A 72,089-nucleotide genomic window follows, 5' to 3' on the forward strand; every position below is an offset into this window, starting at 1 on the left:
ACTATTCAAATGATCGTATATGTGTGGATCTGTTGTTAGATCACACTGCTTTGATTATCTTAACTTTATAGTAAATTGAAATCTGATTGTATAAGTTTTGCAACTTGCTCATTTTCTTTGAGGCTGTCTTGTTTATTCTAGGTTCTTTGCATTTCCAAATAGATTTCCAAATAGGAGTGATGATAATGGGCATCCTTGTCTTGTTACCAGCCTAGGGGCAAACACTCTATATTTCACCAGTGAGTCTGATTTTAATTGCAGGCTTTTGTAAATACATTTTTTTTTGTTTCTTGGTGTGAACTATTTAAAAGAATGATGGAGATTAGTGAGGAACACCTCTCTTATCCAGATGTTTCTTTCACATGAAGGAAACTCAGTTAGTATAACTTTGTGTCTCTCTGTGCCCTTGTTCGTTCTGCCACAGGGATGGTGCAGTGACTTATCTGGGAAGAATGCAGTGGGCATGTTCCTCTCAACTGTTCTCTTTATCTTGCTCTTGGGGGACCCCTGTTCCTGTCCAGGATTCAGTGATGCTATGACAGGCAAGCCTGTCTAGATCTGGGATTCGGTTAGCAAATCTGGCCCAAAATTTGGCTCTTAAACTAAGCTACACCCTCCAGTGTGGACTTTAACAATCACAAAGTTGATATTTTAATTTCCCATCTGTCTTAATCCTTGGTTTACTTTTCAATTTGTTCCAGAGCCTGGATGCAGAAAGGAAGGGCTTGCTATTTATTGTCTTCCCCTACCTCTGAAACTTCAAGGGTAGTATCAAGGGATGTTTTTATTTTTCTGTTGTATTATTTTTAAATGAAACAAATTTGTCACAAAGAATTTTTAAAAATCTTTTAAGGCAAGATATTTTCAAGATACGATCTTCATGAGCCATTTGAGCATCCTTCCTTATTCTGCTTATCCTGTCTTCTTTCCATTACCTTTTTCTTCTTCTCCATCTGCCTGCTGCGCCTTATCGAGGCTTCATCCCCCAACAGAAACTGCCCAATACCTTTCCTTGAAGACCTGAGCTTCTCCCACGGAGCTGCTACATCTGCACAGCTAATTTTTCTATGGATCCCCTTCTTCCCTCTTGCGCCAAGGGTGAGCCTTCCAAACAAAGTCAAACCCCGCAGTTATTCCAGGAGCTCTACCCTTTAGCTAGACATTCTCCTGACAGGCCCGGAAGTAAATTAACCTCTCAGGGCCTCATTTCCATATCTTTAAATTGGAGAGAGTAACAGGACCAACCTCAGAGGATACTTGTGAAGATTAAGAGTCATTTGGATGTAAAAGAACTTAGACTGATACCTGGCTCATAGAATGCTCTTATTATATTTTGCTATTATCATCAGCTGATATTATTGCATTTATTGGGCTTTTTAATATGTCATTTCATACTTTTATCAGGATGTTTGGGGTACATATAACTTGTTTTTCAAATTAGTTTTTTAAAGCTCTATAAAAGCCCATCTGGGTCTTGTAGTTTTCTTGCTTTCCTTTGTTCTAGTCAAATTTACTATCTGCAGTAGAATAGCAAAATGATCACATTGGGATTTCGGTATTTTTTTTTCTTCTATATTTCTGAAATACCATTAGCCTGATCCTTTCTGAAGTGGTGATATTCGGGCGTAATGGATGTGTCTCTATTATGCGAAGATCTTACTTCCTCGAGAATTCAGATAAAGAGACGAAGGAAGCTTCTCTCAAGAAATAGAATGAAAACTAATTTAGTTGTCAAAAATCTACATTGGAGCCCTGGTTTTTCCATTTATTGATGAGGTAGGTAATTTTCATCTCTGATTCTCAGTTTCTCTATATCAACAAAATGGGGACAATAATGTCTCCTTTTTAATGCAGGATTTAGCTTTCTTCTATATTTCAATATTTGGATTAAAAATACCAAAATAATCATATTCATTCAGCAAAAATACTACTTAAAAATAGGTAGACCACCAGAATATTGTAAATCTGTACTGCAATCACTAGTGTGTGTATGTGTGTGTGAATATGAGATATACGCACAAATGTGTGTATATGTGCGTGTGCATATATGTACATGTCTATATATGGCAGTGTTGAGTTAACAATTGCAGAAAAGGGTATAGACCAATGTTTACTAAAGAAGGGTCTCTGGAGATGCTAATAGATGCTCCTGGATGGGGGAGGGGGTTACAAATAGATGGAAAACTTGCAAAACTGGTGAATATCCACAGAATGATAATCAGTCACATTGCATGGGGCATAATTTGCATTTTTATGGACAAGAAGTATTTGCATTGCTATCATTTTCCGACAACTTTCAGGGTTGTAAAAAATCCCAGAGACAACAAAAGTTGGAAATAATCCAAATTCATGAACTAGTCAGTACCCTCACTAAATTTCTGTCTTTCACAATTATTCCCTATGCGACATATTTTCTCAAAGGGAATGCTATTCTCGCTAACCCTTTATGGAAAAGCAGTCTTGAGTTAATTATTTTAAAAATATACACATATATAGCTCATTTAATGAGTGTTTGGATAGAATGTTTTCAGTTGGAAAAGCGATTGAACTAAAAGGAAAAAATTCAATATAGGAAGTTTTTTGTTAAGGTGATTTCAGCTTCTTTTCAAATCAATAAGTATTTCATAAGTACCAATCATGAGATTTAGACAGGAAGAGTAATGACACCTTGTCTTTGTGGAGGACCTACGATGTTCTCTCACCTGCAGTGTTGGGTTTAGCCCTTTGTGTTTCGGGATCTTTTCTTGGTGAAGAAGATTGGCCCTGAGCTAACATCCATGCCAATCCTCCTCTGTTTTTTGCATGTGAGGTGCCTCCACAGCGTGGCTGATGAGTGGAGTAGATCCAGGCCTGGGATCCAAACCTGCAAACCCAGGCTGTTGAAGCAGAGCATGGAACTTTAACCACTTGGCCACGGGGCTGGCTCCCTGGACCTTTGTTTGAGTAGGACCCTATGTCTGATAATATATTTCTGGGAGTCTAGATAATTCAGTCTGGAAAATAGCCATATATAGGGTTCCACAATTCACAGGGAATTCACTTACATCCCCTTCACTAGTGTAAGCAGAAGACACATTTTCACATCCCTCCAGTCACCCTCTGGTCTCTGCTTCCAAACTCTCCTGGGTGGCTGATTAGAAAAACACACACATCCAAGAGCAAAGGATAATATTCTTGAAGCAGTACATTCTGCAGCCATATTTTAGAAAGAGACATTTCCACTAAAAACCTTTTCATTATTATAAAGAAGTTCAAATGCTCACATCTCAATCCTCTTTTATTTAGGACACGATCTTTGCTTTGTTTTTGCCAAACTAAAAATGCCTTTAATGTGTTTTTCCAAAAACAAAATTTTCTTTGTCCTCAAAGGTTCATTCACACTTCTGAAGTTAGAAAACTCCAGGCAGCTTTTTCTCTCAGTCAAGTCATCAAGATTAAATAATGATAATTATAAGAATACAAGAAATCTATTTTATGGTGTCAGCCACCATAGCACAATTGGAGATTGGACTGAATTGTGTTATTACAAGAGTGTGTGTGGCTTTCATCCCTGAGCTAAGCGGTTCAGGTTGTGATTTTAAAAATTATTCTGGTTTTCATGGTTCTGCTGTCTCCTCTTGTTGGAAGCTATCCTTTCTCACTTCTTTTGGTGGACGTGCCTCTGAAGTCTTTTCTTTGTCTAGTTTGTTACTTCCCTATATTGTTGGAGTGGTTACTAACAAGTTCAAAGTCAAAGCCCAGTGTTGGTCCGTGGAACCCCTTCCTCAGCACTCACAGACATACTCTCTGCACGATTTCAACACTGTTGGCACTCTCCTCTTACAACTGATGATACTGAGAAGTTCACACCGAGGGAGAGGCCACGAAGTTCTCCTTGTGGATGAATTTAGAATGTGTGTGTGTGTGTGTGTGTGTGGTATGTGCGTATGTATATCGGAACATAGATGGAGTCACCAATAACACATGAGTGGCAGCAAACATTTTCCATAAAAGGCCAAATAGTAAATATTTCGGGCTTTGTGGGCCATAGGATCTCTCTTGTATTCTGGCGCAAGTACTCAATTTGTAGTCACTGGAACTCAAAAGCAGCCACAGACTGTATGTAAATGAATGGATGCAGCTGTGTTCCAATAAAACTTTATTTACAAATACACATAGAAGCCCCAGAGGCTGCTGTTTTCTGAACCCAGAATGTAGTATAGTCTGGACAAGAAATCAGAACCCCAGGGGCTCCCAGCTCTGTCCCTTATCAGCTGAGAATACAGCTTGGTTCCCCTCATCTGTCACTTGAAAGAATGGTTTTGCAAACTCTAAAGTACTATGCAGACATCTAAGATGGTATTCATCCAATATTTCATTTAGCCAACAACCATATATCAAAGGCCCACTGTGTGTCAAAAACTGTCCTAGAACAATGAGGTGGCAACGGATAAGGGTGAGTCATATAAACTTTGGGGAGGATGTCAATATCGGACTGTTGGATGATTGTCAGGTTGGGGTCATAGGGTAAGATGACAATAGGTGGGGGTGGGGTTTTCCCCTGAAGGGAATTGATTTTCACACAGTCACTCATTTTGGGAAGTGGTTAATTCTGGGCAGGAAATGAGTTGGCACTTTGGGACGGGGGTGGTTATACTTCTGTCTCTCTTCTGGGGCTAGAGAGAGTTGGGCCAAGATTCTAAGACACCAACAGCCCTAGGTAATTCTGGTTGTAGAAGTAAGATGTGTCCTGGTCCTGTGGAGTCAGGCCTAGAGTGATCGGTATCATCAAGCTCATGAATTTCCACTTGGAAGTGACAGTGACCAAGAGGCAAGCAGCCAGCATTTCTGCAGCAGCCAGCATGAAGGCTCAGGGTTGTAGAGTCACTGGCCTCAAGGGAAGAGTGTCCCTATCAGAGGCCAGACTAGGGTGTGAATGGTGTGGGATCATGCCAAAATAATTTGGAGGCGTGTATCAATTTCTTTTGCAGACCGTGGCAGAAGTGGACTAAGTCATCAAGAAGTCCGCAGTCGAACAAGGGAGGCAAACACATCCTCATACAATTGTAGTACAGGGTGATAAGGGTTTAGACAGAGGTAAGGATTCAAGGTCCTGATTGGATGTATAACTTACCCATGGAATAGTTCTCAAGAAATAATGTCTGAGTTGAGATTTTATGAATAACATCAAATTCACCAAGCTGAGAAAGGCGGGCAAGGGCCTTGTGGACAAAGGAACCAGCATGTGCCAAGTCAGCTGGCTTCACAGCAGTGCCGAGTAGCGTGTTAGGGATGTGGCTCAGGAGTCAGACTTCCAGCCTTTACATCTGCCTTCCAAGCTGCTTAAACTTGGACTTGCTTATGCATTTCTTCGAGCCTCTCTTTCCTCATCTGTAACATGGGAATGGTGATCTCGATCTCATAAGGTATTGTGGGAATGAAATAGACTACAGTCTTCAATATGATGCCTGGAACTTGGTAAGCAAGCATTCAGTAATTAAAGCAGTTATATATATTTATATAATATAAAGCTATGTAAATAAACACACCCTGGTTAATGAAGGAGGAGCATGAAAACATCAGACACAATTGAGGGCTGCGTAGTTGAGTGCACGAATGTAACTCCGGCAGTAGGAATTCAGCTCCTTAAGCATTTTCTTGCTGTTTCCTCATCTTGATGTGTCAATCCCATCATGGGTTGTGGCCTTTGTGCCCTTGACTACTTCCGTGTCTGATGCTGGCTGCATCAGGCCAGCCAGTGAAATGAAACCAGTCGTGAGAGTGGAATGAGAAGTCAGAAGGTCGTGGCAGTTATGTCATCTGTGTCTCCAGCAATGGGAATGGAAGAATGAGATATTTCAGCTGGTTTTCCCTTAGAACCTTCTGGTGGTGAAAGGGGACCAGACCTCAATTCAGCGTGCTCTTAACTAATTGGTACCCTCAGCTGGTAATTCCATCTTGCTGTGAGTGAAATCTACACCATTCTTGAGTGCTGACTTGGTGCTTGACAACAGCCTAGAGGCTTGAGTTCAGAGGCGGATTCTTGTCTTCGAGGCACTCCATTTTAAGTGGGAAGAAAGACATGCAAACACCAACACTCCAGTGTGACCAGTGCTGCAGTGAAGGAGACACAGGGAAGGGACCCTCAATACTCTGTCTCCCAAATATTCAATTGGCTTTTCTAGGCCAGTTTCCCTAAAGTTTGAAATCATCCCTGGCTGGTTTTTCGGGATACAGATGGGAGTTGGCTTCAGTGTGTTTGAGGAAACTTCATTCTTCTTAAACTTGCCATTGATTTTTTTCCTGCTCCTCTCCCACAGTCAACCTCTTTCGCGGATACTGAATATAATAAAATACCTTCCTTTTAAACACTTTTCAAGCTGACTGTATGCTTGTTCTCCCCATAGCTTTGGGAAGGATCATGTTTCTCATTTTACAACAGAGGAAAGTGAAGTTTAGAAAGTGTTTATGACTCATCAGGATCCTCATGTGAATATACCTGAGCTAGGATTCAAACTCGGGTTTCCAAACTGTTCTTTCCCGTCTGCCACCCCCAGACTTGTTTTCTCTCTTTCTTTGGCCACAGGGAAAGTACACCCCCCACTGGACTGTGTCCAGAGCTTTCAACATAGTGGTCAGAATCTTGCCCTGGTTCTTGCCCAAGATTCCCGAGGGAGATAGCTAGACCTAAAGCAAGTTTTAAAAACTCAGTGACGATAATTACAAATGAATCCCGTCACGATGACTTAATGATGCTTCTGGTAGTGTCTAGACTCTCACATTTGCATAAACAGCAGAAGGGGAGGGAGAATCCATTTCCCAAAGTCAACTTGGGGGGAAGCAGGGAAGCATAATGGATTCAGAACAATCTTCTCCCCTTACCAGGGAAAGTCATCAAAACCAGCGTTCTTCACGCTGTTGGGTGTCCCCAAATCTCTCCCACATCTTATTAAAATGTAGATTCTGTTTCAGTAGGTCTGGGTGGATGTGAGATCTGCATTTTTAACTAACTCTCTGGTGGTGCAGGGCTGCTGGTCCAGGACACAATTTTGAGTAGCAAGGATTTCAACCACTGACTCTCAAATTTAGCTAAAAGTTTGAGAACATAAAATAATCCTGATGTCTGGGTTCTAACCCCAGAGATTCTAATTTAATTGGTCTGGGATGTGAGCTGGGCATCAGGCATTAAAAACTTTCTTAGTTGATGCTAAGGTCCACTAAAATTTGATTTAAACTCTCTAGGGTGAGTATACTCACTTACAAAATGATTAGAATAGCATGGAGCTATCTGATAGGGGTAGGAAGAGAAATGGATTAAATGGCAAATATGCTACATCCAGCTCAGAGAAGGGGTTTAATAAACTAAGTGAAGTTTGTCTTTTTCCCTTCCAGATTCTCAGATGGCACAGGTGGATTCTGTTTTCTGAAAATTCCGCCTTTCTTTTGGCAGCCTTTTGACTTTCCTGAATGCTCAAAAGCATTCCTAAGAAAAAGGGGGCTTTTGATCCACATTTCTGTATTTTATAAGGAGATTTTATTCCTTTTTAAATTTTTTGGATGGCTTATTTGGTATCCTTTCCTTAGAATGGGGCTTGTGTTTAAAGAGATTTTTCTTTGATTACTCCTTTAAGAGATAGTTATTGATTGCTGTCTAGTCTGTCCCAGGAGCTGGGCTGAGCTGTGAGGACCCAGTGCTGAGTAAGATTGATAGGGTTTCTGCCTTCAAGGAGTTTGGATGTTGGAGAGGAACTATATAGGAACCAGGGTGAACAGTATAGTGTCACGCACTTAAGGATGGGGCAAGTGTGGAAGAAGAGAGAATGGAATTACGTAAGGCCAGAAGAGTCAGGAAGACATCTCTGACGAATGAGGACAATGATAAGAGTTAACTAGGCAAAAGAGAGTGAAACAAGTATTCTAGGCAGATGGAGGAACATCTGCAAACATCTGGTGGCCAGGCTGAGCACGGAAGGCTTGAGGAATTGGGGGAAGTTCAATGGGACTTGAACATACAGTGCAAGGAAGTGGGAGCTGGGCGTGAAGCTAGGGAGAAAGGCAGGATCTAGATGGAGAGGGAGCTGCCTCAAAGAGCATAGATTTTAGGAAGGCTGATTCCTAATGACTGGGGAGCATGGAATGTTGGATTGTGGATGCTCACAGACCAGGACTTGAATCCCAGCTCTACTACCCACTGGCTGTGTGATATTGGCCATGCTACTCAATGTCTCAGAGTCTCAGTGTCATTGTCTGTAGTGTGCGGATCATAATGCCTACCTCATGGGGCTGTTTTGAGGATTAAGTGAGGGAGTACATGAAAAGTGCATAGCATGGAGGAGCTTGATAAACGATCATGATTGCTATCAATCCTGAGGACAATGAAGAGTCATTATTGCTGTCTGGAGATGGGATTTGTAAGGAGTGAGGCGGGAGACAAGGATGTGAGTTAGGAGGTGATGAGAGTAAGCGAGTAAGATGATGGTGGATGGGACCAGAGAACTGGATGAGTTGGACAGAAGTTGGTTGGATGGGAAATAGGAAAGCAGGGTCATGAGACTGTCCTTAAGATGGAAAACATAGGAATAGTGACAAGTTTGGGGTGAGTATCTTGAGGTCAGTTTTGTACATGTTGAGATTGAATCCATCAGGGATCAGTTACAGAACACACCACTCCAGTTTGTTTAGCAGGAAGGCATTTATCACAGGGTATTAAAATGGCTTGTAGAATTGTCAAGAGAGCTGAGGAAACAGAATCCAGGTTGAACTTTCAGAAGTAGCCTCTTACCCCACTCCTATGAACAGGGTTGCTGTGGTAGCTGCCGTCTCTTCAATAATCTTCCACTCAGGAACCTGCCCCCTCTAGAGCCGCGACACCGCTGTTTTGAACAGGAAACCACCACAATCAGGAAGCTGCTGCTGCTGCCAGTTCTAGAAACAATGTGAATCTGCAACAGACCATGTCAGCAGAATGGATGCTCCTCTTCTCCCCCCAGACTCGCCACACGTGCTGATCTAGTATGTGAACACTGGGACCTTTGCAAATGCAGTGGTAGAAAATCCAAATGCCTCTACAGTTGGGCTTGCCAGCTGAATGGACAAATGTTCCAAGATCTTGTCCATTTTGGACTAAACTATTCTAGAACCCAAGCTGTAAGAGAATAAGGAAAGTTTATTTTTAGCTTTCCAACTTCTGGAGCAGAGAAAGTCACCCTAGAACAATATTTTGCAAACTGGGTTGTGACTCATGAAAGCATCGTAAAATCAGTTCAGGTGGTCACAAGATTTTTTTTCTTAGTCACAAATAGGAAGGGTAGGTATTACTTAATGAAACTTTTGTCTTAGGGTTTTGTGTGTGTGTGTGTGCATCCTAGTTTGCAAAGTAAAGCATTTCTTCCTCTGGGTCATGGTAAAAAAACCTCGAGAGTCACTGCACTAGACTTTGAGCATCCATCTTCCATTGCAAGAACTCAGAAAGAACTAATGGGTAGAGCCCAGTGGCTACTGAATCCATGGGGTAGGATTTTTGGAGAAAATCAAAGCTGGAGATATAGATTATGAAGTAAGTGGCAAGAAGATGACATTTGGAGCCGTGGGAGTTGATTAAGTGACCCAGGGAGAGAGTGTGGAATGCAAAGAGAAAGAAGTCTGGAACAGACCCCAAGGAACACAGACCTTTGATCTTGAGGGAGAAATTTCCTTCTGGGGTTGTGCTCGTCCTTCTTGCACTCTGGTATTTCTCGTTTCCAGAGAGCTTTGGAAAGGCACACTTTGAACACATACTGACTAGAACTGATTTGCAGCATCCTGTCAGAGCCATAGCATCCGTCATGCTGGATCATAAACTGACACCTGGCTTGAGGGCCTGGCCCCACACTGACACCCAGGGCTTAATGTGGACGGATGAGCAGAGCAGAGAAGTTCTTAGGAAAGATGGAAGGAGCTCTCCAGATTCCAAAGCTCCAGCTCATGAGCTGTGACCACAAAGAGATCTACCGCCACCAGCCAGTAGCTCTTGGGTACTATTTATAATTTCTAAAGAGTATTTTTGCTGTATAGAAAATAGCAACAAGGGGTGGGAGCTGTACAGGAAGATGTGCTTATCGCAACAAAATCAGGAGGCAAACTAAATCTGCCAGAGAGTGGGCAAACTGGTATATTCAAACAATGAGATAGTATATGGCAGTTAAATGAGTGAATCAGAGACCTACGTGTATCAGTCCAGATAAATCTCAAAAACTTTATGTTACATGAAAAAAGTCAAGCCACAGAATATTATATAAAGCATGATATTTATTAAAATTTAAAAAACCACACAAAATTGTACTACATATTCTTATGGAAAAACAAATATAAAATTACATAAGCAAAGGGGGTGCCTTGACGTCCGGAGAATGGCTCTGGGGAGGGCGTAGGGAAATGGATGAGGAGTGAGACTTTAGCTCAATCTGTATTGTTTACTCTTTTAAAAGAGGCAGAAGAAAATATAGCAAAATATTAATAGTTATTAAATAAGCTGATGAGGCATGGGAAAAATATTATTTTCTGTTCTTTTCATAATTAAAAATAAATACGAGTGTATATCAATTTTGCAATGCCAGAGCAAGATTCAGACTTATTTCCCTGATCCTAGGTTAAGCAGATGACCTGTAAAACAATTGCTAAGGAAAAGTATATATATACACACACATACACAGATATGTACATGTACATATATGTGTGTATAATACACATACGTACATAATACACATACATGCATTTTCTATACATATACACACATATATGCATAACTTCAAGTTAAAACAACAAGCTTCTAATTTTTTTATTTGAAAAAATATTGACCATATCATATATCTCTTCAGTTTCTGAGAGAGAGAATTTCATATCATGAGACCCTAACCCTTTTCTGTGATTTGACCATGTCCTGAATCTACAGACCATCTGTGTGTCATGATAAAATGATGATCCCAGAGTGACTGGAGTGGGGACAAAGCAGAGGAAATCCCTGAATGCTGGGGACTATTCCAGTGCAAGACTTGAAAGATGTCAGGTGGGGAATTACAGACAGCCTACAGAGGAGGACTGAAAATCCTGGTGGGAAATAATGGAGACAGGAGTCGGGAGGCTGGGCTCAATCTTTGCTCTGTCACAAATCACATGTGAGGACTTGACCAGTCCTTGCCCCATGTTGGGCTTCCATTCAAACATTGGCTTAGCTGATCTCTCAGGATCTTTCTAGAGATGACATTGACTGACTGCTTTATCCTCTTAATTTAAAAGCTTTGTCCCCTGGTTCCAGAATAATCAGTAGTATTCCAGGGATTCTGGGGGGCTCCCTTCTTTGGTAAATTCTGCCCAGTTTCCTTCAGCACTTTCTCCCTTTAGAGACTGTTCATATCAACCCTTCTTGGGTACTGGACCATTCTCCGAGCCAGGCTTTGTGTGACTGGAAGATTCTGAGAAGGAATTGGATAGGGGCTTTATAGGAGGCATCGGTGGGCAAGAGAGAGACTGGGTGAAGAAAAACTTAGCAAATGTGCAGAAAAAAGTCCTGTGAATTTTCCCAAGGGCAGAAATACATTTAGTCTACACTGACTTGCTATTTTTCATCAACTCACCCATCACCTTCCTCAAGCACAGGTTCTACAAGCATACTCTGTGTGTGTGTGTGTGTGTGTGTGCGCGTGTGTGTGTGTGTTGGGGTTGGAGGGCTCACTTTACTGAGTTCCAGTTGCGTTTTCACCAAAGAGGCATTTGTTTCAGGTAGCCTGGGTTCCCAGTTAGAAAAATTATTTGTTTCACTTGCATAGATGATGCCATTGGTTCATAACATTCCCAGGCGCTGGTTAACCCTCAGGGAGTAACAGAATTTAGTTTTAAACTTCCTAGAATGTCCACTCCCTATGTATCTTTCAACTGAGTTCTTAATGATTGTCCTCTTTTCATATTTTTGTCTTGCTACAAGATTCCTTTAAATGCTCTACCCCCTTGTGTCTTCAGCTGTTGGCCTTCAGAGCATCACTTGACAGAGACTGACATGAGGAACCACTCCCAATGTAAAAATCAGGTACCTCTGCTCAGAGGATGGCTGGTGAAAAATGAAAATGGAATCTTTCTCGAGTTAGAATATGAGACGGTAGAAAATTTTCTTAGCTTGCCTGTGTTTAGATTGTAGATACCTTTTCAGTAATGCATGAGTTGCTTTAAGTAAGATTCACTTGTCCTACAGGGTTAGGGCATAAATTGAATGCCACATGCCCTGTTTTTCTCTAGCTTTGGGTCCTTAAAACCTGTCTATGTTTTTACCACATACCACTTGGCTTGCTGAATTCAACACCTCTTCCAATGCCCACTCCTCCCCGAGAATCTACTCATGGAAAGTGTTAAAGAGAAATGTGGACTTTCCTGAATATTTCATAGAGCAGACCTAGGAGGAGGTTGGCATAGCACACCCGTCAGCAAATGGCTTAAAATTGTCCCTTCGCCAATTTATTCTCCCAAGTCCCTCTCATCCATTCCACGACGCCTGGGTTTTTTTTTTTTTTTTCTTCTTTTCAATCTTTTTTTAGTCTTTCTCTGAATTCCTACTCCTTTCTTTTCTCTCCTCCTTCTTGAGAAAAATGCAAAATTTTTCTCCAGTCTTTTGCACAGCAGTTAAAAGTCCCTTTTCCTTCTGAAGCATAACCTCAAGAGCTCACACTTCAAGTCAAATGGTCCTTCTTTCAAACAAATAGGATGTCCCTTCGAAAGATGATGGTCAAATGCAAAGATTGATGTAATTAGAGAAATCCCCTGGCTACCCAAGTCAGGAGAGGAAGTTGCTATTGTTCAGAAGTCCTTTTTGCCATCTTCAGGGTCCTTGTTGTCTATCGACAACTTTGTGGGCCTTAAAAACTCTCCACAGAAATGGTTTTCTGAGAGGTGTTTGAAGCAGGGAACAGAGAAATATCGTGTTGGAGATGGCAGCAGCTATTCCCTGACCAAGTGACCACATCACCTTGACCATTGCACGCTGGTTGAGCAACAAGTGCACGCACACACTTCCTGACAAGAAACAAAGGCTATCTGCTGTTGACTTACTGTCAGTCTTAACTGGAATGGAGTCAAGCCTGCTCAGATGGCCTCTTAGATTCGGGAGGGTCAGCTGGCAGTTCTTTTGTTTCGCATTTTAGATCCTACAGTTCACACCATTTGGCAAGGTACCCTGAACCTTGTCGTTCAATTCTGACTCTGCTAAAGTGACATGCAGCCAGATGAGGTTGGTTTTATACTGGTGTGGGGGCCTTTCCTTGAGTTGGGGGCTTCTGGAACACTGCCTTGATTCTTAGTTCGCAGGTCTGTGATGAGGGAGCCTGGTCTCAGATGGAAGAGACTTTGGAGAGATTCAAATCCAGCCCCTTCATTTCTCGGACGTGGATCCTGAGGTCCAAGGAGGGGAAAGGGGTAGCTCCAGGTCATGCAGTGAGTTAGTGGTAGGGCTGGGGCATAAATCGAGCCCTTCTGCTTCTCGTGGGGGACTCTGTCCACCACACCACATTACTTCCCTGCCTTCTGTCTGAAAGATACTTCACTCAAAACAGTTTTGACTCTGGAGCTGTATCTTCCCAAGAGACAGAAGGAGAAGCGTAGTCTTGAACCCTTTGTGGTTTCAGTCTTGGTCTAAAGTTTTCTGTTTGCCCAAGTGTTTGGATGGAGGAAGTACTGTATGGTGGAGAGCTGCTTTCTTCCTGAAGGCCAGGAGAATGGTTCAGTCTGAGCTACTGTATAAGAAGATGGACAACACATTCTCAAGAGGAAAGGTGTTTGTATCCACATACTGGAATTTGTCCACCTTCACTGATATGGTGGTGTTGACCTGGAGGTGCTCCAGCAGGAACTGAGAGAGATTCTGGTATATGTTTTTGCTTTGTGCTCCAGACTCACACACCGTCACCAGTGTCTGCTTTTTGACATCTTTGTTGATGAGAAGCTCCAACTTCAGGTCGACAGGATGTTCTGGGCATTTCACGAGAAACTGCAGTTGGCAGATGATGAAGTACCAACCTGGGAACTGGATCACCAGGTTCCCATCCTGGTATCTGACTCCATGGACAATGCCATCTTTGTTCCAAGACAATTTGGTTTTGTTGATGTGCTTTGACGCTGGAAAGAGAAAGACAGAAAAATAGAATTATTGGGCAAATTTCGGGTGCAGATTGGAAAATTTGAAGTCTTTCTTCAAGGTTCTCCACTCAAGACCCATGTTTTCTATAATATTGGCTGCTATTCCAACTGCCTGGAATATCTTCCATGTTATTCCTTCTAGATGCTGCTTAATAACCAAAGCACACGTACAAAACCATTATTCTCCCTTTTCTCTAATGCTTAAAGCTGGAGGATAAGAACACACACGATATTAGATCTCTATCTCCTATAGAATTGTTTTGCACTGAATTATTACATTATGTTATTCTCTTCTTATTATAATTACTATCTTCTCCTTTCAGGGTATAAGCTCCTGAACTGTATTCTCCATAAGTTCCAGACTATCAAGTTCATTTATTCAATCAGTCAATGAACATTTGATCAATGAGGGACTACTGTTTGGCAGACATTGCACAGAGTATCAGAGCTAGGACATCCAATTTTCTTCAATTAGTAACCAATTTAGGCACCAAGACGTCCAGGAGAATCTCAGACTGTGAACTTTCACATTAAGATGCATCCTTTAACCATTCATTGTCTGAATTTTTGAATGTCTTCCTCTCTTTAAAAGGGCAGCCAAAAAAATGTGTGTAGACCCCTGAAGTGCACATTAACAGGCATTCCTCAGCCAGGATTATTAGAAAAGCAGAGAATTAGCAGACCCTCTAAGCTGATGTGTTCGTGTCGGAAGCCAAGTCTCTCTGAGACCTGATAAATGAATATCAGCGCTGATGGGTCAGGGTGACTTTCAGAGCTGGGAAGCTGGTGTGTTAGTTTTAATTACTTCCATGGCTTCCCTTTAAACCTCGCTGCAATTCAGCTGAAGAGTGAGAACTAATCTAACTGCAAAATTGAATTTTTCAAATGAGCAGAATGGCTATGCAGCGCATCTTGGCCATCTCCTCCGTATCTCATCTTTCCCAGTGTAAGGGCCTCTGATTATTTCATTTATGAGGGTCCTCTTTCCTGAAGCGTGCTCCAGTATGCAAATAGGCCCTGTGCCAGCATGTTCATTAAGCTGTCAGTCTGGGGACAAGGCAATTTTGTGGATCCCTGGTGAATAACCTGACAGAGACAGAGATTAGAGCCTGCTTCCCTTGCATGAGGAAAAGTACTGTGCACTTGGTCCACAACTTGAACTTGGCTGAATATAGAGAGGTGGTGGGGGTGGGATGTGAATGACTTCAGAGGCTAGGGACGCAATATGAGGGAGTGAATGAGACTGAGGAAAGAGGAGCTTGTATCTGGAGAGAGTAACGCTCTCTTCTTTCCCCCTCAAGGCATTAAAATTCAAATTACAAAAATATCATGCAGCCTAAACAGAACCCACAAGCATGTCCATTGGCCATGGGATTCCCCTTGTGACCTCTGGCTTAGAAGTTTCAGCAAGGCCACAGGAAGTTGCCCTTATACGCTTACGGTTCCTAGATTTGGTTACTGACCTTGGAGGTAGGCCCATGACTTCTTGAACGGAGCCTTTTCCAGGATACATAAGATGTCCTCTGAGCAATTTCCTACAAATAAGGAGACCACATGTTAAGTATCTTTGCTCTGGAAACTGGAGACACCGGAGGCTTTTCCCTTGACGCTTTGATGGAGATGATAATTACTCTTCTGTTTCCATTTGGGGAGCAAAAGGAAAACTTGTTCATTTCTCATTTTGCCATCAAGGACCTTAGGAGTTTTTTCAATCGATTGCTTCCACTTGGGCTTTTACAAAAGACTGTGGAAGTTGGAGAAAGGAGACAAGTATGACCTGAGTTCCTATATGTGCCAGGTGTCACTCTTGTCACTTTACGTGTTTACATATTTCACCTCACATAATCTTGGCAGCAACTCAATGAAAGAGGTATTAGTAAGTCCCTTTGACGGATGGAAAATAGCCTGGGGACCAGAGAGATTAAGTACATTGTCCCACGTCACTCAGCCAGGCAGTGGTAGTCAGAACGATACAGCTCATAGTAATTACTGCTACTCTTCTTTTAAGAGTGTACCAGGTACTGGTCTGTGTACTTTTACAGAGTTCAGCTAATCTAATTCTCTGAATAACTCTGCAAGGTTAATCCTGATGCCTAGACATGGTCAATGATACAAGGTCAAGCAAGTTGAGGAAAACACTGAGATTGACTCTCATGTCTCTCTGATTCCCAAGGGCAGGTTTCCTCCTGGAGGCCATTTTACTAGACAGTGAAACTAAACACATTCTTACATTCACTTTTAAGAGGATATAGGATCAAAGAGATCTAAGCAGGGAGTCTGCTGTCTGGAGCTTCTCTGGCAGGGGGAAAAGACAACGTCTATGTCATTATGGTATTTAAGAAATAAAGATATTTTTAACGTATCCATTGGTGGTAGTGGTTTAGCTTCTTATTATAGTAAGTATTTTGTATGCAAAGAACCAAGTCATACATTTTCTGCAACGACTCATGAATTCAACTTATTCTGGGCAAATTCCTTCTCCTCTATGGACCTTGGTTTCCACGCTGTAAAACCGGAGATCTATGACCTGACGTTGACATTTTTTGGATGACGTCCCCATTCATTCCATCCATCAGAGACTAGGCAGCCACAGACACATTCAGTGGAAGCAGCCACACCCTGGTGTGTTTGTTCACTGGATCTCTGAGTAGCATCTGTTGGGCTCACAATCTTCTCCATTGCTCTCTGCCCAGGCCTGAGATCCCTCTTAGCCTTCCTCACAGCGCCATGGGGCCTTGGACTGGTTGAAAGCTAAGTCAAGAGTTCCCTCTACTGTCTAAACAAGCTCACTGCTAGAAGTGAGAAGGGGGCGGGCAGTTTTCATCCTTAACTGCCCTCAACCCAGAAAGAGACTCTGGTCCAAAGGTCTCTTTGGGGAGGGGGCTTGGTAGACCAGCTGCCTTTCTCTTGATCACATCTCTCAGTCATTCTCCAACTAGTGTTGTGGTCCTGCCTATTTCAGGCTACAGCCCACGCTCCTGGGGTGTGTAGAACAGCAGCACAACACTGAGGGCTGCTTATTGTCGAATGCACCATGACTACTGTTTGAGAGTCCCCCTGGCCCGTCTTCCTCTTTTGGGGTGTGGAACATCAAGTCAGAAGGAATCGCAGAGAGGTGCATCTGACTGCATCTCTTCTCTGCTTGAAATCTCTTCCTGGCTCTGCTGTTCCTAGAGGATCAGAACCAAGCTCCCCTATATGGCATTCGCGTTCCCTTGTATTCTGATCCCTACTGACCTCTCCGGTCCCATCCTTACCTCCCTCTTTCCCTTGACCTCTCTGTGCCAATTACACTAATAGTAGCAGTAGTGCTAGTAAAAATAATGGCTAATACGTAGTGAGGGATGGTTATTTTCCAGGTACTCTGCTAAGCATGACACATGCATTATTTCACTTAATTCTCACAACCACCCCGTGAGAAAGGTACTATAATGATTTCTATCTTGTACATGAGGAAACTGAGGCTTTGAAAGTGAAATGACTTCTTGATATTCGCACAGCTGGTCAGTGGTGGAGCGGAGATTCAAGCCCAGGCTGTCTGACCCTAAGGCCCAAGTGGATTGCTGACCACTCTACTGGAGTTTGGGGGCTCGTGGTGCCCCCAAACACACCGTGTTGATTTGCCATTCCATCTTAACACCTGCTCTTCCCTCTGCCTTCACCGGACAAATCATTCTTTGTTTAAAGCACAGCCGGGCAGTCATCTCCTCTAAGAAGCCTGGTCTGACCCTTCTTTCTGTTTGCCTTTTTGTCTCCTCCAGTAGACCGTGAACCCTCAGGGCAGCGACTACTGTTTATACATCCACCCTGACCAGCCCAGAAGATGCTCAGTAAATGTTTGTTGAATTGGGTCATCTAGTCCATCTCTCCTACTTCCCTCTCTGGAAGTCAGGTAAGTTCCTATGGCGTGAGTGAGGTGATGGGGATACTGGCTTGCCTTTCTCCTCCAGGCTGGAATAACGCCTGGCCACATTCTCCCATCCATTCTACAGGTTAGGTTAGATTAGAAGGGAGGATAAGACTCATGCCCTGAGCTGAGGCCAGCGCATCCCATCCAGAACAGCTCTGCTCACTGGCCAGAGGCCCCCTCGCACCAGGCCACTTCTGGTGGCGTCTATCAGGTGAGCTTCTGTAAACAGGTGGCTGTGGAAGTACAAGCCTGGGCTTGCCTCTCACACATACAAGTTCTTTTTTTTCTTCCCCTTTGGTCTTTGCATGTTTGGTGGGTTGACCTCAGTTGTAATTCTGAGAAACCCAAGGATGGAAAAAAACACTTATTTTGAAGCATTTGCATTTCCTGAAGTCAAATGGCATGGCGTATTTTAGTTTTTCTTGAAGAACCTCTTAGATGGTTTCAAGCGAAAGGAAAAACACGACAGGCCCCTTTAAGGATGACATTGCTGGAGCTGGCTAAGGGAAGGGGGCTGGGAACCAGGATCCTGGAGGGCCTGTTGATGGAATGGGGCTGTTGAATCTGGAGAGGAGCCCCGAGGAGGGCACAATTGCTGGCCTTAACACCTGACAAGGCTGTCAGCAGGAAGACGGTGCAGGTTCCTCCGTGGGGCCCAACACTAAGGCTCCAAGTGGAAGTTTAAGGAGATGATGCCCTCAGCTAATAGCTACCACCGCTCTTGTCCCCATTTCTCAGATGAGGCCATGGGAAGACCTTCATGAAGGACACAGAAATCACGCTGTAAGGCACAGTGCTGGCAGCTCAAATGTTTGACCAGTTAGTGCTGCTCAAAGATGCACTGGGCTGCTTCCAGAGTCATGAAGCTCTTGTCAAGAGTGAGATGAACATTTCATGGGATACCAGCCACATGGCTTGAGTCTCCGCATCCCCCTGGGAGTCCATGATATGACTTTCTTTTTTGGTTACGAAGACGGGAAGGAGTAACATAAATAACTGGGGCTACATGTGGCTGGAATCCTGTAAGGTCCCTGGAATTTTTAATGCAGAGAACATAGGGAGCAAAAAACACTCCTGTTTCATTCATTTCCCAGCTGAATGTGATGTCTGGAGGGGTTGAGTCTGAAGAACTGAACGCTTGGGTGGGGGAAATGAGAACTGTCTGCAGGTCGTGGCTGAGTTGATGGCCTTGGAGTTAGAATTAGGAATTTCCCCTCTCTGGGCTCTCGTGTCCCTCGCTTGAGAAGAGCAGTGTGAATGTGATGATCTAGAAGGGCCCTGCTTGTTCTCTCAGGCTGTCTAGACTTAGCTGTGCACTGCCAGGCCTGCTATAAGGACGGAAAGTCGGTCCCAGCTCAGCCTGCCTATCTTTGTGGGCATGTTGATCTACCCCAGCTAGGAGACTATCTCCACAAATTCAGATTTCCAGACACCTGCAGTGGTAGAACAGAACATTTTAGGTCTGGGGACAATCTAAGTTATGAAAAGCCTGGGTCTGTGAGGATTTGTATGATTCAGAGAGATGGAAGTTCACTGAGAGGTTACCTGGTCCAGGCTTGGTAACCACATAACACGTGTGCTCCCCAATGCTACCCCATGGCTGACTTGTCCTAGGTCACCCCATGAGTTAGTGACAGAGGCAGGAACAGAGATCAAGATTCCTTGCCTCTTCTGTGGGGCATTCCATCTTTTGGACAACTCAAGTACTCTGTGAATTCTTCTGAGGATCAAGCCCTTCAGATGGGCAAGATTTGTAGTTGTTTTCCCAAGATTTGGCTTCCTCTAGAAGGATCAAGGACCTTTCTCTGGCTTTGTTTGGAAGCCTGGAGAGAAATATGTGCCAATGAAATCCTTCTGGCCAGTTGCACAGAAGAGAGAGACAGGGAGAGACAGATGTTGTTGAAGGTGATTGAAAGGATCACGTTGTGAAGTCAGAATAGTGGTAACCTGAAGACGGGACCCTGCCTTGAGATCTCAAAATGTTAGACCTGAAAGGGCCATCGGATGCCAAGTTAACCAAGACTCTAGTTTTGTGAGTGGGGTGACTGAACCCAGAGTGATTGAGGGTCTGACCCAAGACCCACTGTAGGTTTGTGGCAGAGCTAGGTTCAGAGCACTGAGCTCCTGGCTCCCAGTCCAGGGTTCTGTCCCCTGTTTTTTAGTCTTTGCATTGAGGCGGGAGGCTAAGTGTAGGAAGAAGTGGGTTTGCAGCCACCATCATGCTGGACTGAAAACTGATGAGGCAGCTGGAGGTGCTGGGAAAACAAGCACTAAAGAGCCTTCTGGGCTCCCTCTTGCAGGAGAATGCCAGGAGATGACTTTAGACCTCTGTGCTGAACCCTGCCAAGTCACCAGTCAGGGGACAATCAGGCTTCCATTAAGATGCAACAATGCCCAAGATAGCAAAACAAACCACACTGACCGTTCCGGTCAGATGGTATGTGGTCTGAGTGCCAGGAACCTTCCAGGTTGGTATCAGGACAAGACAGACACAGTGCATCTCAAATAGAGCACTTGGGTTCCAATCAAGGCTTTTAGCTTCTGACCTTTCCCTTCCTCTTACTGCCCCTCAGTTACTGCATCTATGAAGTGGAGATGGTAGCAATCAACCAAATGTATGGAAGTTGCAAAGATGCAATAAGATTGTGGGTGTCAAGTGGCCAGGGCAGCACGTGGCTCAGAGGAGACACTCAACAAATGGCAGTCCCTTCCTCCTCTCCTCCTCTTTTCTTAGTTGTTTTGGTGGCACAGCTTAGCAATGCTTCTTTGCAAGGTGATCTGGCGGATGAAATGCTCACTAAACAAAGCTCATGGCATTATCTGAATGATTAGAGGAGTTCAATTACATACATAAGTGTTTGAGGCCAAGTGATGCTTCCAGGAAGTGTTCAGAATCCCCTTCCCTCTGTTGAAAATATTTTAATCCTTCCAAGAAGGAGAAGAATTACCCTAATGACTCTGCATCTACCTTGTCCTGGCTCCTTAGTTCTCTTCCTCTGGTGGAATACCCAGGAGAGTCCCAACAGTGACATCTAGGGGACAGTCTCTCCATTATGAGCAGAATTTGGAATCAAAGTGAATCTGTAACCTAAGGATAGTTTCAACTGTTGACTGTTTCCTTGATGCTACCAGGCCAACCAGTGACAGAGAAACTCCAAGATGGGCTATTTCTTAGACCAAGGACACTGGGCGACTCTGGAATTGCAAACAGCGTCTAAGGAACACCCATCCCAGCGCAATCAGCATTAAGCACATACAAGGTGATCATTAAGTACAAATCAAGAACAAGTTGGAATTCATTTGAATCCTTGAAGGTTCCTCAGGACTTGGGGGTCTTTTCAATCCTGACTTGTTACAGTATGTACGACAAAGCTATCTGACTCTGGGTATTTCCTGGGAATTCACTTATACTAAATGCAAGTTGAATTAATATCGTTGGGGGTATTTAAGAAGCACCTCTGAAGTCTATAATTTAAAAGGTAAGGTGAGTCTAGAGTCATTTGGTGAGATCTGCTAACATTTTATATAACTTTTTAACCCCCCCCCCCCCCCCCAGCAATTCTAGAAGCAGAAGGATGACAGCGCCCTTACAAATTTAGGCTTCTGGTCAAACAGGCTTGGGTTCAAATTCCAGCCCTGTTACTTACTAAGTTGTGTGGTTTTGCACAAGTCACTCAACCTCTTTGAATTCTCTTGAAAATGAGAATAATAATAACCTCCCTTGATGAGTTGCTGGGAGGATTAAATGAGATAATGCATAGCAGGGAGCCTGATGTCCACTGCCCAAAGTAAACCAAGAAAGTGTTGGCTCCCGTTCCCGGTCCAGGGCTTGCTCTGCTGGGCTTGTGGACATGAGGCTGACACATGTGGTGTCAGCGACTTGGATGAAATATAGAATGAAGCCAGTTTTAGGAATAGGCCTGCTTTCCCGCCCCCCTCCCTCCACCTCTCTTCTTTATTTCCTTTTTCTTTCCCCAAAGTATTTAAAAGATGGGGATTTCTTCTGAATTTAGAGACGTGATTTGTATGTGCTAAATTCAAGTATAAATTTTAATCCGTTTCTCAGTGAGCTGAGTATTTTTTTCCTCTTCTCTCCTCTCCCCCTGCATCTCCTCTCTCCTCCCTCCTTTCCTCCGTGGCAGGGGGGTGGGGGGTAGGCAGAGCTGGCTTTAGCTCTCTGGGCGGCATCCCCAGGGCCCTATTCTGCTTTATTCTGAGTGGCCTATTTTCTAATTTGTTTCTTGTAGAGAGAGTCTTGACTCCTGTCAGCTCTGCCTTAAGAAAAGGACAGTTCAAGAGTAAGTTTTCAGGAGTGTGTTCAAAGTAAACGCAGAAGCAAATCGACTTTTTGAGGCCAGTGACTATCTGAAAAGCAATTTACCCCCTGAGCAGGAGTCCCCCCTCTTGCTTTGAAAAAGAAAAAGCAACAACTGATGGACTGAGCAATCTAGATCCAGATCAATCCATCTGACAGAAGCGGGGGCTCGGATGCTCACCTTCAGTCTTTCTAGGGGAGAGGATGCTGCTTCTCCGCCTGCCTCTTCTGCTGTCAGTGGTGTCCTGGTGTCTTAGGGTCGTGGTGGCGCTGTGACCATCTGGATCACAGCCATGTGACACCAGGGATAGCTGGGGATTGCTGAGTGGCCAGCCTCTGTGGTTTTGTTTCATTGCCTTCAATGGGTACCTTTTATTGTTTCTTTGGGGATGGTTCGCTAGGTACAATTAGAAAGCCAACCTTCCTTGATCTCTTTCAAGGCCCACATTTTCTTTTCAGCAGGGGGAGTGAGCGGGGAGGAGGAGAATAGTCAGCTAAGCTGCACAAAAATTGTAAATTGTTAGCCCGGTAAAATGGCCAAAGAATCCTAAGTTATTTGTTCCGTTTCTGGAATGTGATACTCAAAGCAAACTCCACGCCTGGGTCAGGTCATCTGGCTTACCCCCATCATTCCATGTATTCTAGAAAACAGGACACCCCAGCCCCTGAGAGGGAAAGGAAGAGCTTCAAGTCCCAGGACTGGAATGGAGGTATTCCAAAGTTCAACCCCGCTCTCGCCTTTTGCACCTCGTCTTCAGCTGGAGATGGAACTCAAGCAAGGGTGGGGAGTGCACGGAGGGGTCGAAGTCTATCCACTGTTTCAATGTGTCAGGGCTTCCAGGAACCTCTGGATGTTAGGGGCCACGTGACATTCACAGGAAAGAAAGACCTCCTCTAACTGGCGTTTGTAGGGGAGGGAGCACTCATTCCAGGTCTCATGACTCCTCAGCTGCAAAGCCAGGGCTTAAATTCAGTCTCTGGATCCCCTGCCATGGGCCGCTTATGCAGCCTGTCAGTCCACCTCGCATGCAGACCCATGTGTGTGGTCACCCTGAGGACCCTCTCTGCCCCAGAGCTTGATAACAGAGAGCAGGCTTCAGCGACAAGAAAGCGAACAGCCACGGGAGCAGGTGCTGAGGAAGCGACAAAGAGTGCTGGAAGGATTCCCAGCTTTGGAGGTCTGGTAGGGGCGCCGGAAGGAAGCACAGTCATGCTTTACTAAGCATCTGGTGGGACAGTCCCACTTAAGCAAGGGGTATCAGGGTGGGTCAGCCTGGATTTTGAGGTCTTGTCTCACTCCTTGCTAGCTGTGCAATCTTAGGCAAGTCAGTAAACCTCTCTGTGCTCCAGTTTCTGTACCTATAAAACAAGGCTCATAGTTATCCTTGGGGCTCATTGTGAGGATGGCATGAGTGAATTACAAGGCATTCAGTCCAGCACTTGGTACATAGCGGACGCCCGTCACTATTCATTATTCTCACTCTGCCAGGCCCCCATCCGCACATAGTGAGGGAATAAAGGAAAAGCTGATTTAAAAGTTGTGTCCAGAATTCTTCCAGTGCAGAGAAGTCCTGTCATTCAGTTTTTGGGATGTTGGGAAGGACTGGTCCTGAGATTAAGGCCACCAAAATCATTTGGCAAAATAAAGTCAGTAGAATTTGAATCTCTGCAGTGTTGGTGAGGGGAGGAAAAGGACATGCAAACTGGTAGGAAGGAGAGTGGGCGAGTGTGCATGGCGGAGGGCTGAGCCCCAGGGAGGAGACCTGTCTCTCCAGAAACTCCCAGTGGCTGGAGTGGCAGAGGCCTTACAAGAACAAGGGTGTCTGATATTCTGTTTGCGTCTTCCTCTGTGATGGAGTGCATTGCCCCCCACCCAGCTTCTTTGCGTCCCCTAAATCCTGCTAGGAACTTTGCTGGACGCAAAGGCGGGGTGCTGTTGGAACTCTGGGGAAATCAAGGCAAAAGTGTCTGCATTCTGTGATTTGGGCAAATAAGTCACGTAAGGTGAGCACATGCGAGATTCAAAATGAGCTGGAAGCAGAAAATTGGAACAAGAAGGGACGAGAAGCAGCACAAGCCTCGAGCTGACAAGCAGCCCTCCTGGCTTCCTCACCATATATCTGGGGTGGGATGGAGCCATTTTATTCGGAGATGAAAGAATAGAGCGGACCCTGTGTCCAAAGGACATAGGCTCAGACACGTGGCAGACAAGAGCTGTATTTGCTGCCCCATGTCACCCTCGTGGCGGCTCTGTGTGGGAGTCCTTGTTAACCCCATTTTCCTGATGAGAGGAGAAGCATGTGGTGGAAGGTTCTCCCAGGCCCCTTCCTGGCCCACAGTCCCAGCTGAACCCCTGGAATGGTCCACTGAGTCCTAAGCACAATGGAGTGCCTACGAGGTGGCAATGTCTCGTGACAGTCTCCTGGGAAGGAATGGGCAGCTTGTGCTGGGACCCAGAAATCCTTTCGTTACAAAGAGGATTGGTTTTCCGTGGATTCCCCTGCAGCTAAGTGTCATCTGGTGTGAAGTTACTGTTGTGTGTGTACACGGCCCTGCTTCCTGGGCTCGGGGCTGCTGCTGTCTTCCCGCTGACGGTGGATGATTTCCATCAGCTGGTGACAGAAGAGTCCCTGGAAAAAGTCTGGCTTCTGTCCCTGTCCGCCCCAGCGACAAACCACATGTTTCCCAGTGACAAACTACATGCTCCTCTAGGGGTTCCCTTCTGCCCAGAAGGGCTTGCAATGGCTTTTCAAAGGGACAGTTTGCTGCTTGTGCCCATTTAAGAGGGCTTGTTGGGGGAGGAGGCTGTGTCTTCAGACTCCCTCAAGACTATTGCTAGACTTTTTCTTCTAGATTTAGATACTGAATGAGAGAATTCCAGCGTCATAAAGTGTCAAAGCTGGAAGGACCTTCCAGCTCCTTTAGCACGTCGCTGGGATGTTACAGACGAGGCCCAGAGAGGAGGAGAGACTTGCTCAGAGAAACACAGCTGGCTGGTGCCAAGGTCAGTTCTGGAGCCCAGGTCTTGCTCCAAGGTGTTTTTCCACCTCCCCTTACTCCCGGGTCTGCAGTCTGCCAGCTGAGAGAAGTGTGGACTTGCATTAAAAGCAGGAGAAAGCCAAGGACCACAGAGAGCAGGTCACTGACATTTCATGGCTGGAGCACATCACGCAGGGGGAGAGAGGGGACCTGAGATTCTGACTCCTGCTCTGCTATCAACTCCTTAGCAACTCATCTTGATTGCTTGGGCTCCAGCTCCTCATCTGCAAAATGGGAATACCAATCCCCACGTTGCCTGCTCACAGGATTGAGGCAAAGTTCAACCTAAGGGCGGTACGGGAGGGTCTTTAACAATAGTCATGGCCCTAGTGGAGGGTCCTATTAGCATTTTTTTGTCTGGTTGCTGAGACATTGAATTGTGAACTGAGGTTGGTTTGGATTGGCTTGTATTCTGATATTTACAGTGATGGCCCAGATGAGAAGGGAGCTGATAAATGATCTCATCCATGGCTCCCCAAATTTTGGATTTAACGGACCAAAGAAATTGATCCCAAAATGAAAATTCAGTGACCAAGATACAGTGGGCATCTTTTGATTTTGCCTATTGTGACCACTAAAACAAACAAAGAAAAGTAACTCAGACAAAAAGCAATCCAACTTGACTCCTGTCTATATCAACTTCATGTTGTAAAAGAAATGACATTTTACCACTTGAGGAAAGGACATACTCTCAGAGGACAGAAGCGCCCCTTACCTTAAAAATACTTGGCTATGGGAAAAGGGGGCTGCCTTGTCCTTCTTTTTCCTCCTCCACTCTGGACTGGTGAAAGCCGTTATAGGGCCAGAACCGCTGCTTGGAGCCCCTGTACTTGGTAACCCATGTGGAGGTGCGGAAACTGAGATGCAGAATGGCTGAAGTCACATCGCCCCACCAAAACTGTCCTTCTCATTGAGATCATGTTCCTGTTCAAGATCGCCTCCCCCTCTCAAAAAACGAAAGGTTCTGGTCTTGGAAAGTCTGAGTGGATGTGGTGGCGGAACGATGGGAGTGGGGAAGGGAAGGTGACACTTACTCAGTGCACTTGGATTTTTGCAGGCTCTGTAAGAACATGTGTCACATGTTCTGACTCCAAGCCTGTGGGGTTTCCATGATAGGGGTCAGCAAACTCTGGTCTGTGGGTCAGATCCATCCCACCTCCTCATTATACAAAGAAAGTTTTATGGACTCGAAGCCATGGCTGCTCATTTGCACAGAGCCTGGGCTTCTTCTGCACTACAACAAGAGAGTTGACTAGCTGCAACAGAGACCTCACGGCCTGCAAAGCCTAAAATATTCACTATCTTGCCCTTTACAGGAAAAATTTGCTGACCTCTGCATTGTACCGTTCTCCCTTTTACGTGAATGGGACTGTCTGCAGTGGGAGGCATTGTGGGAATTGGGGTCATGTGCTAAGTAATTCTAGCCACGATTAAGACATTGTTGACAAAGCTGTGATTATCAGTCTGACTTGAAAGATCCAGAAGGCTTGTGTGTCTGGGTCCTTCTGCCCTTACTTGCTAAGTCTCTGGGTGACAGATAGCAGAAAAGGTTTCCTGATGGAAACTCCAAGTGCGATGCTGCTGGTGTGAGGAGCTGTGTCCAGGCACTTGTGTCCTCTGGTCCCAAGGATGCCCTGGTGTCTCTACCTGGGTACTTATGATGGCACGTCTACTTTCTCTTTCTCTCCTCCTTTTTTCTCTGAGCTGCCTTGTTATCCAGCTGTGCTTGCTGTCTGGGTTCTAAAGTTTACAGGACTGGAATGGGTTAATGTTCTTGAGTGGAAAGAACTTAGAGATGAGGACATCTGAGTTCTAGGTTGGCTCCATAGGCCCTTGGACATGACACTTCACTGGGTCTTACTTTTCCTCCTCTCTGCATTGAAAACATTCACCGGATGATCTCAAAGTTTTTCATCTTCAGTGTTAACCTAACTGCACATCCCCTCTCTGGGGCTGGTAGAGACGGCGCATTAATTAGTGACTTCACTGATAGGAAATGCGGGGGAGAGGAGGTCTGTTTTCACAGATCCTCAACTTCATTATGCATTTTGGCTACTACCAGTTACTTAACGATTACTGTGTGCTGGTTGCCATGCCAAGCAATTTACAGACAAGATCTGATTGGCTTCTCCAATACCTTCGTGAGGTGGGTATTACTATTCCCATTTTGTAGATGAGGAACTGAGGCTCCCAGGTGGAATGCAGAGCCAAGATTCATACCCATATTTGCCTGACTCCAAATTTCAAGCTTTTAACACAACACTTCTTTGCATTCCTGTCTATGTCCACGCAACAGCCCATGCCACAGGTAGAATTTTCATTAGTGGGAGAGTTGAGGGCTAGTGGGAGACTTGTGGGAATGAGGGTGTGGATCAGAGACTACTCAGACGAATCAAGATGCATCAGCTCAGCCCTGAGCAGCTCCCACCTCCGCCTCCGCTCCCTTTTCTGTAGGGCACTGTCCTGCTGTTTCTGGTTTTTAATCAACTGTGGTGTGATAAGGATGATTCAGTACATATTTACTCCTAATTCCAAGGTCTTACCTCCTTTCAGGGGGAATTTGCCGGGTGGGTTGGGAATGGAGTCCTGGAAGAGAAGGAAGAAAAAAAAGAAGCAACATGAGGATGACATCCAACTGAATCCACTCATCTTTTTCTCTTCCATCTTGGTGGTCCTCAAAGTACTGTGTAATTTAGATTTCACATTCCATCTGACCCTTAAATTTTTAAAAATTAATTCACTGACTTAGTTTACAAAGGGTTTTCCCATCTCTTTGCTTGACAACCTACTTATCAGGGATGCAAGATGAGGGTCACTAGCCACATTTCACAGGTGACAAACTGGGGGCTGAGAGAGGGAAAAGGAAAAGTTGACAGCAACTCAGGGGCCTGAAATCTGCAACTCTTAACTCCTAGTCCAGCGCTTTTTGTCTTTTTTAACCTCCACATGTGTTATTTTTTCCTCCTTCGGTCAACATAAGAACAATCAAGTGTATAAATGTATGCGTTTTTTTTTCCATGTTTGATTCATCAAAAGTAGGTTGTAAACATACCTGGGAAGGTACATTTCTATCTCTCCTGTGGTTGGAAATTCTGAATTAATTGAATGTTTATATGCTAAGTATTGTGAGGATACCATAAATAATTAGATTTTGTCTCTGCCCTCGTGGATTTATCACAGGTTTATATTTGAATATAATGTCTAAATATTTATAAATAAACACAGATGTATATTATATACTTATACATTCACATTATATTTTATATTATTTATTCTATTACAAACATACATATATATAGAGAAATATTTACACAGATAAGGAGGAGGTTCATGGAAGCAGATGTCCCCTGATGGGGGGCCTCCCAGGCTGGGGGATTAGATGGCATTAAAGAGAGGTCTTGTTGGGCTGCTCTGAGTATGTGGTCAGCAGAAGCAGGTGGGCACAGTTCTTCAGCTCTAACAAGTTCCTCAAGACTAACTAGTCTCTCTCCCCCTTCTCCCCACCTCAGCCATGGAGACACCCTCCAGTGTCCTGCCAATAAGGAATGAAATGCCTTATTCATCTTTTGACCTGTCCAGTTTGGGATCTCCTATGGCACATTGGATTGAAATATTAATAAAGACCTAGGGAGGTGTGAGCACTTACAAGGATAAAAACAACTTCCCAACCTCTGCCAGAGCAAGAAGTTAGCAGCTGCCCCATCTTATTTTCTTAGTCTTCCGCACAAACACCTAGGACCACCTGGAGGTCCTCTTCTATTCCACCATTTCCTTAGGGGCTCTGTCCTTTGCCTTCCACTGACAACTTGTTTTCTGAGAAGTGGATCTCCTCTCTACCCCAGGGGAGTTGTCATGAGTCCAGAACGTCTCCTGACAGCAAAGTTCTGGCATAGCACTGATCTGGAGCTGGCGGAAGGCAATATAAACTTTTGGTCTTCAAGTTTTCGGGGGAAAGAGAGTGAACTTATCTTGGAAGAGCCTTCCCTCATTTTTCTAATCATCTATAATTTTATTGCTTTAGTTGGAAGCTCTGAACCTAACTAACAATGCTGTATGTTTGCGGTCTCTCAGTTACGCATGCAGTTCATAGGAAAACCTGACATCGAAAAATTTCCCTCCATGTTGCCTCTGTGAGACAACAAACAGCATTTCAAAATTTAGTAAACACCTCATTTACGGCCAAGGGTGACTGTGTGAATGCACAGAGAAAAACTTCTACATTTAAATGTGGTGCTAAGACTGTTGAATTCATCAGCTGCCCAGAAAAGTCTCCAGGGACAGGGAGAGAATGCTGGAAGAGGAAACCCAGTGGAGCTAACCCAGCTGCCACCAGCAGCTGGACACAATACCAGAGATTCAGACATCCAGTACACGATGAGTGAACGCCTGGTGTGTGCCAGGCATTACATTAGTCCTTGGAAGACATCCTGTGGACTTTATGGCTTAGTCATTAAAGCTGTCTTAAAAATGTGCAAATAAATGGGGCTGGCCCCATGGCCGAGTGGTTGAGTTTGCGCGCTCCACCGCAGGCGGCCCAGTGTTTCGTTGGTTCGAATCCTGGGCGCGGACATGGCACTGCTCATCAAACCACGCTGAGGCAGCGTCCCACATGCCACAGCTAGAAGGACCCACAGCGAAGAATGTACAGCTATGTACCGGGGGGCTTTGGGGAGAAAAAGGAAAAAATAAAATCTTTAAAAAAAATGTGCAAATAAATATATAACTAGAACTGCAAGTTGTGGCAAGAACCACAGTGAAAAGAGTCAAAGCGTTTCAAGATGGTGCATGTGTGTGTATATGAATCACCTGGGGAGATGTTAAAAGGCAAATTCTGATTCAGCAGGTTTGGGTGGAGCTGGAGAGTCTGTATTTCTGACAAGCTCTGGGTGATGCTGATGCTCCTGGCCCACAGAACACATCTGGGTAACAAGGTTGTAAGAGAGAATATTTGGGAGGAGGATCTAATTTAGATGGGAGCTGGAGAGGCCTCTGTCTGTCATTTAAGGGCTTCCTGGCTTCCTAACTTCAGGCAGGAGGATGTCAAAACCAAAGCATCTTAGTACAGAAAAGAAGTCTTTTATTAAAACTTCATCCAGGGCCCATGACATCCAGGACAGAAGTGTGACTATTCTTAAAGAGCTCCCTGGATGAGGTCTCCATAGCTTCCCTGGATACCCATGGTAGAAAAGATCAGAGAATCAGAGTCAGAAAGGAACCTAGACATCTTTCAGTCCATCAAGCTAGTTTTACAGAAGAGGAAACCGAGAAGATGCTATCTTCAGAGCCAGGGATAGAAAAGCTCATTCTTCATTCCTCTCCCTTCCCATTAGCAGTCTTTGCATTTGGAGATGGAAAAGCAGGGTATAAAGAGATAACTTTTAAAATTTGCTGAGGACTGTTTATGCCCTTAGGCACTATGCTGAGTGCCATCCATCAACTCCTCTTTGGCCAGTCCTAGAATTCTCTTCCAAATCTTGCCTGGGGATCTGGGTCCTGGCTGGGGAAGTGTGAACCAAGTGAGTTGACTTTGAGGTAGACAGTACCTAGGTTGGACACAGCACAAGCAAATGGACCCTCCTAGGTTGTCATTCTCAGTGCCACTGAGTAGCTCAGGAAACTTCATCTCCATGGTTATCAGCCAGCTACACTTCCTTGGGTGTACTTTTGTTTCAGACTCTGCTTGTCTGCTGAGTATCCCCAAAAATGTTTCTGTGTTTGGAGAGAAGAAGGTCATCTTTAACCTGCTCATTCCCAGGTGAAGTGACCTGATCCCATTCATCTTCCCTGCCGAGAACTCTGTTTCCTTGTTTCTTTTAATCATCATGATAAGAGGACTGATAATCCTTCCCCAGACTGGGTTGTTGCGGACATAATAAGATATTGTACATAAAGTGTTGGCAAGTACTCGAAAATGGCAGCTATTTTGGTTACTCCCTTGATCCTAATGACGTGCTTAATTTGTCCCAATACTTTGAAAGGCTCATTTCTTTTCACAGAGCAACGCTGTGCAGATGCAATCAGCTCCCAAATTTACTTTTCACAAAAGATACTCTCTCTGACTGAAAATGGCCAAAGGCAACTAATGTTTGGAATATGCCAGGGAGGGTCCCCATTCCTTTCCTTGCTGGTCTCACATTGTCTTGTAAGATGGGCCACTGAGACCTTTGCCATGAATGTCTCTTATTTTCAAGATAAGATCATTAAGCACTTGATGAGGGTGTTTAATCCCCCAGGGTTAAATGATTTACATGTATTATTCTATTTGATCTTTACTGCAAGAGCTAGTGATTGACTTAGAGAAGTGACTTAATGATTACAAAGGGTCCTACAGATGGTGAATTGCAGGGAAAAGATTCAAAATCAGGGGTGTTGACTTGGAAGGCAATGCTCTTCAAAGTCATGCTCGACTGCCTCTCTAGGGGAGGGCAGGATGAAGCTGGGGCAGAAAATTCTCCTGACACTCATTGAGAAAGTGGACGGAGGTCATAGAGGTCTCCTGGGGAGGAGAAAGACTATGTTTTTATTGGCAGCCTTTGTTTTGGTATGGTTAGTGAAAGTGAGAATTGGACCAGAGTGGCTTAAAGCAGTGCTTCTGCCACTGGGGATCTTGTTAAAATGTTGATTCTGGTTCAGTAGGTTTGGGATGGGCCCTTAGGTTTTGCATTTCTAATGAACATTTGCATTTCCAGATGATGCAGTGCTGCTGGGCCGGGGACCACAGTTTGAATAGCAAGGGCTTAAAGATATTACTCAACAGGCATTCAGATCTTCCTTCCCCAGGGAGTGGGGGGATGGCTACAGGAGGATGAGTCTGGAGCCGGGCTCATAAATGGATTTGGGAAATCTTTCTAGTCTGCTGATGGGAGTGGCATCCTCTCCTCTCACCTTCCTCAATCAATGAGTCTTGCCACCCAGGTCTACTTCCCGCTGCCCCATTGTGCAGTCTGGACTGACCTCTGACACCTTGCCTTCCTCTGGGTTTATGCCTCTGCTCACTCTTTTGCCTGACCTGGAATGCCCTGCCCCACCTCCACCTGCCACCATCCTTCCAATGGAGAGCTCTCCACCCTTCAAGAATTCCAGTTAATTAAGGTGGAAGGAATGATAGAATTAGGTACTCATCATTCTTCAAGCCTCAGTGCGTTAGCTGATTCGGAGAAGGATCATCAAGAACAGCCAAATTTTTATGTCTTCGAAGTATTACCCCATAGATTACTTATTAATAAGAAAGAAAAAAGCATTTTTACAAAACAGCTAGCTGGTGGTCACTACCTTAATCAAGTGACTAACCATTATCACCTATAATGAGACAGTCTGACCTAAGCCTGTGACAGTGCTACAATAAGAAGTATATAACATTACCTATGTACTGTTCTTGCCAAAAAGTGTTTCATCTGAATATAATCATGAGTAAACACTATGAAAAATCCAAAAATGAACTCTTCTGCAACAGAACTGGCCTAGACACTTCGAAAATGTCAATGTCATGAAAAAGAAACGACAAAGGGCTGGAGGGATTGTTACATCATTGCTTCTCAAACTTTAATGTCCATACAGACCACCCGTGGAGCGTGTTAACATGCAGATTTTGATTAAGTAGGTCCAGAATGGGGCCTGAGATTCTGCGTTTCTAACAAGCTCCCAGGACCATGCTTGAAATAGCAGTGTTTTAGATTAAAACAGACATAACCAAATGCTGTGTGTGACCTTGAGAGTGGATTCTGGATACCCAAACAAAACAAGGCACAACAGCTATAGAAGATATTTTTGGACAAGTGCAGAAATTAAGATATGGACTGTTTATTATTAGATGATATTACTGAATTAACATTAACTCTCGTTGCCATGATAACGGCATTGCTGTAAGTAGGGAATGGGTGCTGAGATAGACGTGGGCAAAAAGTCACGCTGTCTGCAACTTACTTTCATATATACTTTAGGAAGAGCACAAATATGGAAAAATACTAACACAGCGAATTTAGGTGAAAGAGTATATGGGTGTTTACCATTCTACTTCTCTACAGGTTTGAAAATTTTCAAAATAAAACTTTGGGCATAAGGCATGATCCTTCTAATTCTTGGAGGAGGCTCAGCTTCCGTTCTGGCTCTTCTGCAAACTCGTCTCTCATCCCAAGCAGAAATTGTCTTCCTCTCCTCTGATCTATGGCATTCTGTGTCATTCTGCCCCAAACTCAAACTCTAAGTGTCCCCAACTTAGAGAAGTCCCAGAAAGCAGAGGTTCTGCTCTGTCCACGGGGGCCCTTCCCTCACAGCCCAGCACAGGGCTTGCCCCTGAAAAGATTCTCAGTGGATTTTTTTTCATTGATAAAATGAATGCACTGGAGAGAGTAACTTGGGTAGAAGGAAGCATCACAGGGCATTTCAACTCACCCGATATTTTATCTGAGCTTATAAGCAAATCAAAAAACCATACCACCACCTCCAACAATCACTACCCCTTCAGAGGTGCTCAGCTCCACTCTTGGTGGGGACACTAAGTGGTACTGTAAGGATAAAATTTTTAAAAAAGGGAATTTTCTTTGCTAATAAAGGGAAGAGGTGGCAGCTGCTTTCTCTTCTTTCTAGAAAGATTCTCCTTGAAAACTTAATGATCCTGGGTCCTTGCTGCAACCTTTTGGAATGTAAATAAATCTCTCCAGGGACTGGATAAGCCCACTCTCTGGGTTTATAACACAGAGATGTCCCTAAGATGGAAGACCTCAGAGCCCCTTGAAATGTAAAGACTTCTAGTGTCAATCTTGCAGCCCATCTCCTTATATAAACTTCTGTCTCTGGAAGAGATAAGAGAAATTTTATAGTTTTTCCTTTTGCTTCACTGTATAAATTGTGTGGCATTTCATCCTGACATATGTGCGTGTACTATGTTGTGCTTACTCAATAATAAATCAATTTTCATTCTTTCCATATTGACACTAAGAGGTGCGTCTTTGTTGGTAGGACTTTTACTCCCTCAAGAGTATATTGGTACAATCTCTTTGGAGGCTGGCTGACAGCTTTTTGGGTTTGTGTGTGTGTATGTGTGTGTGCGTGAGGAAGATTTTCCCAGAGCTAACATCCATTGCCAATCCTACTCTTGTTTTGCTTGAGGAAGATTCGCCCTGAGCTAACATGCTGCTTATCTTCCTCTACTTTGTATGTGGGATGCCTCCACAAAGCGTGGCTGATGAAGGGAGTAGGTTGGCACCTGGGATCCAAACCTGCGAACCCTGGACTTCTGAAGCGAAGTACATGGAATGTTAACCACTCGGCCATGGGTCCGGCCCCCATGACTGACAGTATTTATTGAAGTGAAAAATGCACTCTATTCCCACCACTAGGAATTTATCCCACAGATATACTTGGAGATGTGCAGAGTGAGCAAAAATTCTAAAGAAAAACATGCATCCTTCTCTAAAAGTTATGAAGCAGGCATACAAGAGAACACTCTATGACTCTTCAAATGAATGAGATGGACTTCCATGTATTGGCATGGAAGGGTCTCCATGATACACTGTCAGGTCAATAAAGCAAGGTGCAAAATTGTGAGTTTACTATAATGACATGTGTGTACTATATATTTGTAGACACACAGATTTTTGTGGAGGACATGGAAGAATCTGTCAATGGTGGTTATCTCAGGGAAGGGGGGCTGGTGGTTGAGTGGAGAGGGTATAACAGATTTTTGATTTCTTTCTTCTTCCTTGTTCACTGTTTACCTTTCTTAAGCCATGTGAACATAATATTTTATAACAAATATAGTGGTTTAAATGTAAGTAAAACAAAATGAAACCTCTATAGAGACTTTATAGACCTTGCTAGACAGTAAGTTCCAGAAGCAACATGGAAGAAGGATTCTGTTGGCTTTGTTCAAGGCTGTATCCATACTGCTTAGAACAGCGTCCTGCACAGTGTAGATGCTCAATAAATACTTGAGATTGAAACCCAAGTGCCTTCTTTGTCTCTCCCAAGGAGTTTGACCTGGGAGTTATTTGATCTTCAGGCCAAACCTCAGGGTGATCTTTGATTTTCCCACATGGTCTATATCTTCTCTTCTCCATCTCTGGCTCACACAGCTCCATTGGCCAGGAGGGACCCCTCCTCTGATTTCCCTCTCCACCTCTTTTAAATTGTACACATTTCTCAAGCTAGTCTGAAACTCTAATCTCCAGAAAAGATTTTCCTAAACCTGGGAAAACACTGTCTCCTTAACTTGTGGTCTTATGGTGGCCCTATGTGTCTACCTTCCATCACTTATTATATATTATGACTTATCTTGTTTTAAATTTTGTCTGTAAATTTGCCTTTTTACCTAGAACTATGACTTGTTAGGCCAAAAACCGTTCTCATGGTTCTCCAACCCTGCCCCCATCCAACCTCACACATAGAGTGCTATGTAGCCATCAACTGATTCCTTTTTTTAATAATTGGGATGTGAGGTTAAGTTCCTTGGGTCTCTCGCAGGGATTTCTTTACCAGAGGTCCTGTTAGAGTCTTTTTCTTGGTCTAAGTTCTACCTTTTCTAAAGTTAGCCTGCTTTCCCTCTTGCTACAGGAAGTTTCCCATGACAAATCAAGCTCAAGGGGATAACTCTTCTTGACTCTTACAACACTTAATGTCTGAATAATTTCTTGGAAATGAAATGTGTAAAACACTTAACATTGACTACCACAATTAGTATTATAGGCCTTAGCTTTTAAGTAAGTAACTGATATTTCTCAGGCTAAGAAATCACAGCACACCACACCATACAATCAGATTGTGAAGTGAATCTTTACATAGCCAAATACGAGGGGTCAGTCAAGGAAACAGGTGCACAAGAAGATAAAGCTTCCAAGAGAAGAGTAGGAGCACAATGTCTTAGTGCTTTGTTGCTGTCTGTATTGGCAAAGGGAATGCTGTTCTCATTAAACAATCAAGCATTCTTGACTCTACCCGTTTCTCAGGATGACTTAGTTCAAGCCCTGTTCTCTTTCTGTTATTCTTTTTCCACATTTACAAAAACGAAGCAGAAAGATCCACTCCAGTTCCTTTATAGAAAGAATTAGTTTAACTAAAATTGGGATTTGAATAAGGACCATTCTGGAGGTGTCTGTAGCTTTATGTATCACAATCACATCCCAACCCCCTGCTCCTATCATCCATCCATCCATCCATCCATCCATCCATCCATCCATCCATCCATCATCCATCCATCCATTTATCCATCCAACCATCCATCCATCCATCCATCCATCATCCCTCCATCCATTTATCCATCCAATCATCCATCCATCCATCCATCCATCTCTCTTTCCTTCTTTCATTCATTCTCTCTCTCTTTCTTCCCTTCAAGCTTAACTAAAGAAATTTTAGAAGTCCACTTCAATTTCTTTTCTTTGGCCCTTGCTATAAAATGATACACCTCTGATTTACTTCAAATTAGAATTACAGAAATTATAGAGCCTCTACAGAAAAAAACGTGCCCTGGAATGTTTTCAAGAGCACTATTTTTAGTAGATGTCTATGAGCCCATTAAGTGATGAGTTTTCTAAATTCTACTATCTAAATCAAATGTTGGCCATTCTGTTTTCTTTCTCTAAGAGATATGAGCCTTAGAGCTTCATTTAAATTTCAAAGCTGGATGACACTTGAGAAAGAGATACCAAAGTCTTTTAAAGCCTGGTTCTTTTTAGCAATCGATAAGCTATAGAGCATTCAGCCTGAGAATTAAAGGAAAACCAGAACACATTTTGCAGGACTTCATACTGTGAAAAATGGGAAGAATAAAGGAATCAACAGAATGTTCTCACTTTGGCAGGGTATGTTTGGGGGTGTGGGGGTAGAGTTCTTAAATTATCAAAATTAACAAAAACTTTACTTCATTAAAACAATTCATGAGCAGTATATCCTATCAGTGCAGTATTTTCTATAAAACACATACTGGTGGATTCTCTGTAAACACCCCTTTCCTAAAATACAAAGAAGCTTCCTTCTTCATCTCTTCTGTTTTGGTGACAAATCTTACCATTTACTTCAGATGAAGTAAATTTCCTGCAACAGTTTGACTCCACAATGTGTACCCATAATTGCTTGTAGTTTTAGTATTCTGAGAAGTCTTAGAGGGAACAGGTGTTAAAAACATTTCTGCGTTCTGCCTCTGTGCTGTTTCTTGTGACAGCCTAAGCTGTTCAAAGCAGTGGCTACGGAGGGAGCGTTCAATTCGTCTTGGTGTTTTAACACTGAAATGCCCAAAGCTTTAGGTAGCCCTGGTCTTCTCTCTTGCCTCCTTCCTTTACAGCCCTGGGCCTCTGAAACTTAGCTCCTTGTTAAAAAATCTCCTGGTTATAGATGAAGCCTTAGAAATCTCAGGAACATTTGGACCAAAAATATAGATCCTTGGAACCTGATCTGAAGACCTTGAATCCATGATAGCAAGTTGGGCAAATATATTATCAGGTTTCCTTATGGCCTCCTTCCTTGGTACAAGTCGCTGGCTCAGCAAGATTTAAATCTTAATTTCTCGAGGCTGATAGCTCCTCTCCCTTCTCTTGGCTTATACAAGACAGGGAAGTTTTGAAATAATGATAGCTCACCACATTTTTCTCTCAAAAATGCAAACTATTTCAGAGTTAAGTTCCCATTTCTTTTCTCCCTTTCTCTACATGATATATGTTTTGCTTTGGCTCTCAATCAATTTATTAGTTTATCCCCAAGGCTCTCTCTCTGGGGAAAATGGAACATAAATAAGAAAGGAGAGGCGAGAAAGAGGAGTCCACTTACCGTCTTCTGAACTACCAACACCATAATGGTTGCCACGGCGAAGACGAGACACAGAGCCAGCGTGGCCGTGGTGAAATAGTAGTTGCGCCTGGTGGTTCCCAAGTGGCTGGCGACGGAGCCTCCTGGCACATGCATGACTGCGTCTTGAGAAGGGGCCACTCGGTTGAGTGCTTGCTGCAGCCCTGGGTCCATTCTTATATAGTCTCCCCCACATCACACCTTATCTGTCCTCATCTGATTCGGTTCTGGGCCCATCTCCGTTCCAAGAAGGATTCTCCCCTGTATCCTGGATCATGTGACTTGGAAAAAAACCTTCACCGGCTGCCTGGTGAAGAAACTCTTCTCTGGGGGCGTGAGGCGAAAGGCGGCAGCAAGGGTGGGGGAGAGGCTCATTTTTCACCTCCTGGGATTAATATCTGAGTGCAGAGAAACTGTAGCTACAGACAAGGTGGCTGATGTCAGAGGGCGCGAGTAGGAAAATGACGGTTTCCCTACGCGCGCGCGTGTGTGTGTGTGTGCGCGCACAAAGAAACTCCTGTTTCAGTTTAGACTCAGCCACAAAACGCCTTCCTGCTTGAGAAACAGCACATTCTCTTTTGCGAGGCCTGCGGCTCAGAAGACCTCATCAGAGAATGTCCTGGGGAGACTGGATTCCTTGGACCGCAGTAGAATGACTCAAAAGTCTTCAGTTTGATTCGATCAGCTTCTGCTGAAAACTGGAAATGCTGCCAGCTATCTGGGAAGGAAGAGCCCGAAAATGTGAAGATTTATCCAAAGGGGGACAGGCTTGTGGCAGTATGCAGTGTGGGGACAGGTTCAAAGATATTGTTTGAAAGCAGGAGTCTGGAAACATTGATCTTCTGAACAAAAATTCCTACAAGGTGTATTGGGATCTGCGAAACTGGCAGATAAACCTGGACCTGCTATAAAACTCATAAAAAGGGGAAGGAATTGGCGAGGAGGGTGAGGGTGGGGAAGCAGTGTGGCGTGGAATGTGGGAGGGGCTGTGTTCCGTGCAGTGTGTGCGTGTGCTAGGTGTGGGTGGTGGGTATGTGGTGTCTGCGTGTGCTGCATGTGGGTGATGCATGTGTGGTTTGTGTTTGTGGTGCATGTGTGGTGTGCATTTGTGTTGTGTGGTGCATGTTCTGTGTGTATGTGTGTGGTGCCTATTGGGTGTGGTGTGTGTATGTATTTGACTGCCACCATTGAACCCCTACTGACTCGGGCACGGTGCTGGGAGCTTTTCACGCTGCCTCGCTCCACCCTCATCTCCGCTTTTTGAGGCAGGTAACCTTTCTTTTTCACGGACGGGAAAATTGAGGATCAGAGAAAGTGAAAAGCGTCTCAAGCAAAGTTACAACCATGGATGAATGAAATAACTTAGGTGCATAGTCATACCTGGCTGGTCCCCAAGCCCATGCTAAATCCTCCAACCTTTATGCACTCAAAGGCTGAAAACCTGAGGTCCGATGTCAGTCGGACCCTTATTGGTCTTGAGGCCTTGTACAAATTGCTATGCCCCTCCCTTTCCCCATCTGCGCTGACAGCCACCGTGAAGAACAAGTGAGATGGTGATGTAAGCGTACTTCATGAATGGGAATAGATTTGGCAGAGGGTGTTGGACCATTCCGGTTAGATATTCCCCTGGGGCCCAGTCTGGAATTTAGATAGATACAGTAGATAGATTCCCTGTGGGACAGAGCTGGTCACATCTGTGGTTACTAACGATCTCCACTTCCAAACACCATTTAAAATGTGAATCACTGCGTCGCTGCCGCCTCCGGTAGGGCTCTTTGAAGACTTCATTTGGAAGTCCCCAATTCTTTGTAGCACCCCTCCTTTTTCTGCTCCCTTTTTGGCTGCAGTATATCTCTGAGAGGCAGCAGAAATCCCACGTCCTCCTGGGGAAATGTCCTGTGTCCAAAACCAAGCTTGGAGGATTCCCAATGCTGCCTTGCGCAGATCCCAAACTGCTGAGCATCACTCGAGTTGGGTCAGACACTAGGAGCTGGTCTGGATATTCCTTCCCAGTGACCTCGTAACATCATAGATCCTGGAGATGGAAGAGCCATCAAGAGGTAAATTGTTTTTGTGGGCTAAATAGAGCAGTAGGTAATATACCCACTTTACAGTCACGGAAACTGAGGCCCCCTTGATCCCAAGTTGGACTTGGTTTTGGAAGAAGTAGGTGCATGCATTCATTTGGTCTGGTAATCGAGATGGGAATGAAGCTAGCCAGTGTTTTTTGGTGTGTGTCCCTGGCTGCTCTGGGGAGAAAGCTGTGTCCTGTGGTGGGCACGGGCAGCGAGTGGGTAGCCGGGGGCTCTGTAGTCTGCCCAGAGCTGCTGAGAATAGGCTGCTCCCTCGGCCTCTCTCTTCAGTCTCTTTGATGAAAGTGGAAAACTTGTGATTATTGAATGGAAGCTGTGGGTGTTGAAAAATAAAAGGGCTTTGCTTGAAGTGCAGGTCTTTCTGAAGGCCCGTGAGGCTGAGAAGGGCAGTGGAAAAAAATGTTTGTCTTACAGTTACCCGCTTTGCATACAGTACAGTGTCCTGGGAGGGAAGGCTGACAAGGGGGAAAAATCACCCTTTGTTTTTACTCAGAGCCTTCTGGGCTCTTGAGATTTTCAGATCAGTTTGCTTCTCCAGCACTCGTGGCCCTATTTCACTCACCTCCCTGTGGTACTCTTCCACTCATGAACCTTCAATGGGTCCCTAATTCCTGTCCCCATTGGGCTCAGCTCCCCTCTGCTGCCAAGCTGTTCCAGAAGCTAGCCCAGCCAACCCAGCGATCCCATCCCTTGTGTTAACTGGCATCTTTCTCTTTTCTACTCAGCCACCCAATACACAAATGGAAAAAGCCTTTACAGAGTTTCTTGTTGAGTGATTCTCAAATCCTTTCTGGAAGTGAAACTCAACAAGGGGTGAAAAATGTAAGAACGCAGAGCTTCTCTGGCTGAACCAGAGGTGGGACCAGAAGAAGGGCCGAGCCCAGCTTGCTCATTTACCTTCGAGTGGCCCAGGGTCTCTCCAAGATGGCCCGAAGTTTGGAAACTTGCAAGTTAGCTCAAAACTCCTGTTCCTCAGATCAGGAAACTGAGACAAAGAAATGGAAATGATTTGAGGGCGTTCACATAAGGAGGGGTAGAGACAGGCTTAGACATCCCCTATGCTCATTCTCATCCCCTCTGCTGATATTCCAGGCGCACTCAGGCTTCTGGCCATCTTCTCCTCACCCTTCCACTACTTCAGATCCTTCCTGTCCATCCAGGACCCTGCCAGCCTATCTCACTTCCTCTGGGAAAGCCTGTCCAGCTCTCTCAAGTCCACCAACCTCCTCTCTCCAGAACCCTCTATCTCCATACTAAGTAAGACTGCATCTAATTATCTGTTTGTCTTGACATATGATAATCAAGTGTGTGAACACATAAGATGGAGAGTCCCTGAGGGCAGTCTGCACTTTCCTTGCATCTCACATTGCCTTACTTGGCACTGGGCTTGTGTATGATCGACTCTCAGTCAATGCTTGTGTTGATTTTGTGCTTATGGAAAGAGAAAGTTCTAGAAGTTTGGCTTATACAAAGGAATTGTGTGATGGTATATTTGCCTCACGCTTCTCCACTGTCTCCCATTTCCCTATCCTTCCCCAGATGGCTCACCTGGCTGCCCATTGGCCTTTATGTTCCAACATGGCCCCGTGAGAGTGACCCCTTGCCTCCTTTCGGCCTGTGAATAGTAGTGAGGTGTGGCTGCAGTGTCTGAGACTTAGTGGGCACACAAAACTCATTCGTTATTCCTTCAAGAAGGAACTCCATTTTGAAAAAATGAAGAAGAACTTGTTGTATGACACCCCTCTCCAGCCCTGCTCTGCCATTACTTTCTCAAATGAGGGCATGTGGGATCTCCATCATGGAGACTAGTGGCTTTCGAAGTGTGATCCCTGGACCAGCAGGAGCAGAACTAGGTGGTCCTGCACATTCTCAGGCTCCACCCTAGACCTATTGAATCAAAATTCAGGCCGGGGTCCAGCAATCTGTGTTTTAACAAGCACCCCGGGGAATTCTCATTCCTGAAATCACTTGGAAATCACTACTCTGGGAAATGACCTAAGTTCCAGAGAGCGCTTCCAAGGGATTTCTGGTCCAGACACTGGCCTTTGGGCGGGTGAACTCCTACCCCCATCTTGCAGACGAGAAAACTGAGGCATAGAAAGATTACTGTCCAGGGTCACGTGGCTGAGGAATGTTGGCATGAAGACTTGTTTTTCTGCCCTTTGATTGAACCTTCTTTCTAACCTCAAGTATAGCTATAGGCTATAAAGATACCATAGCTTATACAGATGCTGATATATTTTTAATATTTATCTAAATTTGTTTTGTGATCACTGTATGTGGTAGAAAGAAATATTTTTTAAAACTATTGGTAAATGTGAGAGGAGGAGAAACTCACACAGGGTATTTTTCAAGCATAAAATATGTGATGAAACTGCCAACTGATGAGAGAGGATTCTGACCCATTAAATGGAGAACCTTCTGTTATGCTTGAGCTAACTTGAATAGATGGCACATTGGAGTTGGCTGGAGTGACACTTCACTGAGAGGGATCCAGTGAGGACAGATACGAGGGGGTAAGGTTTGGATCAGGGCCGGCAAACTAGGGTCATGGGCCAGAACATATTTTTATAAATAAAGTTTTATTGAAACACAGTCATGTCCATTTGTTTACGCATTGTCCATGGCTGCATTTGTAATACAATGGCAGACTGGAGTTGTTGTGACTGAGACCTCATGGTCCACAAAGTCTAGACTGTTACAAAGTCTTAACCCTTTACAGAAAAAGTTTTCTGACTCCTGGTTTAGATTATTAAAATTAACTCATAGTAGGTTAACCAAAGAAGGGGTTTGGAGAAAAGAACAGAAACGTATTTCTTAAGGGTCGTCTGTAAAATCTTCACTTATGTTTACATTGCTAACTCATGCTTTCATGGGGGAAGTTTATTTTTTAGATCCACTAACTCGAGAGGAGCTGGATGTTCTAATGGGTACGTGGAAAAATAGACTACTGGAGGGGACACAGGAGCTGAGAAATGTGTGGCAGAAGATATCTGGGAAATAGATATACTTTCAGTATTTGATATGTGCATATGTGTTTATTATACATATATACATGAATATATACATATACACACACACATACATACATATGTATGTTATTCCTGCCTTTAAAAAGGTTTTGAGGCAACTTAAAATAAATACACAGATATAGAAGAAGTGAAGCCATTAAAACAAAGCAAAAAGTAGGAGCTAAGATGTGAAGGTAGAGAGTAAAGTGAATGGGTTAAGAAATCCTGGCTGATGACAGTTTCAGCAGTTGAACACAACCTGTATAGCTCTGAGCTTCCTGGTAACCAAGGCAAAGAAGAAAACACATTAGGTTACACAACTCTCTTTGATCGTGAAAAGCAGATGAATTCAAATGGAGAAATGGGCCCTTCGCTCGTTGGGTCAGTGCTTTGAAATATATAACATCTTCTGAAATGGTAGATAATTGTAATCTGTGAATTGAAAGCATGCCATTGCAACGAATTAGAATAAGAGCCAATTTCAGCAAGTGAAAATAATGGAACGTTTCAAAAGAAATGTAGTTTTATCATTTTCAATGATGCAGAACTGATGATAAACAAATATTAGGGAAGTTGGAGATTCAAGAAAAAGAAAAAGCATCACTTTCTTGGCCTCCAGGCACTTCCAGTAGAATTGAAGGACTAGAAAATTCTTAAGGTAGATGGTCCTTAAGAACTCTATTGTCACTCAAAGAAGAGAGATGAGTCTGTGCTCTTTTGCAAAGCTGACACAAGATCCTTCCACATCAATAAAAAATTGGTATTGTTTACAGAAAAGACAGGACGATGTGCTGTATGGTACATCATCTCTCTGGGGTTTGAGAGCTGACTATGTACTAGGCATTGTCAATATAACAATGAACACAACAGACATCATCTCTGCTTTCATGAAGCTTATGATTGGGTAAGTGAGATGGGCCATTAAATGAACAGTATAATATAACATTACTGATGTCAATAACAGGCGATTCACGGCGCTATATGTGCAAAGTGGGAAAACTCAAGCTGATCTCATTTTCTAGGAGTCTTCCTTGAGATGAACTCTTTGACTTCGACACTAAGTTAATGAGTAAAACTCCACCCAAATTCTACCAGATCGTTCACTCCCGTCCTTTTCTGGTTTAAAATCTTTCAGCATCTCCCTTTGCCTGTGGAATCCTGGCCACATTTATTTGCAAGCCTTCCTAGCTTTTCCCTAAGCTTTGGTTTCAGCCTCTGATCCACTAAAACCCTACCCCCTCTCCAGGTACACTGTTTTCTCTGATCCTGAGCCTGCTATCCCTTACCCAACTGCATTTTTGTGCAGGCAGCATCCTTACCGCAATATCAAATGCCCTTTCTTACATCTCTTGCTCCGGCAATTCAACACATTTTTTTTTTTTTAAAGTCACTATTCAAATACTGTCTCTTTTCCGAGCTTCCACTCCCAAACTCCAGTAAGAAATACATCCTTCTTTTCCTTGTAGGGTTTCATAGCATGCTTCTACTTCCAGTCAATAACGATGATAATAATAATAATAATTTTATGATCACAGCCACCACCTACATTTAGTGAGCTTGTATTGTGTGCCAAGCACGTTACATAAGTAATTTCACCTAATTTTTATGATTATCCTGTAAGTGCAAATTCCCATTTGGCAGGTAAGGAAACTGAGGCCTGGAGCTGCCAAGTGGCTTTTCCAAGGTCTTCTTGTTATTCAGTGATGGAGCTGGCATACTGACACAGATCTGCCTGACAGGAGAGCAAGTTGCTCTAACCACTACGCAATCATATTACCGGTACTTTAGTAGCTACCTGGAACTCTCTGTCTCCAGCTACTCTATAAGCACCTTGACAACACAGCATGTTTTGCTGGCTCCGAATAAATGTTTAAACTGTACATTTACCTAATAAACCCATTTTAAATACATAATATTGGGGAAAACACCATTTTTTTTAAAGGCCCCCCCCCTTTTTCTTATATTTACATAAATGATGTCTAAACATGTGCCTGTCCCGGAAAAGAGATACCAGGCCTGACTCTCTCCCTCATCTCTTCCCTCTTGCTGCCTTCCATCCTGCAAATTTCGCTCTCTGTCCTTCTGCAGTCCTTCCCTCCAAGTCTATGCACATACACATCTTGGAGAAGAAGCAGACAGAAACTATGACACATAGATGAGTAAGAAAATCAGTGTCTTCTTGGAATGGTGCCTGGAACGTAACTGATGGGCAAAGAATTAGGTGAACAAATGTTATTTGGAGAAAGGAGGGAGAAAGAGAGAGAGAGAGGAGGTGGGGAGAGAGAAATTTTGAAACATTTCAGAAGTTCAGGATCTGTTTTCTTTGAAGAGAAGAATGGCTCATTTCCGAATTACTCAAACATTTTGCACGTAGAATCCAGCTTCTGTCCTCCGATTGTGCTAGATTTATTGACTGTACTGGGGGTGGAGGTTGACAACGAAAGATGTCCTAAAGTGTTGTTTCCTGATGTTAGCAAAATCAGGAAGTGACCTTTTCTTTTCTCTTTAAAGTGGGCTAACTTTTTTTTTTTTCAATTTCTACGAAATTTGAAGCTCGATGGGTCTTGGTTTTGAAGTAAAACTCGATTTATCCGTCGACTGAACTACTTCAAATTGAGCTGGTGCTTTAGCTGTGCAGTGCCACGTATTTTCAGTTAGAAAGGGATAAGTAAGCGAGAACACGTGTGAACCACAACAGAATGCACCAATTTGTTTTGTATAGTTGTTATTTTTACTGAGAAAGAGAATAAGTCTCAACCTGGCTTTGCCTTCTTAACATCAAACTTTCAGCTGTGCAAAGAAAGGGAGAATTCGCAGATGGAAAATGCCAGAACGTGAGCCTCTGCAGAGCGGTAATGACGGGAGGAGAACACAAAAATTGTTAAAAGTGGGAAAATATGTAGTGGAGCATCTCTTTTCAAAGTCTGTCCTCAGGGAAGCTAGAGAAGAGTGTGAAAGTTTGAGAAGCATTCAGAGGTGTCCTGGAAATACGCATGTGACTTCAATCCCTTTTCCCTTCCTTCTACTCAAAACAAACGTTTGTTGGGTACTCACAGTAAGATAGGTGCTTGAACCTTTGGGAGGGGGTCCACGTAGGCACCCCAAGTCTCACTTGTTTTCATTGGTAATGTGACAACAATCATTTTTCACTTTGGGAGTGGTTGAAAGATTGATATCATGTTGAAAACACCTTAGAACACCTCCTGGTACGAAGTGGCACTTGGTTTACATTTGATGAAAGGATCTGAGTCTTTCTTTTGTTGACTTGAAGTGCTAGACGCTAATCTAGCTGAATAAACCACTGAGTGCGTGTCTAGACAAGAAAACTCCTCCTCCATCATCCCCATCAAATCACCAAGATGTCCATTGCTCCCTTCTCCCTTCCCAAGCTCTTTCTCTCTCTCTTTTCTCATGCATCCCTTTCCTTCTTGGGTTCTTCTATTCCCTCCTGCTCGTGTCCCAGCTGCAATTTTACCAAGCATGTTTCTCTCTTTTATCTTCCTGTTATATATTTTTCTTTGTCCCAAATTGGTGATGAATATGTATTGCTTTTTGTAAGAAAATACTAGAAACAGTCCATAATCTGTACCAGAGGGAAGAACACAGTCATACCCTGGGATCATACTGAATTCATGTCAAACTGTTATTTTCTTTTTTAATATCAGAAGTTTCCCATAGGTTATAGGAAAATCTATTATTTTCTTGTCTGAATACTGTGTACTGCCTTTCACTACCTCTATCTAGGGAATGTGGAATATGTAAGAAATAAAATTAAACTTCTCTTTCTGAAACCAGCCCGCAGAGTGGTTGAGACAGGCCTGTGTGCCCCTTTCTTCCTGCTGTGTAACGTTACTTTCTGGGATATCCTATTCTGTCCTCATGTCAGAAAATGTCAGCATGGCTCTCCAATAGCTAGACAGGCTGAACCCCTTCTATGGGAACTGAGAGCAAATAAAGTATTAGTCTAAGGGGTTCATCTGACAGTTTGGCAAAACCTTAGAAGATGACTCCCCGGTCCCTAGAGGAGTGGAGCTCAGCCATGGCTTGGCAAGGTGCTCTTGGCAGTGAGCTCCTCTCATGAAGTCCTGCCTTTGGTTTCCCTATGCATGCCCCTTGGAGGATCCTGGCTCTCTTGGACTTCATGGAATCAGGGAAACCCCCACTCCGGAGACCACAAGGCTCTGCCTTTCTTTCTTCTTTCTCTTGCGTTGATATGATGGAGGTTGACAAGCCCAAAGTTAATACATTTGCAACATTGTGGAAGCTGTCACCCAGGCTGCATTGGGACTGAGGGCTAATTAATTAGCTGTAGGTTAAAATAAAAGGACCCAATCTCTCTTACAGAGCCTTCTGGAGAACATCAGTAATGTTGTGATTAAAGGATTACAAGTAAAAACTAGAAACAACAAGAGGAAAATATACATGAATATTAATTTGATCTGGGCATGAGTAAGAGGTTCTTAAGAGCGACAGAGACTGGCTAGTGTCCACTGTTACGCCCATTCTGTGAGGCCACTTCTTCTGGACCTGGGTTTGTCTCTACTACTGCCTCTCAAATTTTAATTATACATACGAATTGCTTGAGGATCTCATTAAAATGTCAATTCTAATTCAGTAGGTCTGGAGTCGGGCTGATTACATTTCAAGTTCCAGGTAACGCTTATGCTGTCCTTTCAAGAGCCATACTTTGATGGGGAGGATAGATGATCAAGCCTACAAGACCACAAAGGTCCACTTCACTTAGAAGAACATGGCAGAAGAAACACAGTGGGCCAAGAGAGCCGCATCAAGTGTCTCTTCAGTGGGAGTCTGCATGGCAGTCCAAGGGCTATTGTCTCTCTCCCCCCAACAACACAGGTGTTGTCCTCGTAATGAGACTCCATACTTGGATAGAAGGACCCCCCCCCCCCCCCCCCCCAGTTTAAAAGCCCCAAGCTCCTCAGGAACCAATATCTGTTTTCACAGCTTCCAGGTCCTGCACTGGGAGAAGCCCAAATCTATCAATCAGGGGTCATTTTCCCCATTAGCAATGTCATTCCACCTTTATCTGGAAATCGTTTCCAGGGAATAGTGCTTTGAGCTTAACTCATAAAGAAAGCCAAGGCATTTGGTTAAATATTTACTCATACTCACCAATTTGTTTTTTGTTTCTGAACACACAAGGTCACCATGAAGTCTCCAATAATCTGTCTCCCTTGCATTTAGGGTAGAGCCATGTGACTAGTTTGAAGCAATGAAATATGAGGAGTTACGAGTTGGCATATTTTCTGAGCTCCTTATCAGCAGATGAGCTGGGTGCAGAGGATCCAGTAAAGGACCCCAGGGAAGACCTGTGGAGGATGGTGGAGGGATAACAAGAGTATGACAGAGAGATGCCTGGTAAGAGTTGCTATACATTTTGTGTGATATAACTAGCTTACCCTGTAATTTTGTCTTTAAACCATGATGCCAAAGAGGCAAAGGGGACTTGTATTAATAATTACACTGGGTTACTCTAGGACAATAGGTATAAACAGGGACTATCCCAGCCAAGCCATAACATATATGGTCACTCCCAGTATAACCCACTTTATCACATAGCAAAGTCTTCAGTAAAAATGGTATGATTTACCATTACTTTTAGAGCTGTGTATATGTGTGGGAGAGAGGGATGTAATGAAGCCCTGAGTCCAGTTTCCGGGTGGATATACGGCAAAAACAAGGAGCATCCATGGTGACCTATTCACATTTGAGTAATGTGGATGAGAAAATTCAGAGTCAGAGAGGAGATGACTTTCCAACATCACATCATAAGCTGATGACAAAGTTGGGCCTCAAAGTCTTGTCCTCTTCATTTCTTTTTCCAGTGTTCCACTCTGCCTCTTTGTATTAGTCAGGATACTACTAGGTATGCAGCAGTAACAAGTTAGCCCTGAAATATCAGTGATTTAATCAAGTAAGTATTTATTTCTCATTTATGTGGAGTGTTATGGGTGACAAGTAGCCCTTGTGGCCCCTAAGTTGACTGTGGAGAGGGAAGACCATGCGGAAGATTGCACAAGGGATATTCAATGGGTCAGGTCTAGAATGGCTTATATCACTGCTGTCTGCATTCTGTTGGCCAGAACTAATCATGTGGCCTCAATCTGAGTGCAGGGGATGCTGGGAAATGTAGTCTTTCTATATGTTCAGGAAGAAGAAATAGTGTGGTGAATATTAAGCATTTTCCCCACACGCTTTCTCAGAACTACGCTTTAAAAATTGGCCTTATTAATTGTATAGGAAAGTATTCAGATAAGGCTGAGGGCCTCATGAGTCATCAAAGTACCCCCACCCCGACTCCTGCCCTCCATAGGAGATGGCATTAATCTGCTAGGCTTCTATAACAAAATGCCATAGACTAGGTGGCTTAAACAACAGACATTTATTTCTTGCAGCTCTAGAGGCTGGTGCCACCATGGTTTGGTTCTGGTGAGAGCTTTCTTCCTGGTTTGCAGATGGCTGCCTTCTTGCTGTGCCTCACAGGGCAGAGTGAAAGAGAGCAAGCTCTCTGGTCTCTTCTTGTAAGAGCATGAATCCCATTAGGAGAACCACACCCCCACGATCTCATCTAAACCTAATAACCTCCAAAGGCCGCATCTCCAAATACCAGGAATTTGAGGAGGACACAAACATTCAGTCCCAACAGAGACTTTCTGCCATTTTGTGCCTATACCCGGAACACTGTAAGACTAGAATATGGATACCTGAGTTCTGGCCCACCTGTGACTCTGGGAACTGCAGTCTCTGGTCACGTGGCTTCTTGCTGCATCAGTTTCCTTTAGAGCTCTTAAAATAATGAACATGAAGGAAACGTATGGAAAAGTGTGGTGATTATGGTACCAGTCAGAAGGAAAGAGGCTGTCTGTTCATTTTTTCATATAACATATATTTTGAGCACTAAGTGTGAAACATTTTCCAAGTAACTAGAGATACAAGGGTGACCAATAACAAACTTGCTTGCTGCACAAATCCTAACAGATGTTTTTTCTGGGGGATGCCTTGAGACGGACATACACATTGTTTTTATGATTGTTTGAAATGTACCTAATTATGGATTGTAATTAGTGCTATGAAGGAAAGGTACCCAGTATAATGAATGGGTATAATTGGGGCATCCAATCTAATTTAGGGGAACGTAAAATCTTCCTGGAGTAAGTAATATTAGATTAGCCATCTGAAGGATAATTTGGAAGTAAAGTAACCATTAATTATGACGACGACAACACTTACTGAGATCTTGCTATGTGACAGGTGCTGTTCTGTGCACCTTATGTGATCTATCTCAATTATCTTCTTATCTTGATGATGTCTCACAATCATTCTATGCTCTAGGTACAGTGGTCCCCCGGTGGATGCCTGAAACCACAAATAGTAACAAACCCTATATATACTATGTTTTTTCCTATACGTATATACCTGTGATAAAGCTTAATTTATAAATTAGGCACAGTAAGAGATTAACAATAACTAATAATAAAACAGAACAATTATAACAATATACTGTAATAAAAGTTAAGTGAATGTCTTTCTTTCTCTAAATATCTTACTGTCCTATATCCACCCTTCTTCCTCTTGTGATGATGTGAGTTGATGCAATTCCTGTGTGATGAGACGAAGTGAATGAATGATGTAGGCATTGTGGTGTAGTGTTAGGCTACTATTGACCTTCTGGTGAGACATCAGAAGGAGGATCATCGAGCCGTGATGAGTCAATGGTTGGATGTCAGGAGCAGACGATGTCTACGGTTGGGGATCCAATAAAGGGATGATTCATGTACCAGGTAGGATGGAGCAGGACTATATGAGATTTCATCACAATACTCAGAATGGTCCATAATTTTAACCTTATAAATTTTTTACTTCTGGAATTTTCCATTTAATATTTTCAAACCACAGTTTACTGCAGGTTACTGAAACCTCAGAAGGTGAAACCCCGGCTAAGGGGAGACTATCGTATTAATATAAATCCATTTTACATAACTAATTAGAGAAAAGTGGGGTGCATCTTTCAATAAAAGGGAGTGACAAATACAAAAGCTCTGTGGTTGGAGAGAACAAGGCACATGGTGCATTTGAGGAACTAAAAGAAAGATGAAGTATTTGGAATTGTATTGTGTAAAATGCCATAAGGAAAAAGACTTCCCTTTTCTCACCGAAGTGTGAATGTGTTGGGGAACAGAGGAGATGAGCACGTGGAAGTTTCTGGTTGGATATCAAATTTAGCTGTCTATGAAATACACTTACCATGTAATATGAACTTATAGAGAATTTGATTTAAAAGTTTTGTGTCTGGATTCCTCATAATGTTACCACAAGAGCTCAAAGAAATCTAGGCTTTTAGAAGATGCATAAAACCCCAAGATCAGGCAGAGAGAATTTAGAGTTTCCGAGAACTTTCCTTCTTTTGAAACTACAAAATTGGCCATGGTAGCTACTGGAGTTTTGCAGAAAACAGACTTCAAGGAGGAATACTTCCACTTGACCTTATTTAAATCTGCAACGTGGATTGGGGAAGATCATTTTGTAAAATATAGAGATAGCTTATCTACCCTGGCTCAGAGTGTTTTCAGAGCAGGTTAATAAGAAAGACTTTTTTCTTCTCTTCTTAGAAAACGATTAGCTCTTTTTGAAGTTAGAGTTTGATTTTCTATGCAGCATTTTGTTTTCATTGAATTGACTTTGATGTGACATTTCCTAGCATTTCTTAATTCGGTAGAGGAGGTTTCTCCCTTTGAAACTGAGATGTGTACGTGTATAATCACGCATGTTACTGTGTCTCTGACTGTTCCTTGTGCTCATGCATCCACTAGCAAGTATTTCTTCAGCACCCACTACATGCTAGATTCTAGGAAAGCTGCAGTGAGCACATCACCAGGGCTCATGTCCTCGTGGTTGTGAAATTTATGATCTGAAGTTGCTTACAGGCATTCAGCAAAAAGATACAGAAGTGAAAATGTTATTGAATACTAAGAAAAGAAAGAACAGGTTGCTATGAGGCAGAATAACAAGAGAGTCTACCTGAGAATGGATGGTGTGCCGGGTGGCTTCTGTTCACCCTTGCCATCCTTCTTCCCACCCTCTGCACCTGTCCTGTGTGACTGGCCTGCATGGACTGCCTTTAAGAGCTCCTCTGCTCCCATTTGGGGATTGCCCATTGGGACAATGGGAGAAGAACAAGGCTGTGGTATTTATGTCCATAGTTCCTTCTCTACCGGGTCATCCTGATTGGTTGCAACCCTCTATCGAAGGCCACCGATTCTTTAAGGTAGCCTTCTTCTTACCCTTACTCCCACCAGGGTCTGGCACATGTTCCCTCCCCTCCTGCTTCAGGCCTGTTGCTAGCCGTGGGGCACTGAATTCTCTCTTCTTGGTGTCCCTCAACTCTGTCCATATTGTTGTATATGGCTCTTTTATGATCATTTTAGCCCACTTGGTCTGTGACACCTGTTTCCTGCCAGGGCCCTGACTGATGTATATCTAAGAGGGTCTTTCTAAGGATGTGGCTTTTAAGATGAAACCTGAGATGTCAGAAATTGTGGACCAGGAAATTAACGGGAGGAAGTGGGTTTTAGAAAGAGGGAAGAGCCTGTGTGCAGGCCCCAAGGCCAGAAAGAATTTTGTATGTTCAAGGGACACATAGAGGAGAGACATATATGGAAGGACAAAGGAGAGGGGGTGCCAGATGAGGCTGGAGAAGTGGACAGGGACAATGACACCTGGCTTTGTAGCTGTTGTTAGGGAGTTTTGATTTAATCTGAGTGCAATGGAGGCCATTGAAGGATTTTAGGAGTTTAGGAGTTTACAGTGTCATGATCAGATTTCATCAGTTTATCTATTATGCTTACGGTCACTAACTGACACAGTAAATCAGAACCTGTATAGAGTATGGGTGAGAGGGAGGCACACATAGAGACATATAAGGCCTAACTCTTCCATCAAGTAGGCTGCTGGAAGAGTTAGGATAGGGGTATATAGAATGCTAACATAAGACACAATATAAGTAGTAAGACAGGGAGCACCAATGACAGATTGTTTTCAGTGGAGATGAATAGGGGAGAATTCCTGGAGGGGGCAGCATTTAAGTGGGCTTTATAGGATAGATAGACCTTAGATATTGATTATGGAAAGGCATCCCAGGGAAAAAGAACTGTGTTAGACAGTGCTATTCAAAGTAGCTGGTCTGTGTACCAATGACATAAGAAACTTGAGTCTGAATGTAAATCAATTCAGTGCTTCCTTCATGAAGAGAGCCTTGCAATGGACCACCTGGCATTTGTAGGTAGGAAGTAGGGGAGTAGAGAGAGAGAGAGAAGTTTGGTAAAGTGGGATGCAGCCAGATCACAGAAGGATGCAAATACCCGGGTGAGAATTTGGGATTTTAGGCTGTGAGCAGGGGTGGGATGTTGGGTATTTTTGAGAAGAATGGCAAGTTTAGATTTGTATTTAGAAATATAATTGAGCAGGACGTGGCGGGACAGATCCAAGAGGGACAGTGTGAGGCAGTAATCAGAAAACCACTGCGGAAGCCATTATGGGGATTCAGTTCTTTCTATTGTGGTTTCATTAATCTCACAGTAGCTGTTCTATCTTTGAAATGATGGCTGTGGTCTGAAATGTGTTATTATTTATCTGCTCCCTTTCTGTGCTAATTTTTGATATGCTGGAACAAAACCAGGCATCTTCAATGAAATAAAACAGAAGTCTTGAGAACAAAAGTGAACTGCAGTCTGCTAATTTTTAGCTTGTTGATTTGGGAGAGAGGTCTACTTATCTTTCTATGTGTAACTGGTGTGAACTTGGGCAAATTACAGAATTTTAGTGGGGCTCATCCTTTTTAGAGGAATGTCAAAGAATTTTGCAGAGAAACTTGGTGAATTATCGGCAAACGGTTCGTTTGTAGATAAAAGGGATCAATCATTTTAATTAACAAAAGTTCCAAATAGAATTTATAGAAGAGAGAGGGGAGAGGGAAAGGGAAACAAAATCAAAATCCAGGGCAGACCGTGTAGGAAGAGCGAATCTCTTGTGCATGTTTTCTGGGTAAACTGACAATCTGGCATCAAGCAAATAGTTCGGTGTGGACTGTATCCTTGGAGACTGGTTAGGGGTGTCAGAGAAAACGGTTCCAGTTGTTGGTTTCTCTGTAAAACCCGGAGAGTGTGGCTGTGGAACATGCATGACAGACTGGGTGATTGTGCATATGGAAGGGTTCAGAGCACTTCCAGGCAAAGGGAATAGCATTTAGGAAAGCCCTGAGGCTAGGAGGAACCTGATATAATTGAGGATCTGAAAGATGGCTCTGTGGCTGGAAGACAGAGAGGGGAAGGGAGGTTGGAGCTTCTGAATAGAAGCCCTTCTGTGGGGCCTTGTGTCAACTGGCTGTGCCAACATCAGGAATCCTGCTGCATCATCGTTACTCTGGTCCACATCATCGTAGCTGCCATTTATGGAGCTGTCACTATGCATCAGGCACAGCGGTTGGCACTATCCATGCCTTATCCTATAGGAACTTCCCAACAACCTGGGAGACTGACATTGTCATCCTATTTTACCAGTGAAGATACAGGCATACCTTGGAGACATTGCAGGTTTGGTTCCAGACCACTGCAATGAAGCAAGTACAGCAATAAAGAGAGTCATATGAACTTTTTGGTTTCCCAGTGCATATAAAAGTTATGTTTACACGTATGTTTACACTATGCAGTCTATTAAGTGTGCAATAGCATTATGTCTAAAAAATAACGTGCATACCTTAATTAAAAAATACTTATTGCTGGAAAATGCTAGCAACCATCTGAGCCTTCAGCGAGTTGTCATCTTTTCGCTGATGGAGTGTCTTGTAAAATCACAACATCTGTGAAGTGCAATAACGCAAAACCAAATAAAATGAGGTGTGCCTGTACTGAGGTTCACGGAGTCTCACGACTTACCCAAGTGATACAGTTAGGAAGTGGCAGAAAGGGATTGGAAACCAGTTCCATCTTACCGCATAACCTCAGTCCTTGCACTGTACTCATTGCTTCCTGCCGTGGCTGTCTTCTCCGTCCTCACCTCCAGCACTCAGTGGGGTGCACATCGGTATTTGCTCAGCTGATTATTGCCACGACTATCGTTTTGTTCAGCAGGTGCCAGGTTTAGGGCATTGTCTGCCTTCTAAAAGTGGTACAAACAAGAAAATAGGAGGCACCAAGATAAGACAGTCTGCTTCCTGGAAGTAGCAATCTCCACGAGACAGATGAAATAGAATTGAGATGAGCTCTTGAATAATGGATCCAAATGAATTCCCTGCAATGAATATCTGAGGACAGAGTGAACTACTTACTAAGGTGAGTCCATCACTTTTGAGTGACATCACTTTGGCCGTTGAGTGTCCACCCAAAGAGTTCCATAGACCCTAAGTCATGGTTTATGCATCCAAGTGTTTAAAAACAAATTCACCAATGTCTTTACTAACACTTTTTTATATGTAATGGGATATAAACATATTTCTTCCCTGCTTGGTTAGGAGGATTAGGTGAAACTTCTCATGTGAAAACACTAATGTTTGAATAAATAAACATATTTTGCTTTTTATTTATTTATTTATTTGTTTGTTTGGTGAGGAGATTGGCCCTGAGCTAACATCTGTTGCTAGTCTTCCTCTTTTTTTTGCTTGAGGAAGATTGGTCCTGAGCTAAGATCTGTGCCATTTTTCTCTTTTTTTGCTTGAAGAAGATTCACCCTGAGCGAACACCTGTTCCAATCTTCCTCTATTTGGTATGTGGGATGCCACCACAGCATGGCTGATGAGTGGAGTATGTCCACACCTGGGATCCAAACCCACAAAACTGGGCCACCAAAATGAAGTATGCAGACCTTTAACCGCTTGGCCACAGGCCCAGCCCCATCTTGCTTTTTAATTTTAATTAAGCCAGTGGTTCTCAAAATGTTGTCCGGGGACCCTGAGGATCTCTGGAATCCTTCCAGGGTGCCCGTGAGTTCAAAGCTGTTTTCACAATAATACCAAGATGTTTTAGATCTTTTTCAAGCTCATTTTCTCATGAGTAAAAGTGGAGTTTTCCACTTACGTGATGTGTGTTATCTGCAAAAGACTGAAGGAAGAAGCAGATATGAAAATCCCCCTGTCTCCTATTAAGCCAGACATGAAAGAGACTTGCAAACATGTAAAACCAATGCCGCTCTTCTTACTGTCTTTTTTAAATTATAGCCTTTTTAAAAGTAAAAATATCATTTATCTTAACATGTAGTGGGCTTATCGGTATTTTAAAATGAATTAATGAGTAAAGATTCTTAAAGATTCTCAGTTCTTATTTCTAATAATATTTATAGATAAACCCACACAAACACAAGTTTTCGGGGTCCTCAATTTTTAAAAGGCATTTTGAGAACAAAATGACTGAGAACCACTGACTAAATTAATGTTTAGAACACATCATCAATTCAGTGCTGGCTAGTTCCCGTACAATAAAAATAATTTGTAATTAATCCCTAGTAATTCCTACAAGAAAGTGCCAGCAGCAATAATGTGGCGGCTTCCTGCTGTTTCTCAAGGAAGAAAGTGTTAATATGCAGAGACTTAAGTGCTATTTCACAAAAATAATTGCATCTGGGTACACGTTAACCCAAAGGCATGAACTGTAAAATGTAACTAGAACACACTTTCCCGAATATTAATCACAATTTCTTTAACAGGGGAAAAAAAGAGAAAATCCACCTCTTGGAATTTCACAGTCTCAGATTCCTGCCCGTAGGTGTATAATAGCTTTTTTTCCTGAAGAGTCTTGAAGGGAAGGCCCCACAAACCAAAACTGTGCAATCTGCATTGTGGCCCTGATTCACCATCAGCTTGCTGTGTGATGTTGGGGAAAGTCACCCTGGAGTCCATTTTCCTCATGAAGCTAGGGACAAAGCATCTCTTGGGTCCTTCCTTGAAAGACCCAAGTCTACTTCGAGACACCTGGAACAGAATGAGAGGGTGAAGAACAGGGCACTTATGAAGTCAATCAAGCGATGGCAAAGACCAAGAGTTTGGATTTGATTAAAAAGAGGCAAGTGGGAGTTGGAGAAAAGACTGGAAGTAATCCTGCATCCAAAATTCTAGGGGGGATTAAAAGGATGGAGTGGGCTTGTGTGGGAGCGAGAGTTTACTTGAAAATGGCAGGTCACTTCCAAAGCTGACCAGGAGGTTGGGAAGTCCCCTCACTGCTTAGAGATGAGTTTGACATGTCATCTTGAAGGAAAGGGTTACAGTCTGGCTCAGCTTTCTGACTGTATAGAAATGTCTTTTGTTAGGTTGTGGATTTGAATCTGTTTTTATGCCAAATTCATGAAAGGAAGACATGTGCTCCAAATGTTGGTTGTAGTCTTGTAACATGTTATCATGAATCTGTTGGCTGTATCATCAGCCAGTGATTCAGTGGTACCTTTGGGATGCTTTGTGGGGGCGTCAGCATCTCTTTTCTTTGCTAGTTTGCCCCTGAACACTTCTATATCTGCAATCTCCCTCTCAGCCAATTCCATCCACTTCAAGTCCTTTCAATCATCATGTTTGATCTCACTCCTGGGCCTTTGCACATACTGATCCATCTGTCTTGGAGGCCCCAATCCCCACCTTGGCTGGCTGGCTTTCAAGTTCTCAGCTTAAGTGTCATCTCCTTAGAACCCACTTCTCTGAAGACTAAAGCAAATTTATAGTTTACCCACCTCCCTTATTCTTCCTTGTGGCATCTTGTTTTGGGGTTTCATAACCGTTATTATCTTTTGTAACTTTTCAGACTGTGTATTTTTGAAAACCAGTTACCACTCTATCAAATAATACGTATACACAGTTTAAAAAAAAGTATTGAAAGGTTTATAATGAAAACAACAGAGCCCTGTTTACGAATCCCCACCTCGCTGGGTCCTGCTCACTAGGCAAATCACTTTTGAATTCTTTTAGCTATTTCTTATGGTAAATGCATCTATATTTCTAGCAAATATGCTTAAATTGTTATCTATTGATTTGTCAGTGTCGGGCTTCTATTGACTTCCTGCTATAGCAGATGAAAATTTAGACCTTATATACATCTCTTCCTTTCTCCTCTCTTCTTCTTTAATATTTATATCATTTTTTTTTTGTCGTTTTGCTTAGGAAGTTTCACCCTGAGCTAACATCTGTGCCAATCTTCCTCTATTTTGCACGTGGGTCACTGCCACAGCACGGCCACTGACGAGTGGTGTAGCTCAACGCCCAGGAACTGAAATGGCGCCACCAAAGCAGAGCACGTCAAACTTAACCACTAGGCCCCCGAGCTGTCTCTCTATATCACATTTTTTTGATCAATCAGATTCAGCACTTGTGTTTTTATGATCATGCAAATATCATTCACTGCAGAGTCCAAGTAGTGCTCTATGATCATTTCTTTTCTTGTACAACTTTGTATTTCCTGACTTAATAATTGTCTCTTTACCTCCAGTTGGTGGGGTTTTCTCCCCCTACCTTTATTCTCATCTTTTTTCACCCATTCCATCAGATCTGTAATTTTTTTCCCTTTTAAACCAGGGGTTGCCAAACTGTTTCTGTAAAGGGTTATATAGTAAAAGTTTTACGCTTTTTGGTCTAGACTGTCTCTGTCGCAACTATTCGTCTCAGCTGTTGTAGAAGGAACACGGTCTTGGGCAATATCTAACCAAGCTGCAGACAATATGTAAGTGAATGGGCATGGCTGTGTCCCAGTAAAGCTCTATTTACAAAAACAAGTGGAGTTTGCCAACCCCTGCTCTAAATGATAAAATATATCAGCTATTAATGTGTGCTATTTTTCTTTTTCCTTCAGTTCTTGTCCTGGAGCCCTCCACCCCGTGCTATCGCTACTATTGTTCTCTTTGTTTCCTGCCCTGCTGGCATCCTGGAATTCCCCTTTGCTGCTTTCCTGTTTTGGACCCCTTATTTCTTGGGTCTCTGCATCTTCCTCTTTCAAGCTTTATTCCTTTACTTAGCTGGAAGACGTTCGCAAGTAACTTCCTGAAAAAGAGGGTGTGTATGGGAGGTAGATTTTCTGAGTCTTCCTATGTCTGAAAATGTCTCCATGTTCCCTCTATGCTTGTTGGTAGTGTAGCTAAATAAGGGATTCTAGACTAAAAGTTTCCTCGGAACTTTGAAGGTTTTCTCCAATTATTTTCCAACTTCTAGCATTTCTGCTAGAAGCCTGATTGCGAGTCTGATTCCTGCTTCTTCGTATAGGACCCTTTTCTCTTCCCCTCCTCTCATCTAGGAGCTTTTAGGCTCATCTCTTTATCCATGAAGTTCTGACATTTCACGGTGATGTGTCTTGGAATGATCATTTTCAACCCCACGCCTCGTCTCTGTCCTGCTCCGTGCCTGATGGAGGTGAGTCTGGATCTTCTTCAAACAATTTCTCCAGACACTAGCTCTCCTGTCTTCTGCCTGTAGGGTGGCCTCAGACTCTGTTGCGCCGAGAGGGGATCAAAGGGTTGCATTCTTCCCGTGTCCAGATGTGCAGCCTCATGTCTTACCCGTCGCTTCCCCGGAACATTCTGTCTCTGAGAGCCTTGCCTTGCACGTGTTCTGCGGGGTGCGTGACTGATCATGTTCAATACAATACACACCTCTCCCGGCTCTTTAAGTTTAAGTTTTCTTTACTCTGCTGAGCCAATTGTTGCTCATCTTTCTATATCCTGTCTTCCAAAATTTGATTATAATTTCTTGTCCACTTATACCTTTAACATTTTTCTTGTTCATTTCATTGAGGGGAGGAAAAGATCTAAACGCTGTGGTCAATCTGTCATGTTTAACCAGGAGTTCACAATTTGTCATTACACATGTGTTAATTGTCTAAAGCCCGGCTGCTCCACTACAGAGAGACCGTGTCTGTTTATTCACTCACTATCCCTAATGACCGGCTGAAAGTGGGCAACTTACAAATATTTAGTGAATGGAATGAATACATGTTGAGTGAAATGGTTTGATGAGAACAGAGGCTTCAGGTGGGGACCCCTGACAGAGGCTGCTGTAAAAAGCTGAGCCCAGATTATAAAAAGCCTTGAGCACCAGCCCAAGGAGTGTAGTCTTTTCCAGTTGGAAGGTTGCTGATGGTTTTTCGATGGTGGTGGCGAAGGTAGTAGAAGGGTGTTTTGGTCAAGGTGATTTCAGAAAGAATTTTTCTGGCTGTGGTATAGAGGCTAGTTTGAAAAGAGTTACACATGTAGGGGAATAAAATGTCATGAACTGACAAGAACTTGTGAGAAAGGAAGAGTTGGATTTCATAGAGCTTGGGGAGGAAGAATCAATAAGGCTTATGTTCTGATTCAATGTGAGGAGTCAGAAATGAATCTCAATGAGTGGTGATTCCATCAGCAGAAATAAAGAACAGTAAAACGGATCTGGGAGGGTGGGATGGGAAAGATAGATATAGTCTTTGTTTGTCGTATTTGAGGCAATAAAGGAACATCCAAGCGGAAATGCTTAGCAAACAGTTGTCTATATTAGAGGTAATGAATGAAAACAGAGATTAGGAAGTTATTCTCACAGAGAGGATGACATGAAGAAAGACTGTTCATTGCTCAAAGGCACATAGATAGCAATAGACAGACCCAGCATTTGCAGTTAGATCTGAGCTAATCCATAGCATGTGTTCAACCACAAGGGTGTACCAACTCTGAAACTTTGTCAAGATGCCACCCAGAAGAGTAGAGGCTTAGGATTGGCCTTGGGAAAGACTCACATTTAGTGGGACAAGTGACTTCTTAAGAATGAAGGTGCAAAATGAATGCTGATGCTACAAGACTCCCCAAAGTCTGGACAGGAGGATAGGTCCTGGAAGCTTTGCTGGCCCGGCAGCTTCAGCAGACCCATGTGGCCTTGGCCAGAGCTGAGGTCTCCCGCAGACCCCACCTGCTTTCACTCTGACGACTTCCCCAAGAGTATCAGCTGCACTTTCTTTTCTTACACTTTCCACCCTGCCTGCTGCTATGGTTCAAGCCAGAGAAAAGTATGGCCAGGTAACAATTCTCAGAACCCAAGCAGGGCTGACATCCTGCCTGGCTTCCTCCTCTCTCTTGCTCAGCTCAGAGCAGCCTGTGAGAATCAAGGAGAGGTGATGTTTAGACATTTTCAGAAGTGCCCCATGCAGGGAAGGACTCCTAGGCTCCTCTCTCCTCTGGGCCCCCTCCCTATAGCATGCCATAGGGTTCATGGCATGCGCTGAGGGTAGAAGAGGAAGCAGGCTTTGTGAAAGTGGGGGTGTGGGGTGAGTAGATTATGAAACAATGTGAGAAACCTCCAGAGCCAGCAAAGAAAGTTTTGTTTCTGGAGTTTGGAATTCAAAATTTTTCACACTCAACATTTCTGTGACCAGAAGGGGAGATAAAAATCTATGTCATTCCATTGGTTTTCACCTCTGTTTTAAATTATCAGATTTTAAACAGAAATTATTATCAGTCTGATATTATTTCCTTTTCTAAAATGTGGTTTAATTTCGTAAAGAGCAGAGCAAGACGGCAGAGCTGAATCATAGGAAGTGTCAGCCTGCAAGCTCGACACCCGTGATTACGAAACCATGGCCGACTAACGTTGGTATTCTCCTTGAAAAAGTGTTCCTTAATCCTAGGTTTTTGTTTTTAGCTGGGGGCATTTCTTCTGCCTTTCACCCACCAATACGGCCTCTTCGATTTTATGTAAGAGAATGTTTAATCTAGTGAGAAACCACGGGCCTTGAACTTGAATCCCACCTCCCCCTCTTCCCTACTGGGTAGTATTGGGACAGTCACTTAAGCTCTCTGAGCCTCAGTTGTCTTCCTATAAATGGAGAAGAGAATATGGAGAATATATATACATACACACACGCATATATATACACACACATATATGTATATGTAATGACTAATATAAATTAATGATTAATATACATATTTTGTATATATGATTAATTACTGTATATATATGATTAATGCTTATATATGATTAATTGCTAGTATTTAGTAGGTGCTGAAATTGTGTTAATTCCTGCCATTGAACAGAGTTGGATAATTTTTTTCCTATTGATAGTCACTGACTCACCAAAAAAAAAAAAAAGAAAAAGAAAAAATCAATTTACTGTATAGTGTTAATTCAAGGGAGAGAGTTGTGGGTGTTTGTGTTTTGGATCTTATTTTTAGACATTACAAAAATGTTCCATCCACTGGATTTTGAAATTAAGAATGGGGAACATTATTTATATCTGAATCATACATTACAACAAATGAAAATATTACAAGTGTGATTTCAGTTCTATATTATAGGCGTTTAGAGGGAAGAGAGAAAGACAGAGAGAGAAGGAGAAGGAGTAGGAAGGGGCAAAAGAGGGAGATAGGAGACATGCAAAATTGGCAGAGATATAAAGACACAGCAAGGGCAAGATTCACTTGGCTTAAGTGCCAGTGTTTGCAGATAAATAGCTTTGGTTTTGCCCTAGTTAGCACTTGAGCTATCAACACTAGAGTCATCTATTTGCTGCTATCACTTCCCTTTGAAATCCATCCATTCATCCATCCATCCAACCATCCATCCATCCATCCATCCATCCATCCATCCATCTATCTATCCATTCATTCAATTTATTTTCTGAATCAACAAATAGCTACTAAATACATCCTATGTGTTTAGCTCTGTCCTAGGTGCTAGCGAGGCAAGAGATCAAGCCAACCCTGCCTCCCAAGAGCTCACAATTTTGTGGGAGAGATAGACAGGTAAACAAAGAGCAGTAGAATAAAATAGGAGACTGACAGATTTTGGGTGGTGGGAAGGGCTTCATAGAAGAGATGATCCCATACTGGGTCTTGAAGGAAACGCAGTAATTTGTTGGGCAGACAAGATCGTTGGTTGGTGGGAGAAATTGGGAGTGTGTTCTGGGCAGAGAATAATTGTGAATAGTTTTGGAGTGATCCAGTCCTGTCTGAACTGAGAACTGGTTTTTTTTGAAATAGCTCTGTGTGGGCAAGGAGCCAGTGCAGCAGGTGGTTAACATCGTGGATGTTGCCGGCAGATAGATATGGGTTTAATTCTTATTTACCAGCTGTGTGGGCTTGATCAAGCTGTTCATTTTTCTGAAGCCCAGCTTCTGCACATTTAAAATGAGGGTAAAACTCAAAAATGTCGTAACCTTAAAGTGAATTGGCATAATATATGTAAAGGCTTTGTACGTTGCTGGGTACACAGTAGACCCTCAAATTGAAATCAGTATTTTCATTTCAATATATTGGGTCTTTGGTACTGTAGAATCTTAGTGGCCCTCTGAGCAAGTTGGGTCAGGGGCAAGAAGCAATGCCCCTGTGAAAAAATAATGTTTTATTTATGACTTTTCAACTCTCCTCTTGAAACTTCTTAGAAACTTTTCTGAATTACAGTAACTCAGGTATCAATGTGGAGTTTTTCCTTTGAGGTGCATCTCCCTCTGTATTTTCTAAGGATGGGATGAAGTCAAACCAAGGGTGAGAGATTCATTGTGTTTGTTATAGATTACCTCTTAGTGAAAAACCTTAGAGTATTAGCTCCTGAGGGCAAACTCTTCAGAAAGCTATCAGCCATACTTTCAGCACAAAGCTGTTTTTAAGCCTGTGATTATGAGTAGCACCAAGGATACTCAAGGGAGAGGATGCTGTAGATCTGGGTCAGCTCTCTTAGTATAGACACTCATGTACAGGATGCAGAGAGAGAGCAAGTGAAATCATGAGACTAAAGCGTGAATGGAGGGGAGTCATTTTCAACACAGACTGACTTGAAGTCGGCTGTTTCTTCCATAGGAGTATTAATTACTAGGAGGTTGGAGTGTAATTGATGTCAACCGAGTGGATCTCCAGTTTGTAATCGCTCCTTCTCAAGTAACATGGTGGCCTGCAACACAGCGGCCAGATTTGTTGTTAATCTCCCTGCAGCCTTGGCCATAGCTGATCCTAGGGCAGTTCTCTAACATGAATGTGCATCAGAATCTCTTGTTAAAACGTGGGTTGCTGGGTCCCACCCCCAGAGTTTCTGATCCAGTAAGCCTAAGATGGGGCTTGAGATTTGCATTTCAGAAAGTTCCCAGGTATGCTGGTGCTGCTGGTCTGGGACCATACACTGGAAACCGCCGATCTAGCAGTAGGCAACTGAGTTATCTCCTCATTCTTCCTTCTAACGCACCCATCTCTCCTCAACCTTTTTTGTGTGCTTGCTGGGTGTAGTTTCTATTGCTCAACAATAAAATAATTTTAATGAATCCTGGAGGCAAGGCTTGTCTTTATCCTGGAGAAGAGAGCAATAAAATGTAAGGGGGAAATCAAAGTATTCTCTAATATCTGAAGACCTGTTGTGTAAAAATAAGAATAGGAGGTGTATCTTACCAAGTGGCCTGTTTTAGCCTCAAACTAAGCAAGAAATTTTCAACCATTTAAATTATTTGAAAATTGGAAGCTTTTGGTTAAAGACGATAGATTGAACACACTGCTTCATCCCTGTTCTCTCTGGAAACATCAATAAAATGACAGTGACTGAACTGTTAGCATAATGTATAGCATAAACTCTCAAGGACAAAAAGAAGGGAAGAAAGAATGACAAGAATACTGAATGCTGGAAAGCAGATGGACAACTGGTCCAATTGGTTTTAGCAGACCTGAGAAGTCTGATCCATCAGCTGGCAGAAGCAGGACAGCAAAGAGATTTACAACCGAAAGCCCCAGAAAGGTTCTGGATTCTAGAACTTATTAACATGGTGAAGTTGGACCTTAAAAGAGGAGGACTGGTTGAAATATGTAAAAGCAAAGGGACCTATGGATCACCCCAAGCAACCACATCAGGTGACATATTCTTCTGTGCCCTGGCATGTAGCTGGATGCTTCCTCTTGAAGTGAGTGAATCACTGGGGCTCTGGACTGGGGGCTACCAGGTACAATTGGAAGAAGGGATACCTTACAGAAAATGGGTGGGGACATTAAGTGAATTTCAACATATGGAACTTCTATACCTCCAGTCTTTCTTCCATACGGAGCTCCCAGAATCTTGACCCCCAAGTGTGTGCCTTCCACATAGTAGCATAGAGTTAGGATTTAGAAGGTGCTCAACAAGCTGTAGCTATTGCACAAAAAGGTTGGGAGAGGATGGAGTGGGTTTGTGGTGTAGGGGAGGCCTGCTGAGGCTGCCCAAACTGAGTTTAAGTCAGCAATATTTACTGAGCAGCTATTCTGCACCAAATAGCAAGCTATAAGCTCTGATGATTCAATAGTGAGTAAGAATCAGTGTGCCCATCCCTCAGCGAGCTCGACGGGAAGGTTGGGGGAAGGAATAGCTTGTACAAAGGCAGACAGTAGTGAGACAGCATGCTGAGTTGGTGGAACTACAAGCAGTTCAGCATTGTTGGCGTGGAAAGTGTAGATGCACAGCGGACGTGGGAGGAGTGGAGACCAAAGATGCCATTGGGTTTATGTCCCTCTCTTTGTGTGCACAAGTTCTCTCATAATGCTTATTATTTTATATGCATCTATTTTGAATCTTGATAAATGTATCCATTCTGGTTTTCCTTTTTTCTGTCAAGGGCAATGTTTTTAAGATCAATCTATGTTGCTATGACAATAATCTAAGCCATTCCTTTGAACTCCTGCCTGATGTTTCGTAGTATTGTATGGTGTGTATCAACCTGCTTTCAGCTCCCCATCTTTCCAGGGATAGACATCAAAATTATTTTCCATGCCCTCCTCCCACTTGCTCCGAAAAAGAAATGCAGCAATAAACATCCCCAGGCATGACCTCTGATGAACCTGTGTGAGAATTTCTTGTGCTTTATACCCTGGAGAGAGATTTCTGCATATGGGTGTTTGTAATGGGACTAAGGATTGAAATTTCACCGTCTAGGATGTCCTGCCCCTGGAACATGATAACCACTACATTCCCACATCTCTGCTAATCCTGATTTGTTATTTGGCTTTTTTTTCACCTCCCCAAATTTCCTTGTTCCTCTTTGGATTATTGTACTACTTTTTTTTTGTAAGAACATTTAACATGGAATCTACCCTCTTAACAAGTTTTTAAGTGTACGATACATTATTCTGAACTATAGGCATGATGTTGTACAAAAGATTTCTAGAACTTATTCATCTTGCATAACTGAAACTTTTTCTCCATTGAACAGCTCCCTATTTCCCCCTCCCCCTAGCCTCTGTTAACCATCATTCTATTTTCTGCTTCTATGAGTTCCACTATTTTAGACACTTCACATATGTGGAATCATGCAGTATTTGTCCTTCAGTGACTGGCTTATCTCACTCAGCATAATGTCCTCCACGTTCATGCATGTTGTAGCATGTGGCAGAATTATCCTCATGTTTTAAGATGGAATAATATTCTATTGGATGTATATCATACTTTCTTTATCCATTCATCCATTGATGGACATTTAGGTTGTTTCCATATCTCAGCTATTGTGTATAATGCTGCGTTGAATGTGGGAGTGCAGATGTTTCTGTGAGATCCTGATTTCAATTCTTTGGGATATGTACCCAGAAGTGGGATTTCTGAATCATATGATAGTTCTACTTTCAATTTTTTGAGGAACTTTCACACTGTTTTCCATAGCGGCTGCACTATTTTACATTCCCACCAACAGTGCCCTAAACCACTTTCTCCACCGCCTGGCCAACTAAATTTTTTTAAACACAGTTTTGTAGTTCTTGCTAGTGCAAAATGTTTATAATTTTTCCGAGGGCCAAAATATCATTTGTATTTCTCTAACTGCTCTCTTCACAAGCTTGTTAGCTTTTCAGACTTCCTCTTCTGAAAATTGACTTGTTCATATCCTGTTACCATATTTCTATGGGGGCAGCTGTCTGTTTCTTGCTGACTTGTGTGATTTTATAATATATTTCAGATATTAATCTCTTGTTGGGTTAGAGCTTGGTTATCTTAGAGCTGAGGAGTGCCCTTCAACGGTAAGTCCTGCCTCAAGATATAGCCAGAAAGTCTCAGAAATAGAAAAAAGACCTTGAGACTTGAGACAGAATAAACTGGTGGTGATTCTCTGTGCAACATATACTTCCTTATGACCCTAAGGACCGCTGGGGTTATCTTGTCATTAAATCTACTAATATCTGACGTCATTCACAACTTCCTGATGACTTCATTCATGACTTCCTTTGCCTACCTAATCTTCAGTTATTGGCAAGACATATTACTGTCATTATCATTTTGCTTTTATTACGCAGATGAAAAATGTTTGCTGTTGAAAAATACTCAAAATGATAACAAAATTCTGAAAAACCACCTGCAACTCTGCCACCCCGAGATGACTATGGTTAATCTTTTAGGAGGCATTCCAATCCCTGGAAATGAATGGCTGAGGAGATGCAAGCATCATATGACAAATGGGCCTCCCCATCCACCCCTGTGCTCTATCTTAATCTTTCTTGTAGAACTTACTACATTTACTATAGCTATTTGTTCAGGGATTATTAGAACAGGAGTCAGTTGACTTAGGTTCTAGTTCCACCTTTGATCTGCCAAAGATTCCGTTTTTTAAAAAGAGGAGACCTTGAAAATCACGCCAGGGGGGTTTGGACTTCCATCTGTAAGTGATTGGGAACTGTTGAAGGATTTGAAGCGGTTGAATCATTCAAGATAATTTTGGTAGAGGAACTTCTCCCTGGAAGCAATGATACATGAATGTAAGTGAATGAAAATTACATTTATTGAGTACTGGGCATTGTGCTAGAGGTATTATCTATGATATTTCGCCAGGTCCTTTCAGTACTATAGTATACAGATGATTGCGCCCAAGTTGGAGACTTGGCACGTTTGAAATTTCTAACTGTCTGAAGTTAAGCAATGTGCTCAAAGGCACACAGCTAGTAAGTTTTGGAGTTAAATCCAGCGCATTTCAACTAACTGGTTTCTTTCCAGGCACAGTGGCTAGTTCGAAAATTATTTCAGCAGTCTGGGTCAGATCAATTCCCATTTAATAGTGAGAAGTTCAAGTGTCTAGCAAGCTGCATTCTTACAGCAGCAGCTTTGTTAGTTGCAGGCTGTCCCCAGGGGTTTTTCCCTCTGACTCAGACACAGCAGGGGAATCCTGAGGGAAGCTCAGCTTTTACTTCTTGAATTTCAGAGTCCTGACACACCCTGTAGTGATTGCAGATAGAGATCTGAGTCCTTGTCAACAAAGAGATAGAAGGAGGGACCTTGGGTAAGTCCCTTCTCTCTGGACCTCAGTTTTGTCAACCAAAAAGGATTGAATGATGTCTAAAGTTTTCTTTCATTCTAACACTCAGGAATCCCTCATTGTATATAATGTGATGCTGAGTTCTAGGAGGAGCTTAATAATGGTATTGGTGATTTGTAGGAATTAAGCCAACAGAATTTCATTACACACAGAACTAGTTGAAGGTAGGGTGGAAGAGGGGTATAAAAAATACTTAGTTACTTAACTTTTATATATGTAGCCATGTTATTAAATTCTGACCAATGGGGCATACATGGAATTAGTGTTGACACTTTTTCAGGAAATATTCTTATAGGGAGGGACCTGATTTTCTCCTTCCTATTTCTGCTTCTGGTTGGCTGAGATAAAGTAGATATGCGGATGAGCTGTTTAGAGCTTGGATCACAAGCTGGAAGCTACATGTTGAAAACAGCGGAGCAGTACGAAGGATGGAATCTGGGTCCCTGATGATATTTAAGCCTCTATACAAACCTTGAACTGCTTATGTTAACAGAAACTTGAGAGAGAAATACACTTCTATTTTGTTTAACACGTTATTGTTTTTGTTTTACTGTATGTTGCAGCTGAACTGAATACAGGGAATATTTTCAAAAAAGCACATTGCCTTCATAAATTTTCTTTCAAAGAACGCTGTTGAAAAAGCATTTTGAGCAAGAGTACAATAACCTTCGCAATCAGACATGGCAGATCTGATCTGGGGGATGGTCAGGGGATACCTACCCACTTGGCCAACAGTTAAGTTTTATTAGGGCTAGTAATTTTTATAAAAATACTACAAGTTTTACTAGGACAATAACTTGAATATTTTATGCTAATTTCCTAAACTGATCCTTCTATTTTCACTGAAAACATTTACGTTTCTATTCTTTAGATGAGGTTGTTAATACAAAAGCAATTTATTTTTCGTGAATGGAGTTAGGTGGAGCAAAAAAATAAAGGGATAGACGATTGTTCCAAATCATTTTATTTCATGGGATATATTTTTTGCCACTGAGTTAAAAAAACACATTTGTCACATATTAAATTCCTATATGTAAATAAACAGGTGAAGAATAATGGCCAAGAATTTTACAAATTTCATTAAAAAAAATCAATCCACAGACCCAAGATACTCAAAAAATCTCAGGCTGGAAAAACACAAGGCAAACCACACAGATGAACATATTTATTAAATTTCTGAAAACAAGAGATGAAGAGAAAAATCTTAAAAACAGCCAGAAAAATATATGTATAGAGGAACAAATATATAAATCTAATTTCTCATCAGAAGCTATGCATGTCAGAAGAATGGAAAAAGATCTTTAAAGTGCTGAAAGGAAAAAAGAAACTGTAAACCTGGATTTTTATACCTGATAAAAATATCCTTCAAAAATGAAGGCAAAGTGAAGATTTTTCAGAAAAAAATCTGAGAGAAGTTTGGCTAGCAGACCTGGATGACAAGAAATGTTAAAAAATAAGTTCTTCAGATGGAAAGAAAATGATAACTGAAGATTTGGATCTACAGAAAGGAATGAAAAGCTCCAGAAATGGTAAATATAAAATAGCTTTTTATTTGCTATTAAATTTCTGTAAAAATAATGAATTAATAAAGCAAAGTCATACAAATGTATAGTGATTTTGACCTATGTGAGAATAAATTCTGTGATAAAATAGCACAAAGTACATGAAGGGGGCAATTGGAAATATGTTATCAAAAGGTCTTTAATTTATTTGTGAAGTGGTATAATATTAACTGAAGGTAATTGTGGTAAGTTGGAGATGTATATTGTAAACTCTAGTGGAAAAATAAATAAACAGAGAAGTATAGCTTAGAAGCCAATGGTGGAGTTAAAATAGAATGATAAAAAAAATAGTTAATCCAAAAGAAGGCAGTGAAAGAGAAAAAGAGCAACTAAGAACATTTGGGTCAAATTCAAAACAAATAACAAAAAGCTAAATTTAAACCCAATTCTGTCGTTAATTATATTGAATATAAATGGTAAATATTCTGAAAAGGCCTGGATAAAAATGAGAGATAAACTATGTGCTGACCATAGGGAAACCACTTGAAAATAAAGACACAGGTAGGTTAAAATTAAAAGTATTGAAAAAAGATGCAATGTATATATACTAATCATAAGAAAGATGAACTGGCTATATTAATATGAGACAAAGTATAATTCAAAACAAGAAATATTACCAAGACTAAAGAGGAAGGTTGTATAAGAATATGAGGGTAATTCATAAGAAGACACAACAATCCTAAATTGTACCCAATTAACAGAGCTTTAAAATATATGATCCCAAGATGGACTGAACTGAAAGAAGAATTAGACAAATCCATAGTTGTATTTGGAGACTTTAACATTCCTCTTCTTATGCCTAACAGCAAATTAGACAGAAACAACACTAAAGATATAAAAAAATTGAACGTCAGGCAAATTGACCTAACTGACATTTATAAAATATTCACAAAAGCAGAATTCACATTCTTTTCAAAAATTCATGGAACATTCACCAAGATAGACCATATGCTGAACCGTGAAACAATTCTCAATAAATTTAAAAGGACTGAAATCATGCAGAGTATATCATTTGACAAGAGCAGAACTAAATTTGAAATCAATAACAAAATGATAATTGCTGAATATTTGGAAATTAAGCAACACACTTCTAAATAATCCATGGGTCAAAAAAATAATGCAAAGGAAACTAGAAGACATTTTGAACTGGAACTTAAAGGGAAATTTTACCTTTAAACACTTATTTTAGAGAAGAAAAAGGGTTCAAAATTAATGATCTAAGCTTCTACCTCTAAGCACTGTGTTAGCTACTTATCACAAATTTTGAAATGTTTTGTTTCATTATTCCATTCAAAATATTTTATAGTTTCCCTTGTATTGTCAAAGCAATATTGCGTACTGTGGGGAGTGACAGAGATCAGTGCCAGCTTAAAGACTTAAAGGACATAGGGTTTGGTGGCCCCCATTATATCTCCATTAATTCATCAGTGTGACCCTTACAAAAGTCAGACGGCTCCTGATAGATGACAGAGTCTACTGCAAACTCAACTTAAGTAGAACCCTAATTGCAGCTGTTATGCAAGATATGGTATCTTTTATAGAATAATTTATAGGGTCTCCGATACATGGCATGTGTACACTGGTGTGACAGATGTGTTCTTTCCATCCGTATCAGAAAAGGGAATGAAGTACAGTTTGCATTCACTTGGAATATACAAGAGTATGCATTTAGTCTTGCCCCAGGGCTATGTTAACTCTCCTTCCCTCTGTCATAAGAGAGTGTGAGGAAATCTGAGCTGTCTGGACATCAGGAAGAAAATCATACTTATATTCATGATGTTATAATAGTCGGACCATATGAGCAAGGACTGTACATTAGAGGGGTTGATAAGACATATGCACTCTAGGGAGTAGGAGACAAACCCTATGAAGATTCCTTTGGAAAGGCAGTGATTCACTTTCACAGGAATAGGCACCTATTCCAGATGTGGATTTGCCTTTCCTGTCTGCAGGGCCTCACCTGGTACCACTATCTGGGAGCTTAGAGACTCTGTTCACTGCCACA

The 72,089-nt window shown here is 42.7% G+C and overlaps 1 protein-coding gene across 1 annotated transcript; it reads right to left on the reverse strand.

Annotated features, from left to right (window-relative positions):
• Positions 1 to 10,248: 10,248 nt before the first annotated feature.
• TNFSF8 (TNF superfamily member 8) lies at positions 10,249 to 38,674 on the reverse strand. Its single transcript, XM_008536510.2, has 4 exons — positions 38,160 to 38,674; positions 27,944 to 27,986; positions 15,600 to 15,671; positions 10,249 to 14,115 (listed from the first exon to the last, which is right to left on the reverse strand). The coding sequence occupies exons 1-4, from the start codon at positions 38,349 to 38,351 to the stop codon at positions 13,721 to 13,723; spliced, it is 702 nt and encodes a 233-aa protein (XP_008534732.1). The 5' UTR covers positions 38,352 to 38,674; the 3' UTR covers positions 10,249 to 13,720.
• Between the last annotated feature and the right edge of the window lie 33,415 nt (positions 38,675 to 72,089).

This window comes from Equus przewalskii, chromosome 26, assembly GCF_037783145.1.
Source record: "Equus przewalskii isolate Varuska chromosome 26, EquPr2, whole genome shotgun sequence".
In the NCBI taxonomy this organism is placed as follows: Eukaryota; Metazoa; Chordata; class Mammalia; order Perissodactyla; family Equidae; genus Equus; species Equus przewalskii.

Bases quoted from the DNA above. Each gene is read 5' to 3' on its own strand.
- TNFSF8 (XM_008536510.2), bottom strand. From the start codon at position 38,351: ATGGACCCAGGGCTGCAGCAAGCACTCAACCGAGTGGCCCCTTCTCAA. The intron at 27,987-38,159 runs GTAAGTGGACTC...CTTCTCTTCCAG, and splicing joins TGTTGGTAGTTCAGAAGACG to GACTCCATTCCCAACCCACC. The intron at 15,672-27,943 runs GTAAGACCTTGG...CCTTATTTGTAG, and splicing joins CAAATTCCCCCTGAAAGGAG to GAAATTGCTCAGAGGACATC.